This window comes from Dermacentor variabilis, chromosome 11 (genome assembly GCF_050947875.1).
Source record: "Dermacentor variabilis isolate Ectoservices chromosome 11, ASM5094787v1, whole genome shotgun sequence".
NCBI classification, from domain to species: domain Eukaryota; kingdom Metazoa; phylum Arthropoda; class Arachnida; order Ixodida; family Ixodidae; genus Dermacentor; species Dermacentor variabilis.
The window spans coordinates 98,214,814-98,286,902 of NC_134578.1; the positions used below are offsets into that span (position 1 = coordinate 98,214,814).

General features: G+C 45.4%; 1 long non-coding RNA gene across 1 annotated transcript; it reads right to left on the reverse strand.

Moving 5' to 3' along the window:
- Positions 1 to 11,247: 11,247 nt before the first annotated feature.
- Positions 11,248 to 24,131, reverse strand: LOC142563810 (uncharacterized). Its single transcript, XR_012824419.1, has 3 exons — positions 24,055 to 24,131; positions 11,887 to 12,071; positions 11,248 to 11,384 (listed from the first exon to the last, which is right to left on the reverse strand). It is a non-coding gene; the product is annotated as an uncharacterized LOC142563810 (long non-coding RNA).
- Between the last annotated feature and the right edge of the window lie 47,958 nt (positions 24,132 to 72,089).

Genomic DNA, 72,089 nt, shown 5'->3' on the forward strand with positions numbered 1-72,089 from the left:
CTGAAGGCGGCGTAGTAGTCGTTCGTCCGCTGTCGCCAAACCGCGTGCAGGTTAGGGTAGAGTCGGCGCGAAGTGCGATAATAATCCAGAATATCGCTGAAGCGTGTGAGGCTCGAGTTGCCAGGATCCGACACAGGACATGAAGGGACAGCGGCTCGGAGGAAAGAAGTGCGGGCAGCGGCATTCGCCGCCTCGTGGCCGGGAAGACCTGTGCGGCCTGTGGTTCAGACTATTCTGATGGAGTGAGGGTTGAAACGCCAGGAGGCGGCCCGAAGGAGACTAGCTGCCAGTGGGGCGATGGAACCCTGGATGTATCGAGAACAGGCTGAGCGGGAATCTATCAAGATAGTGCGAGGGGTGAGGTAGGAGGCAGCCAAAGCGATGGCAACCTCCTCTGCATGAGTTACAGTGTCGGCTCTCAACGAGAGGCCATCGACGTGGTGACCCTCGCTGATGACAGGGGCCGGGAAGTCACCTGAGGGGGAAGGGCCCAAGACGTCTACGTAGAATACGCCGGGGCCCTTAGAGTGGCATGTCTAAAGGGCAGCGGCACGCGCTTGCCTGCGATCGGGGTGTTGTTCCAGGTTCATGTTGCGGGGGAGTAGCCTCACGCATAGCTTCTGGCGCCAGGGTTCCGGTATCGGTGATGAAGGGACCGGGTTAGAGATTGAGCTGAGGCCAAGTCTGTGTAGCAGGCGGCGCCCGCAAGGCGTCTGCGACAGACGAGTGAGTTGATTGACGCGATGTGCTTCCCGCAGCTCCGCGAAGGAGTTGTGCTCCCCCAGGGCCGCAAAGCGGCGATTGGGAGTAGCGATGGGCAGGTCCAGCGCGCGCTTGTACACGGAGCGGAGAAGAATATCCAGCTGGTGTTCGTGGTTACGACGCAGGCGAAGGTATGGTGAGGCGTAGAGGACCCGACTGGTCACAAACGCTTGGGCCAACTGGAGGGACTGAGTCCCTCAGAGGCCGCTACGCTTGGTAGAGACCCGCCGAATCATACGACTCACTTGTTATGGTACTCTTAGCTATGGTACTCTTAGGGTCAAGGGAGGACGAGAGGCGAACCCCGAGAATTCGAAGGTCCTGGACCGACGGCACGGGGCCGCACGGGAGAAAAATCTGTGGTGGCGGTAGGCGGGAGACTGATAGGAGTGCCGATTTCGATGGAGAACACTCTAGGTTGCAAGAAGCGGTGTAAGTGCCCACTAGAAGGGCCGCCTGATGTAGGCGTTCCTCGATTTGAGCCGGAGAGCCGGTGTTGCTACAAATTGTAATATCGTCAGCAAAGAGCGCGTGGTGTATCCCCTCTACCTTCTGCAGGAGGGAGGGGAGGCTCAGCATGTCCAAGTTGAAGAGTAGAGGTGACAAGACCACTCCTTGAGGTGTACCCCGTGTGCCTATTGGGTACGGGCCGTGCTCGGTGGTATCGAGGCGGAAGAAGACAGCGCGACTAGAAAGAAAAGCGCGGGTTCAGTCGAAAGTCTTCTGTCCGCAGTCTGTGGTGGAAACAGCGAGAATGCTACTGTGTTTGACATTGTCGAACGCGCCACGAAGATGGAGAGCGAAAACGGCTTTGTCATTTAGGCGCGTAGTAGTTGGCTCTGTGACATCGCGGTGGAGCTGTAGCAAGACGTCCTGTGCCGACAGATATGGGTGAACGCCAAACATCGTGTCGGCAAAGGTCCCCTAGCCTCCAGGTAGGCGGAAAGGCGGTCGTGGACCATAGTTTACATGAGTTTGCCGGCGCAAGAGGTGAGAGAGATCGCATCTGCCACTGCAAGGGCAGGTCGAGAATGGCTCAAAAAGCCAGCCTGTCTCGTTAAACCCGTTTAACGCTGGTTGCGTTTAAAGGAGCATTGCATTGCAGGTCTCCTCGTTCGGGGCACCCTTGAGCCAGCTGAGAAGCTGCACGTGAACACTACCTCGCAAGCTCGCTTTACATGGATTCCAACAAAGCACATTGGATCTGCTGCATTCTTTTATCTCGTGTTCTTTGCTCCTAGGGTACATGAATTTACCACAGGAACCACATAAATGGAGTAATTTGAATTGGCAATTTGAAAAATCATCGACTTGAGTCCTAGATATCGTTGAGAATGAGTTCTCTAACCGCGATATATTAGAGTGTCTTATCTAACTCGAGTAAATCCTTACAAGATCTACACCTGAAGTCCCATAAATTTAGCATTGTTCATCGTTGTTTTGGTAGCTCAAAGCAAATTTTGCTATAAGCTGCGGTCCTTATACCAATAGTAATTAGCCAACTACTGAGGTATGGCTCTGAAAAAGAAAGCTTAAATGGACAATGATATACTGTAGCGCGTAGGATCAATTGCAAAGAAGGAACACAGAAACGCGTCATATGCACTGCTAACAAGTTTTAACTACTAAGACTACTAACTACAAATTTCTCACGGCTGCAAGGAAACCAGGATATAGTTAAAATAAGGTACTTGCAAACGGCGGCATAGAGTCCTCAAACGTGCTAGCAGCAAAAGATTTCGGTCAAGAGCAGCAAAAGATGTTCGGTCTCCGTGCAATACTGCAGGCACGATAATGCACGCATGATAATGAATTCATCGACGCCGTGCCTGCAGTTAGTTTAAATGATCTCAATACGGTGCGACAATATTGGGCTGCAGAGTTCATAGTTAGGAAGCATCATCGGGAACACTTAACAATTTGAGGTAGCGAATTCATTTTGGATGACCAGTAATTTAACGCAAGTTCGCTGCTCCTGCATAATGCTAAAGTTCGGATTCCTGTGCCGAGAACTCAAAATAAGAATCTAAGAACTAAAGGGAATTCTCGAAGAAGAGAATTGATTATATAAAGCAATATTAAAGCCGCAGGCAACTACGCAACAAAATACAGCAGGTAGTGCTGAAGTGTGGAGATCTTTGGTGTACCTGTATGTGGAAGCACGCTGACACCTTATACAAGCACATTGTGCTGACTTTCCTGAGCTTCTATAAACAAACTTCTCGCTTTTGTTTTTTAATTGGATCAATTTAGTGTGCTGTGTAGGTACGGCAACGCTAGCGCCAAAAAACCACAGCCAGACGCTCGAGTTGAGTTGCCTTTAGTGGGAGACATGCGAAAACCACACAGGCCAATGTCTCCTATGCGCAGGCATAATGTGAAAGTGCGATGATATCGCGCTTTTCCTTCGCAAGTACCGCCGCAACATAGCGCTATGTGTGGGTCTCAGTTTCTGGCGCCAGATTGTTCCTCTGGATAGCGAAATTACACTGGTCAATTCCTATTGTTCCTTCAGTCGCGGTTGCAACCAGAATACATCCTACTCGGACCCGCGAGGTTGGAACGCGTCAAAGCTTCTGCGCAGGGCGTCGAGCGGCACGGCTAATTTTCCTAGTCCTTGCTACCTACGGCTTTCTGGACAAATGGAAGTAACATTACAGTCGTTGAAAAATCATGAGCCATTCCACTCCGTGAAGGTGAATGACCAGCGAAGCTGTTGAGAACATGACGCAGAGGTGACGCAGAAGTTTGAACGAAGGCACGACAGCATTTATTGCCCTGCTCGGCGTTCATCGTGACGATAGATACCAACGCACAATCTCGTATCGGCTCTGTTATTGTTATATTATTTCTGTCATTTTCACAATAGCCCGGACGCCGGAGAATCAGCGCGCCTATGAAGAGCTATGGCAGAAGCAGAGGCGAGAATACAACCGCCGCCCCGAGCAGCCGGAGGAAAGTGGACACGCATGACGTTACGATTGCACCGTCACCAGACGAGAGGAGAAGAAAAAGAAACTATATATGCGAGCGCTTGGCACGCCGACAAAGAAAGGGTGGTGCGAACGTAGACATGGCCAACGCGGGTCTGCCTTTTGGGCCTCTGGGCTTATCGGCTAAGAGGCAGATTGTTTATTTATTTCTTTACTTACAAAGACCTTACAGGCCCCCGTAGGAGCATGACGCAAGGGGGGTATAAACAGAAACAGTACTATGAGAGCTAGTAAACATATTATGTAGCAAGTGGCACTTATACATTTCTACTACAAAGAATTCAAACACGAGAGATAGAACATACTTTCAAAATCTCACTTATGTGCTGTACGAACCACAATGCAACTGAGAAGTAACAATGAAAAGCAATAAGCCGGTGAACAGATTTTGCACAAGTACTTAAGACCCTTGCAGTTCACAGATGTTACTTGGGTAGTTATTGGCACAGTTTCAGTTCCCACTTCCCGGAGCTCATCTGTCGGAGGTTCGACCCGCTGCCCTTCGAGGGTGTGAGTCTTTAGCTCATACACTGCTGCCTCGGCATGCTTGCAGCGGGTGCCTGTCGACTGGGAGGACACCAGAACTGGCACTCGTCCCTGGCACAAAGCTGGCCCGTACCAATCAACTGGTACCGGTTGAACCAGCGGTTTTCGTTTCACCTTGCCTTCTGCCTGTTTGCCCGGTACTGCCTACTACCGAAGGCCCGTGCCCCCTCCCCAGAATGGCCTGTGTGGTCCACCTGGCCTGGCTGGAGCCCTGGTGTGGACGGGTTCCTGGTGTCCATGGTGTGGCTCTATGACCGCCCTGTCATGGCCAAGGAGAGGCGCAAAGACTTTGAGGGGGTCCTTGTCCTTGGATGCTTCGATCTGCTCTTCCCTAAATAGCTCCGAGTGGAATCTCTCCTCCTTGAACACTGCCAATCCATCTCCTAGGCAACCGCTTTGGCAGGGACAGGCGCTCACCGTATTTATCCCGTTCCGCACAACGTCAGATGTTGCAAGGCCCACTGCCGAGCATCGTATGGAGGTGTCACTTGGCTATCTCGGAGGCAGGCCTTCGTTCGACACCTCAAATAGGAACACGCGATCCACATTGTGCCGTGGACCAACCAGCGCTCATTCTGCGGCGGGGTGCTAATGCTACTTCATGCCTGCATTTTGGGTGGCAGACTGGTAGCTACCGTCCCCCAGTCGAGCTATATAAGTGCCCCCAGTATGTAGCCTCTTTCCTAGGGCCAGAGGGCTGGTCAACCACGTCAAGCGGTATGAGAAGCAGCACGCCAGGGCACGCGCAGCATTCCGATGAGCTCCGCAGCATGCTTCTGTACTGGCGCACCTTCAGCAGTGGATTATCACCCGAAGAGCAAAGCCCTCCCGGGTCGCCAGAGCCCAGGGAATCAGGACTTTTGCCTAAGGGGGCTCTCTGCAACTTAGGGAGATCCGCCGGCGAACGGCACTCTGCTGTCCCCACTGCCTGATGCCCCTGGTTTTGCTGCTAGGGCTGTATCCAATCCACCTGGTAGTGAGGTGACTTCTTAATGGGACCAGCCCGTCTCGGATGATGCCTCCAATTCCTCGCCAGATATCGAGGTCTAAGATAACACAAGCTTGCTTTATGACCAGGCCGCTACCCTGCGATACCTCCTCCAGGTGCCTCCTTATCCTGTGGGTTGGGAGAGGCCCATGGCGGTCCAGTGCGAGGCCATGGCCATCGTGACCACAACGGCTAAACTGCTTCCTGCTTCTACATATCGCCCTCTGCGCCATATCAAACCGAACAACGCGAGGGATATTCAGAAGCTCTACAAACGCAACCGGAGGCTAGCGGTGCGGCTGAATATGTAGGGCCCCTCCCAACTGTGTCCGATACCACTAGACTTCCTGGAGTCACACTTAACCGACATTTCGGCGCAGAGGTCCCCCAACAGCACCTCGGTTCTTCACAAGAGGGTTCCTGCTCCCAGAGAGGTCAAGCTAGACCCGTACATGGCTGAGGAGGTCGCTTTGCGGCTCCGCGCTTAGAAAACACCACGCCCGGTGAAGGCCGCCTCACTTATCAACACTGGAAAGTGGTCGATCCGGAGGGGAAGTTGATCACCGCGTTTGTTCAGTGTCTGGCTGTTTTACCACCATATCCCAGACAGCTGCAAGACGTCCAGGACGGTGCTGATGTTCAATAAGGGTGATGAGACCGACCCGCGCAACCGGCGGCCCATTGCTCTTAGCGATACGGCTGCCAAGCTATATGCTAAGTGCATTGGTGGGCGGTGGCAGGAGTGTCTGAGAGTTCCTCCCGCACGACGGCGTCTTTAGACGTAACTACATGCTCCAGGAGCGGTGGGATGGACAAAGCTCCCAGTGGTGGTGGCGAAATCTTCGTTGCCTTCCTGGATTTTACAAGGAAGGCCAATGGCCCTGTTCTACATCAGGCGTTGCTGGATGCCCTTCGAGGAACCGCGCTAGGCAAAGTTTCATGCAAATTGTTCCCGACCTGCACTCCTACAACTGTACACAGGTCATGGGTGCAAATGGCCTCATCACGCTCATTTCCATCCTGGCCAGGATTTGTCAAGGTGTGTGGGCTATTGAGCGGGCTACTTTCTAACTTGGTTGATCATCATCTTAAGCAGCCTATTTTACGTCAAATGCAGGACGAAAGCCTCTCCCTGCGACCTCCAATTAACCTTTTCCTGCGCCAACCGATTCCAATGAACGATTGAGGATTTCTTAATTTTATCACCACATTTAGTCTTCTGCCATCATCGGCTGCGTTTTCCTTCTCTTGGCACGCATTCTATAACCCTAATGATCCACCAGTTATCTAACCTCCGCATTACATCTGCTGCTCAGCTCCATTTTTTCACTCAGTGTCAATTAGAACTAGGCTGTTCCTGTTTGCCGCTGATACACATCGCTTTTTTCCTATCTCTTAACATTACGCCTAACATTCTTTGTTCCATCGCACTTTTTGTGGCCGTTAACTTGTTTTCGAGCTTCTTTGTCAATCTCCAAGTATCTGCTCTTCTGTTAGCACAGGCACAATGCACTGATAGTATACTTTCCTTTTCTATGATAGCGGTAAGATCCCAGTCAGGTGCTGACAATGTCTGCCGTATGCGATCCAACCCATTTTTATTCTTCCATGAATTTTTTTCTTATGATCAGCGTTCCCTGTGTTTAATTTACTTAGGTAAACGTGTTCCTTCGTAGACTATAGAGGCTGAGTGGCGATCCTGAACTCCTGTTCACTTGCCAGGCTGTTGATCATTATGTTTGTTATATGCACATTATTTTTCAGCCCGAGTCTCACATTCTCTCTGGTAAGGTCGTCAAATATTTGTTGTAACTCGTCTCCAGTGTCGCTGAACAGGACAATGTCATCTGTAAAGCGAAGGTTGCTGAGATACTCACCGTTAATCCTTACTCCTTAGCCTTCCCAGTTTAGCAGCTTGAATACTTCTTCCAAGGAAGCAGCTATTAGCATTGAGGTGATCATGTCTCCTTGTCTGACCCCTTTCTTTATATGTCTCTTTCTACTTTTCTTGAGGAGATATACGGTAGCTGTGGAATCTCTGTAAACATTTTCCTAATATCTACGTGAGCCTCATGTACTCCTTGATTACGTAATGCCTCTGTTACTGCTGAGATCTCTGCTGAATCAAATGCCTTTTTGTAATTTATGAAACCTTTATAGAAAGGCTGATTGTACTCCTTGGATTTCTCGATTACCTGATTGATGACAGCGATGTGGTTCCTTGTAGAGTATCCCTTCCTGAAGCCAGCCTGTTCTCTTGGATGACTGAATTCCAGTGTTGCCCTTACTCTATTGAAAATTATTTTGGTGAATATTTTATACTATACTGAAATAATAATGGGCCTATAATTGTTCAATTCTTTAATGTCTCCCTTTTTGTTGATTAGTATAATGTTCGCATTTCCCTTCTCTGGAACATTTGCAGTTATGAGATATTTCGCATAACGGGCCGCCAGCTTCTCATACATGATGTCGCTTCCGTGTTTGATTAAATAGACTGTTATTTGATCCTCTATGACCACTGTTCCCCTTTTATACCTTGGAAGGTCTTCTAAATTAAACCCCAGTTATAGAAGGAGTCTTTGTAACCAGTCCATTACTACTTCGATTGGACATATTGCGGCTGCTCTGGGTACTGTATTGGTCAGTACAGAATTCTTCTGCTGCTTTTACCATATCTTCCCAATTGCTGATGATATTATCCTAGTTATCTTTCAGTGCATACATTTCGGCTTGTCTTATGCCAAGTTTTTTCTTATTGATCTCGTGCTACGTCCGTTTTTACTGCTGCCTCAGTCTTTCTTACATTATAATTTCGAACATCCCTTATTGTCTCCTTGTTTGTGAGTTTTGACAGTTCCGTGAACTATATCTCATCTCTTTCGTTGGACGCCTTTATTCTTTGTCGTTTCTTTATTAGGCCTTCGTTACTTGGGGAAGCTTACCTACTGGCTGCCTTGGTGCATTTCCTCCCAATTCACTTGCTTCTTGTGAATCCAGCCCAGTTACGGTTTCATTCATAACTTATATGTCATCTTCATCTCTCTGTTCTAAGGCTGCGTATTTGCTTGCAAGTAGCAATCTGAAATTTACTGCTTTCATCGTTTCCGCGTAGAGGTAGCTCTGTTTCTTCTTCACAAATTTTACTGTTTTTCTCTCCAAATTGAGGTGAGTCCTGGACCCCACTAACCTGTAATGACTGCGCTTTACCCTGCCTAACACTTCTACATTCTACACTGTGCTAGGATCTGCAGAAAGTATGAAATCTACTTTATTTGTTGTTTCACCAATAGAGCTTTTCCATGTCCACATTCTGTTGCTACGCTGCCTGAAGTAGGTGTTCAATATTTGCAGCTTATTCCTTTCCGCTCATTCTTCCAGTATTTCTCGTCTAGTGTTCCTAGAATCCACATCGTAGTTCTGAATTCCTTGTTCACCAGCCTGTTTGTTCCCCACTTTTGCAATAAAGGCGCGCATTGCTTCTGTATACTGAGTTTGCCTACTGAGTTTTATACTTATCGCTAATTAAACACCTTCATAAAACTGATCCATTTCTTCAGCATCATAACTAGAGGTTGGAGCGTACGCTTGTACTACCTTTATACTGCGCATCTTATTAAGTTTTATTACGACTACTGCTACCCTCTCAGTAATGCTGCAGAAATCGTCGATGTTGACCGATAATTGTTGATGGATTAGGAATCCGACTCCATACTACTTCCTATCATTATTCGAGGCATCAAGGCTGGAGATTGGCCTCATAACCTCTTGCCCTATGCTAACGAACTCATCCTAATGGCGACGAGTCCAGCGGCCTTGTAGACCCGCATCGACCGTACTGAGGCTCCGGCATCGCATCTGGGTCTGTATCTCAACCCCACCAAGTGCCACTGTCTCCACCTGAGTGGCCACTGCCCGGAGGGTACCAGATCCTCTACCTTCACGGTTGCGGATTTTGCGATCCCTGCAATGACCAACTTCGACGAAAACTAGTTCATCGGCCAACCAGTGAGCTTCCGTGTACTCTCCGATGACGTTCCCATCGTTTAACAGGCAATCCGGAACGGCACAACTTAATTATCATCTATGCTGGCCCCCTAAGAACACCTGGATGTGGTCCGGACTTTCGTCTTCCCGGCGCTGAACTTCATGATGAGATACGGGACACTGGGAAAGGATGACTCGCAACTACTGGACGATGCCCTACGTCCTCTCCATAACAGGAAACTGTACCTACCTTCTAACGGCTGGGATGAGTATCTCTACGGAAGTCCGCACTCTGGGCCCGCAGCAATTCTTCTCGCTGCGGAATTAAGTGATCTCTGCCACGTCGACAACGCCTTCAAGTCGCTGACATCCAGGAATCTTGAGCTTCGTGACATGGCTTCTCAAGGCCTGTTCGAGGTAGTATCCAAGCGTCTTCGCATGCCGAATATGCAACATAACGTCGAGGGCAACCTCAGCGGCTGCACGGAGGGCCATCTTCGTGCGTCAGCATTAAAGCGTCGATCCGCCTAGACTGATGCACGGAAGGCAACTCGCGACCTGGATTTCATTTGCGAGCTGCACACTGAAGGAGACCGGATGATCATCGGTGACCCCATATTCATCCCTAACAACCGAAGGAACGTCGTCCGCATGCTCCGAGCCATTCGATTGGCTTCCAGGGTTGCAGCTCCGCACGACAAACCTAACCGCGGAAAAGCTTTGCAGTGCATGACCGCTGACCCCGCCAGTTCCCACTTCACACACACCGCGTCTTTCACCCGGTTTGCAAACTGGCGTTTCGTCCACAGAGCAAGACCAAACTTGCAACCTCTCAGCGGTCCTTGCATGTGGGCGACTGGTTGTGACCCGTGGTGCAGGTTCTGTGGGTACCTGAAAGAGACGCTACCGCACGTCATCTGCAACTGCATATCAATGAACGCCATGTATACCGCTCGTCCTCACAAGATCGTGGTTGGGCTTCACACGGCGTGCCTGAACCGTTTCAGCATTGCCTACGAGAACCGGCCCGTCGGCACCACATTGAGCCCACACATCGTCTTAGTGCGCGCTGAGGAGGCGGTCGTCGATGATGTTTGCTACCCATTCGACGACCTACCAGACGCGTTCTCCGAAGCCCGCGGTGCTAATATTTTGAAATACGAGCTGGTGCGGCAACACCCCTAGCATTACGGTACGGTGTCTCTACCGACGCCATCATCGCTGGTGCCCTAGGATCCTCGGACGCGAAGAACGACATCATCAAGCGTAAACTTTGCTCTAAGCTCTCACCTTGAGCTATTCAAAAAGCTAGTTGTGAGCGAAGTATTATCCGCATCGCGTTATGTTTATCCCCAGCACATCGCACACCATTAGCCCTATGGACACCATCACTTGAAACTTTGGTTTGAATCTTGTGCCATTTTCTGTTTACCTTCAATTGATTACAACGAAGGCGCCAAATGAAACAACGGACGAAGGAAGGAGGCACAAAACAACCATGTGCCTACGTGGTTGTCTCGTGTCTTCTTCCTTCATCCATTGTTTTATTTGGCGCCTTCGTTGTAATCATGTATAACCAACTCGCCCACCAGCACGTTCTCAGTGTTTACCCTTACTCTTCACTTTTATGTCACTTTCTGTTACTTATCACTTTTTGTTTGTGGTCTCTTCTTCCTCTTAGGAGTATTTTGAAGCATTCGAATAAAAACCCAAGTTCTTTCCCCTTGTTTCTGGGACCTCTCTGGGTCCGAATTGTGACACGGGTAGTTCAAGAACGCGTTATAGTTCCCGGAGCCCATCACCCGGAGCCTGCAGAGGCCTCTGCCTACAGACCGCCTGCCATTGCGCTTCGGTTCCCTTGCCATAAATAGCTTCGCTGTAAAATGAATATTGGCGAAAAAGAACTTTCATGTCCTCGATCATTTAACCCAGCTATTACGACATGAACACTTGGCGAAGGCTCACATGGAATGCAGGATATTTATGAAGAAATTCGCCAGCCCATCCAAGGCAGCAATGAGGTCTGTGGTGGTACGGCTGAAGTTACGAGTGCTGATCAGGAAAGCTGTAGCCTCGGTGACGCCAAGAGCCGCGAAGTAGGTCCACATCTGTTCAAGTAGAAATACATGCTTGTGGCAGTTAAAGGAGCACGTGACAGAGACACTCTTAGAGCACGCTGTGACGCAAACAAAAAAATCACTTTACCAGGTCTGAATGGGATACAATTCAATTCCTCAATATACGAGTCACTATATTTACAGCCAACTACTGCACAGATCTTTCAACATTTTGCAGCACGAACGCAGCACAGTGCCTTAACGATTACCCACTTGCATGCCCGACAGCCGATCGCAGAACAGTAAGCCAGCAGCGGTAATGGTTGCGTATTCAACTGCTTTTGCCGAAGTAACGTACAGCGCAGCGCCTAAAAGCGGCATTCCTTGGCATCAAATTTGAGAAATTCATGCACGCTCTCAACAGGGCACATAGCATCTTCCAGCGTGTAACCAAAATTTGCTGTGTGGCATGGTGAGGGGCCCTCTAAAGCAGGCAAAAAGTAAAAACACGAATAAAAAATGTTTTGATATTACCCCATACGAGGGTTCTTACCATAGCAACTTTTCGAAGCATCGTGGAGTAAGCATGGCTCAGTGATAGACCATGTGTCCTGGCGAAGCGCCGGCTACCGTCCGGTACAAACGCAAAATGCCGTGGTATGTCTCCCTGTTTTAGAACCCAGAGCACGAAGCGTTCATGCCAACCTAACGGCGTCTTCCATGTGGACAAGGAAAACCCTGCGTAGGAAGAAAATACAGTTTTCCGGTGAGCATATCTAGGCGAAAAATTTTCCCGCAAATAACGTCGCAAAAGCATATAAAGGGGAGCGGATAAATGATTTTCTCGGCAACGACTGCACTAAGTTCGATTAGAAAAGTTTTTTTAAGCAAAAGGGTAAAACCTAGTGACGGTTGGTAGCACGTTAGGTTAGGCTGAGGAAGAGAAAACATAAATACCTTATTAGCAACAGTTACATAAAACGGAACACGCCAATGTGCCTGAAAGTTATTATTTTGCAGCTGTTCGATTCCGCGTCGGGCCAAACGCGAAACCGTCGGCAGGTGGAAGCTGTGTCGATTCAGCGTTTATTCCGAACAACCAACGGCATTGTCAACGCTGCCGGACTACATGGCGCGGTAACACATGTGCAGCAGCTGCGCGCCCATAGCTTTCCCCTCATGGCCACAGAAAGTTGTTCGCGAGTTTAGACTCTGCCTGCAATGCACATTGCTCTCAAGATACGGTCGCCCCACCGCGCGCAGTTGGAGCCGGACCAAGTTGCCGCAGTCCACCTCTATCCCCTCACCCCGGTGTCTCGCAACGCTGGATCCTCACGCGCAAGGGAAGGCGGTGCGCTTCCTTTGTGCTTCGCTCTTTCGTGGGAGCGAGACTCAGCCGAGATCGTCTGCTCCCTTTCCACGCATTCACTCGCACATACAGCGTAAGGCGCGCGGTGACGGTGTTATCGCCGTTGCACTTTATACGGAACCTCACGGCGACGCCGACGCCGACGGCAAAAGTGCGCTTGGAGTGCCCTAAGAATTGCAATCACAATGAAATGTCATTGCTTACGCCAGTCAATTGTTCTTGAAAGCACAAACCAATTATTCCACGACTGGAAAAAGATGTTTTGCCTAGAATTTTTTTTGCAAAGGATGCCCTTGAAAGTTCACAGCAAACACCACACACTGTGTTGGCTGACAAACTTGATGGATTTTACAGGCTGCCTGGCAAGGTGAAGCCTAGACTCTAGGAATATGACATCACCGTGGTTTTCAAGTTGGTAGGTTAACTGTCTGACGCTGAATGTCTGCCTCGTGCCTACGCTAAACCACCGCCGGAAAAATGACTAAGACGCAGACACGTTTCTTGGAGAAACAAGCGAAAGCGAATTCTGAGCACAGCAAGGAGCAGACCTGAAACGAAGAAGCCTCCCCGAGTACCTGAAAGGCAAGAGCGAATTTTTCCGCACGAAATTTAGACGTGGATTGTATTCTTTGCATGGTGAAACCAGGACTTTTCATGTAACCGCTCACCGGCTATTAAAAACGCGCAGCGGGATTTAGGTGGAGTCAAAGAAACACAAAAGCACATCCCAAGTGCTTGTGATGCGGTTTTGTGTTTCTTTGTCTCCGTCTCAGTCACGCTGCGCCTTTTAAATAGCTATTAACCAACTCGCCAAAATCAAAGTTTCACTGCATCAACTTCTCACCAGTCCGCGCCAACTGCCCTCTTGTTGTTCTCTCAGTACTGCGTTGAAACGTTCTGCACGCCCTGCGTATGGGCCAGACCGATGCACACATTAGGTACACCCCATAGCTCCTGTGGCTGCAAGTTTATTGTTCAAGTCTTACTGCTGACGACGCTCATTACGACAAGATTTGCCGGGATTCCAAGCGACGTAAGACGCCACCAACAAGACCACGTCGAGCGCTACAGCCTAGGGTTTCTCTTTGCCGACCATTCTAACAGATAGGTGTTGACTTACTGGGGCCCTTCCGGAGGCTAACACACAGGTATAGATGGATCACCATGGCTACCGCCTTCATCAACCGCCACACGTAAACAAAAACCTTATCCAAAGGTAGTGCGGCTGAAGTTGCAAAATTCGTCGAGAACATCCTGGAACAATATCGTGTCCCAAAATAATCACAGACATAGCAAAGGCATACACACGAGAGCACAATCAAGCCATCCTTCAATAAAGCCACACACATCACCCCCCGGCAGCCGCCTTTCAGCCGCAGAGGAACGGACTTACAGAGGGCCTCCAGAAGACATCGGTGGCGCGTTGGTAATGTAAGTCAACGTGAGAGACAAGACGTGGAATACCATTCTTCCGTACGTCACCTTCGCTAAGAGCACAACAGAACAAAAAAAACAATAGAGATGAAGCTTTGAACGCTGGTGTGCGGAAGAAACCCGCTCGATGAAGCTTAAATCCGTGCTTCCACACGTAACCGACGCAAACAGTGTCAACCCGTCCCCTAGCTCCAGCGCGCTGAAGCACGACAAAGCACCTGCGGGAGCATCAAGAACCAGCAAGGGACCGACGACCGACAGTAGAATATTAGGTGATACATGGAAAACCACTCCGGCGACCCAGAAATACAAGAGTTCTGATGGATTCTATAAGATAAAGGCTGTTGGAAAAAGAGTGTGACTTGGCTGATGGTTCGTAATGAGGCAAACATGGAGGTTGCATCAGAAATAGTATCATTGTTAGACACTGAGAATAAATTATTTCTTACAAAATGCCCCAAAACAAGACCGAAATATTAGAGTCTAAGAGAACACATTTGATACACCAGAAGGAAGAAATGTATGTGCGTAGGGGTTAAGAAAGCTAACACAGTTCTTCTAATATAGAGAACAGATAATAGGGGCGAGCAGTAAACATATTCGATAGGAAAATCGTGTGTAAAAGATAGGAATGCATGCATGTAAGAGTTTCAACTGGCGGCTAAATTGGCTCTGATAAACAATAAACAAGCAGCGATCACCTGTTTACAGAATGCATTCGAAGTTCCTTGAATGAGGAAGTATAAATATCTTAATATTTATTAATAATGTATGGAAGGCCACACTGCAATTACTGTACGCTATGTTTATTACGATACCACGGAACATACCCCGCATCAATGTTTATCCTACCGGCAGAACTGAATTTTGGTGTTAAAGATGCAGTAGACACCAGGAAATATTTGAAGGCAGTATTTGAGAAGTAAAAAGTATTTCGAAAGCGAAAAGTGTAGAAATATTCTATTTTGATATTTTAGTGCTTTAAGAAACTTGGCCGCGTTTTCTCCTTAGGGCCGATGTTGCCAATGTGCGGAATCATCTTTTGCAAAGAAAGGATTTTCATTATATTCGTCTTTCCTGTATTCGCCCACACTAAGCTACAGTAATATAAATGGGAAGAAAATAACGCCTATAAAATGTTTAGTTTTGCTTTGAGTGGAAGAAGACACCGACATAGAGACAAGACACCTCTGATAGCAGACGAATTTTCGTCTATATTTTCAACATGTTTATTCCAAGTAAGGTATGATGAAAAAATGGACGTCTAATATTTTATGCTCATCAACAATTTGCAGTTCTTTACCAACACACATTCAAATTTGATTACCAGTAAGAGCTTTATTTTTTGCGCGAAATAACATTAGTTTTCGTAGGGTGTACTTTTAGGCAATTAGCAATTGACCTTTCAGGCAGCTTAGTGATTAGATTGTTACAATGTCCTATTAATTCTTGTCAATTCAGAACAGAAATAAGAAGGGCAGTGTTATCCGTGAAGGTGATAAATTTACACTTGTATCAATATCAGTACTGTCGTTAATGTAGAGGTTAAATAGTATAGGACCTAATACGCTCCCTTGTGACACGCCATTTAGTAAAACAAGAAAACGTGACTTCTTCTGTTTTATGCATTCTCATTGTTTCCAATCAGTAAGATAATACTGAAATAATGTCAATAGAGTATCTTTATCTCCATTCCATGAGAATTGTTGCGGTTCGTGGTTTTTTGTTTATTATGTGTCATTTGCTTTTCGAACATATCCCATTAGATATAGTACCCGTTACGTCAAGGGTGCCCCAGGGTACCGTTATGTCTCGCCTATATTAATAATATAACCACTAAAATAGACGAAAATAAAGCTATTCTCTGATGACTGTATCATTTATAGTGAAATTAAAAATGATCAAGATCACAACTCTCTTAAAAAATCACTTAGTAGTATTGCAGAATCGTTCTCAGACTGGCAGATGATAATAAATGCAAGAAAATCAGCATGTATGAATATAACGTTGAAAAAGAACCTTCAGACTTTTGCTACAGCATAAAGACATAGCTTTGACTAAAGTAGAGAAATATAAATATCTAGGCTTAACGATAACGTCCGACCTAAGGTGGGACGAGCATATTCACCACATAGCTTCATCTGCTATGCAAAAGTTATTTTTTCTCCGCCGATCACTTCAACTAGCACTCCTGTAAGCAAAACTCCTGGCATACAAAGCATTCGTTAGGACAATCCTCGAATACGGAAACACTGTATGGTTTGCTCATACCCAGACTAACATATAGAAAATAGAAACAGTACAAATGAAGGCCATCCGATTTACCTGCAACAAATTTAGATGGGAAGACTCTAACCCTCTAGTAATTTCTGGGCTCCTTACGCTCGAAGCACGAACGAAACAGGTACGTTTAAAATTTCATTATGAACTCCTGCATGGTTATTTCAAAGTTTACATTTCAAATTACATTTATTATTAACAAACACGATCTACCAGGCACAAACATACACATAAGTATAAATGTAATAATGATGTGTTTAAGTATACCTTTTTTCTGGTTTCTATCCGTGAATTGATTATGTTAACGCCTCTCACCACTAAAGCTGAGTCACTTTGTGAGCTTGAATGAAAAATTGAAATAATTTCCTCGCAGGTTAAAATTGCTGGTGCTATTATTAGATAATGCAAACCAGCATGTACTTGTATTTGGTGTATACATTATGTAGTGTAAGTTGTCTATGCGTAAAGTGCAAAGCTTATGTTATACATGTATTGCTTGATCCTTAACATGATGAGCGTTCTTTGTATATCTACACATATATCGTGCCCACCAGCTATGGTCTCAGTAGAGACTGGCAGTATTGTAAATAAATAAATAAATAAATAAAAATATGAATAAATAAAAATATAAAATTACTTTTGCGACGGCATTCCGCCTTTACAGGATACTCCGATATCTTAGTGCATTCGACTATAATGTCTTACCCGATACTGTGAAGGAGCCGTAGCGAGGCTGGCAGGACCGGGAGTCGTCAACGTATCGCATCTTAAGCTATTCTACCTGTGCTAACAAATTGTGAAATTTCATTAGTTGATTGATTTGTTAGTTTCCTTTCTTTATGACGTCTACTTCTTTTTCTTTCGCTCTCATATTTGGTTTGCAACATCAGCACCCAGCTGGCATTGTCACGGTGGATATTGTACCTTTTCTGAGCACAATTTTTGCCTGCATACAATGCTACAATGTTATTGCTAAGCGCAAGACGCATATTCTTATAGAAGAAATTTCTTGAATGTCAATTGTAGTTATATAGCAAAAGAATCTTTGTCCTACCAGAATGTTCCCGCAAAGTGAATAGTAGGTGGATCCTAGAACGTATGCGAACACTGACGAACTCCCTTTAATGTGCGAAGAGCCACGTAGAAATAGCCAGCCACATTTGACCTCTACATCAATTTTTATTGCGATAAGCATTCTTTGCTTACTTCAGTCGTTTCGAGCCTATCTATCTATCTATCTATCTATCTATCTATCTATCTATCTGTCTGTCTGTCTGTCTGTCTGTCTGTCTGTCTGTCTGTCTGTCTGTCTGTCTGTCTGTCTGTCTGTCTGTCTGTCTGTCTGTCTGTCTGTCTGTCTGTCTGTCTGTCTGTCTGTCTGTCTGTCTGTCTGTCTGTCTGTCTGTCTGTCTGTCTGTCTGTCTGTCTGTCTGTCTGTCTGTCTGTCTGTCTGTCTGTCTGTCTGTCTGTCTGTCTGTCTGTCTGTCTGTCTGTCTGTCTGTCTGTCTGTCTGTCTGTCTGTCTGTCTGTCTGTCTGTCTGTCTGTCTGTCTGTCTGTCTGTCTGTCTGTCTGTCTGTCTGTCTGTCTGTCTGTCTGTCTGTCTGTCTGTCTGTCTGTCTGTCTGTCTGTCTGTCTGTCTGTCTGTCTGTCTGTCTGTCTGTCTGTCTGTCTGTCTGTCTGTCTGTCTGTCTGTCTGTCTGTCTGTCTGTCTGTCTGTCTGTCTGTCTGTCTGTCTGTCTGTCTGTCTGTCTGTCTGTCTGTCTGTCTGTCTGTCTGTCTGTCTGTCTGTCTGTCTGTCTGTCTGTCTGTCTGTCTGTCTGTCTGTCTGTCTGTCTGTCTGTCTGTCTGTCTGTCTGTCTGTCTGTCTGTCTGTCTGTCTGTCTGTCTGTCTGTCTGTCTGTCTGTCTGTCTGTCTGTCTGTCTGTCTGTCTGTCTGTCTGTCTGTCTGTCTGTCTGTCTGTCTGTCTGTCTGTCTGTCTGTCTGTCTGTCTGTCTGTCTGTCTGTCTGTCTGTCTGTCTGTCTGTCTGTCTGTCTGTCTGTCTGTCTGTCTGTCTGTCTGTCTGTCTGTCTGTCTGTCTGTCTGTCTGTCTGTCTGTCTGTCTGTCTGTCTGTCTGTCTGTCTGTCTGTCTGTCTGTCTGTCTGTCTGTCTGTCTGTCTGTCTGTCTGTCTGTCTGTCTGTCTGTCTGTCTGTCTGTCTGTCTGTCTGTCTGTCTGTCTGTCTGTCTGTCTGTCTGTCTGTCTGTCTGTCTGTCTGTCTGTCTGTCTGTCTGTCTGTCTGTCTGTCTGTCTGTCTGTCTGTCTGTCTGTCTGTCTGTCTGTCTGTCTGTCTGTCTGTCTGTCTGTCTGTCTGTCTGTCTGTCATCTTACGCAGAGCCAGCACCCCAAGTTTCGTAATAGCTTCGGCTATCAGGTATGCGCTCGTGGTTACAATTTAGTCGGGGTGGTCTCATCGTCGTCCTTCCGGCTTCGTGATTTGAGATTTGCCATGCTGTTGTCATCGCCCCTTCTACGTTGACCATGTGACCCAGTTGTCTAATAACCTTGGACACTGTTACGTTGTCGTGGTCATGATTCTGTCGACGTGGTTCCGTTGTCGTCATTCCATCTTTGTCGTCGACCTCTGTTCATACCGTCGTCGTCGCGCCATCCTTGTCAGTGAGGCGTCATACATTTTTACTCCGCCGTCGTGAAGCCATCATGGTCATTCCATCGTCGTAACTTCTGCTTCGTTAACCCACTCTCATCCTACAGCCATTGTCACGCCATCGTGATTACAAAGGCTGCGTGATACATTGGTCGTCACGTCATTAACGTCATCACTTTGTCCACACGCCGTTCTCTTGACAACGACGGCATGGTGCCGTCGCCACAGTCGTCGGCATGCATTCGTTGTCAAACCATCGTCGTGGTGCCGTCGCGGCCGTTAGCGTCATCATTCTGACTTCGACATCCGACTGTAGTCACGCCGTTGTCGTCACATAATCGTGGTCACACAGTCATCGTCTTGAAACAGCGGTCATATGTTCCGCCGTTGTCGCACCGCCTTCGTCAATCGATCAACGTTGTTTCATGCCATCGTTGCTATTGAGCTGTTGTCAGACAGTCGCTATCATGCGTCCGTTGGCACAACCGTCATTGTCATGCTGCCGTAGTCGTCCTGTCGTCGTCATTCAGCTGCGTCATACGGCTGGCATCACGCCATTGTTGCCCTAGACTCGGCGTAATCCCATTATGTTCGTGTCGTTGTTCATTGTCAGCACGCTGTCGTCATTGTACCATCCTCATCATTTAAGAATGGTCAGCTCATTGTTATGCAGTGATCGTGATACGGCCTTTTTGGTTTCATTGACACGATTCCTTCGTCATTCCATCGTCATCACAGCGTGGGCGTCATGCATTAATCGCAATGTTCCATGCTCATGGGTGACTTTGGCAAGCGAGTGCCAATACAAAGCGGGATTGTACTGAGGACAAAGGAAATTTTCAAAGCTTTCTTACGTAGCGGCCACCATAAACTGCAGCTTACATTTTATAAAGCGCTCTAAGAAAATGAGCTGCCCGATGGACAACGTAGAGTTAGGCGAGGGTTGGTGAATTACTTGGTGCTTTCGTAGAGTTCGTCTCTTTTTAGGTCAGTGATTTGCAAAAGCGGTCCATACTGCTTTCACAGAAAAATTGCAGCTGTTCGCAAGTTTACTGCGCTTGGTTCGCACATTACTGATCCCACGTTTTCACATACGAAAAAGAAACAACAACCATCGGGTAATTCTTCCTGCCTTAGAATTTCGCTTAACACTATGACGCAGATAGTGTGCTCCCAAACTACTCACATAAGCAAGGGGATTCTATCGTGGTGACTGCGTGTCACTATTATACAAAAAACGTTATTGCAGCCGGCTTATTGGCGAGGATGTCATGTACCAGCATATCATGTGTTGTGACAGCAACGTACGTTCATGTTTTGAAAGCCTTATTAAACGATATGACAACAACTATTACGTGTCATGGATAACGATTAGATTTATTACCGCTAATCAATCAGATACAACTTAAAAGTGTCATGACACCAGATTCCTGAGCTTGACGTGTGCATTGCACATTTCACCGTTCACTTCAGACAATAAACACGCAACAGTTGAGCGCATTCACTGCTGCAGAAAATTTGCATTTGAATGTTTTCTGTCGCATTCGAAAAGACACTAGTGTCGCATTATTTATTAGTGATGTAATATTAGGGACCCCGAAAACTGTTTACTTAACGGATCCCCATCTCATAGGTTACGATTTTTTGTGCTGTGAGCACCGGAAGGTATTGGTGAAGCTGTAAATACGTGATGGCCGCCATGCTTCGTTTTCTTTCTTAATGTGCCTCTAGGCAATGTGCGGCTTCTATTCAGCGCGTTGATGGAGGAAGTGCGGGAACAATTTCACGGCCACGCCTTTGCTGCGTCATTGAGGACAGCACGTGCGTAGTGTGAGGTGCTAAACGCCCATTCGCTTTCGAACTGTTTTGCAGCAAACGTCACAGCGGTGGCCCCGTATTGCGTAACGTTACACAGTCCTTCGGCACATAATGGTTGCTGTGTGTGGTAGAGCCTTACAGGCACCGATTTCAAATTGAAATTGAGTTATACTGTGAGCTTGGAGCCCAGTTTCTTAACGTGTAAAACCATATTTAGCTCTATACGCAAAGTTAAAATTCTAAAGGCGTTATCAGTATTGGAGAAGCACGATAGAAAAAATATTTATGTTGGTACTGGGTAAGCAGCGGAATATTCCCTAACCTTGTGACAACTCATGCAATATGGCCACTGCGCATGGCTTTCGCGATGACACGAGATGCGTCACACTGCTGCAATCATGGAGAGGCCCAGAAGCATGTACTAAATGTCGTAGGAGGTGTGTCAGCCAATTAGTTCCCAGTTTTAATTCAGAAGCCTAAATTTTACTCTGCCGAATATATTGAAGATGCTATCCGAGTTTCCCTAGATTCGTAGGCAGTTCAACTGCAGAATCTCTTCCAGAATGCTCGCAGACGAAACATCTGTCAAAGGTAGAAGTTATTCATGAGAATCCAATGACTGGTTGAACTTGCTGCTGAAGCACACAAATTGTGATGGTTGAAGGTAATGGGCTATTTTTGTGAATGTGCATTTCAAGCCATGGTCAGCGGCCACCTGTGTCGCATTCTCGCATAGTCTAGTTTCTTATCACTCTGCAAGCAGTTCAACTTGGTAAAAGGTAACTAGCTGCAGACGCTGTTATGTATTGCTAAGTATTCGTATTGTATTAGTCACCATCTGTTCCAACGTGTCTCTAGGAGCCTATCATAATTCTACGTAATAAAACTCATTTGACTCATTCGTACGCACGATGTAACCCTATTAGACTTCACACAACAGAACAAATTATACGCGTACCGGAGGGTACATGTTTCACAGTTTATATGCCGGCAGGCAAACTGTTTAACAAAAAAAAAATTAATTGATTCATACATCTGGATTCACAGGTCCTACTAATTGCGACGTCAAATGTTGGGCCACCTTAAGGTATAGGTTAAGTAAAACCGGGCCGCTTCCGATGTCACCAAAGCAGATGGTGATTGTCTCACGACACTGTAAACACACGCGTGAGCGATCCCCGTGACGCTGGTCCAAAGGCCAGAGTGGCCGCGTCACCAAATTTAAATGCGTGCTGCGCCAGTCATGCATCATTCTTCCCTCCGTGCTTCTTCTCATTCAACAAGCGACAAGCAATAAAACACGGTCCCCTGCTGTAGTTTATCTAAGAATCATGACAGTTCTTCTTAGCTTCTCCCTTCTAATATACCATCCCCTTGTTTTCCCTGAGGCGAGTACAACCTGGACTGATATGACTGGTCCTCAAGAGAGCAGAGTGATACCACATGACAACCCCTTTGAAAAACATATGTACTTACGAGTGAGTTGTGCTTATTTCCAAATTACCAGTGGTGGCACCAGTCAGCCGTGGCTAGCTCTTGCCATCATTTTATTTTCGGCTTGCTCAGACCACGGCCAAAAGCGGCAAAACTTGTTGGGAGGCAAAAAAATAAAATACGAAGTCTTTGCCCTTGCTTAGGCGCTACAGGTAACAAAAACCGAGGTTGCCACACGAAGCACATTTCGCTTCAGTGTGCCTGTCGAGTCGAATGATATACGACATACCAGTGTCCTGCGGGAAGAGGTATATCGCTCAAACTGGAAAGTATGCGAACAGATGGCATGCCTTGACAGCTATGAAGAATGAACGCACGCACTTGGCCGACGCGTGAACTCTTGCAGTTGTGAGGCATTTTTTTTCGCATTACAGATGCTTGGCAAAAAGCTGCAACGAGCAAGCCCACTTGTTACTCGAAGGATTTCACGTAAAAAGAAGGAAGGAGCGCTACGTTAGTGAGCCTCCTGTTTCTTTGTACACGAACGAAAAGAGGTTCCTCGAGGAGCATATCGTAGTCAGAATTTTAGCTTTTTTATGTTTCTATTAGCACTACTGTGCATGCCCGTGTCATGTATATATTTCTTGATGACTGTGTGGGGTAAACGGCTGATAGCGATGCTTATCCCATGTCTAAATTTTTTTTCTCATGATATGGGTGTATGTTTATTTTTGCGCTGTTTAATCATGTATTTGCAACCGAGTTCTCGCCCTAAACGGTAAACGGCAGGATTTTGTCAATGCATTTAAGCAGTAAATGCGTGTAAAGCAGATAAATGGGTGTTTCATGCCTACGGAAACACAAAGGAGATAAAGCTACAGAATTACACACATTTACTACAGGGAACTGTAGCAATATCGTCTACGGTAGCTGCAAGCAGGGTGACCCAGCCAGCATAGAACTGATGGTTTGTATACATGGATTTGTATATACTTCGTCCTTCTAGCTTTAAACGGCCTTGTGACTTTGTAAAGTAGGCATCTGCAAGAATGAACTGCGGTAAAATTTTCAAATAAACTTCAATGTTGTCCGAGGGAAGGAGAGGAAACCGGACCTCTAAACACAGCAGCCCTACGTCGAAACCATTACGCAGATACGCAGGGACAAGCGAAACCACGGAAATTAGGTGGGATTAGGCTCTTTCGCAGAATCACATTGCCATGTTAATTTAAAAAGGTAGGGAGTATGTTAATGTTTAGGCCCTATTTGTGGCAAGATAAAGCGCGATAATCGAAGCGACAAGAATGTTCGAAGCCACAGGCACGGAGATCAGACAAATCCATATAATGACCCTCATTTCCATAGTCGCGGAACGATCGCAGCGCCACGAGTTCGATCTAGCCATTGCTATAGGAAGCTCTACGCGCAAAACAGGTGTTTCATGCCTGACATTAATAGCGAGCACAACTACTGCAAACCCAACCATTCTATAGTCACTCCTCCGAAAAAGAAAGGAGCGAACTGCAATCGCGGCACGATAATGTAGAGCGCAGAGCGAGTCCAGCGGGAGCAGCTGGCTACGTGTGCTGCGACTATCTCTTCTTGGCTGGAGTTGAGCCACCGATTTAGGGTTTAAGAACCTTCCCTTAGTATTACCGCTAACTCAACTAATTTTAAAGAAAACTAAGCAGATATGCAAGGTCAAATTTGTAACTATAATACTTCAAATATTACCTTACCTTCAGCGCCACCACCTGCCGTCGAGGGTAGAGAAGAGTTACTTTCCGTTCTATTCAGGCTGCCCATCTCCACAGTGTCTAGTTCATCGCTTGAACCGCAAAACCGGCCACATACCTGTTTGTGAGGCAGTTAATAAAAAATGCAAGAATTGCATTGCGGTGGAGGACAGCTTCAGGGCTTACATCTAGGCAAAATAATAAAACTAATAATTCATCCTTTTGAAACCTGCTTTTTGCGTCCATTGTTGAGAGGTACACTTAATATCTCCCACAAAAATGTGTTATTCCCATTCCCCTGTGTTGTTTTTCGCGTCACTCCAAGCCACTATAGGACGCGCTAGCACGGAAAGTGACGCTAGTTGTCACAAGAAATTGATATAGAACAGGGACAAGGCCGTAGACAGGAAAAAAAAATATGCGAGACGGTGCGCTGTCATGTCAGCGCACCGTCCTGCTGTTTCTTTTCTCTCTGTGCGTCCATGGCGCCGTTGTATAATTGCGTTACAACGCGAACCTGCCCGGCTATATATATTTGTACAATAACTTGCAAAAATGAAAAGCAAGAGTTGTACGCGAACATTCGCCGCGGCATTCAGAGATAACGCAATCCGTTTGCGGACAACAGCAGCATTACCAGGAACGTTCCACGTTGCAGCTGCATTCTGCTCTGGCCGCACACATACGGATCAATGTATGATGTTAAATTTAGAGAAAGAAGAAACGACTCCGATTTTTGCCAGTTAGGCACAAAATTTCTAACTTTACAAGTAATTTAATTGCAAAGACTGAGAAGTTGTTATTGAAAATCTCTGTAGTATCGCCTGGCTGAACCAAGAATCACGCACAGAGATGAATTACGCCAGTTTCGAACGTCACTGGTTTAAAAGACGAAAGGCGTGCTAGAAGTTGAAACATATCAATCCTTTCACATCGAAAAAGAAAAGCACTGGTGTAAGTAAAACTTGTGGCTCACTCAGTGCTGTTGCATATAGTGTTGAGCTACACTCCACTAAAGGTATGTATCTTTTCTTAGTTTTTATTTCCCATAAAATATTTGTGAGCAATCTGCATGACGTGCCCTTCCTTCTACAACGCTGTGCGCCCAGAACTTCGAAGACTTGAACTGTATACGCATTCTTAGCATGAAATAACATTGGTGACAGGGAAAGTTTGCGCAGAATTTTCAATAAAGGAAGCGGAAGCACGCCAGATGACAAATTTCGTTCATCGACAACGTACGCTGCAGAGGGTATAAACGTTATGTTAGAGTTATTGAAAGATGTTAACGCCCTGCTGTTTACAGTTGCCATTTCACTTTCGCAGAACAGACCACACATCAAGGAGGAAAACGCAATCAATGACGTGAGCGCCTAATGTTATGTTATGTTGCCGACTGGTGACTATCAACTTTTATTTCATAGTAAGCGCTCCTGTTCTTACGTTCTTCTACATCATGTGCCACCTCTACTCCAAGAGTGTTGCAACAAGCCTGCATTTTTTTAGATGACAAGCATACGGACACTCCAGGCGCATTCCTGCCGTCGCCGTGATGTTCCGCATAAAGTCCAAGGCGATGAAATGGTCGCCGCATGCCGCTTGTTGTATGTCCGAGTGATAGCGCGCGAGGATTAGGCGGCGATCGCGGCTCAATCTCGCGCACGCAAGGGAGGGGAACGGGGAGGAAGTGCGCCGTCTTCCGTCGCGCGCATGACGTCGAGGGGAAGGTCGGGTTCCGTTACGGGGGGCTCGTGCACCCACTCTGTCCCGCCCGCCATCTTCGACGGGGACAGAGTCCGCGGTGCATATGCGCCGTGTTTTTGTGGCATAGTTCGCGTCAATCTGTCAAACTGAATACATATCAGGAATTCAAAAAAAAAAAAAGAAAATAAACCCTGAATGCAGGAATGCAAACAAAGAAGAGGGATTCAACAATAAGAAAACAGACAGCATGTGAATAAAACCGTGGTGTCCAGAATACCAGAGCTTAGTTCAGAAAAAGAAAACGGAAACAATCATTCAACCAAGTACCATGGTAACGGGCACGTATTATTTGGCTAATTGAGCGTTAAGTCACTGCGGCGGTATATGCGTGGAATATGGTATATGCCTGCAATGATGTCCCTTTACATGTGCGTAGAAAAGTTTATGTTTTTAATTTTCTAATCAGCTATAGTAGCGCCTTATGAAATAATGACGGACCTGCGATCTCATCAATGTTGTACGAAAGTACGTTTGATTCGTTTTTGTACGATGTCTCACTTGGCGCACGCCATCACTATCGAAAGCTGCTGGTGGCGAAAACAAAATTTGAAATGCCTAAGCATTTCTATGCTTACTCAACGAGAAAACCATACCTGCGTCTGTCGCGTAAGACGACCGCTTTCGAGATAGCGCCCGCAGCGGCGAGCGGATTCACTTTCGTGCAGAGTCTCTCTTGAACGCCGACGAAATGGCGAAAACACAGTGCACCCGGAGATCAAAGCACATGCCCCGCTCTGCCGCTTTCGCAGATCGCTTTTAAGATACCGAGCCACGCGTCTCTCTTCAACGCTAAGCAAGCGGCGAAAACACACCACGGCAAGCTATCAACAATCGGCAGTTTTTTTCCGTATCGGTGATCGCCTTCAAAGTGGGGCCCGCGCGGTGGCGCCATAACACGCCGCCGCCCCAGTGCGTTTGGTCGATGGTTCGACGCAGATAAATAAAGCGCTAAAAGCGATAACGATTGATAATGATCCGAACATCATCATCGTACCTGGCGCTGCCGTCCGCACCCGTTAGTGTCGCCACATCGCTGCTGTTTTCACTGAGCTGATGAAGTCTTATGTCATTGATAATAACACCGGTCTGCGTGGAAGTCATCAAGCGGCAGAATGATTACGCATATTTAGACAACTCTCAGAGGAGCTTTTGCGTGAATTTTTTTATAATACTTCCTCATTATCACCTTTAAAAATATTACGATTGTCGTCATATGCGCAACTGCAGAATGTTTGCGCGCCTCCTTCTCTCGCCATTACGGATCAATTTACGATAGAGTTAAATGCACTGCTACATAACAAGGTAAATGAAAAAGACAAAACAAATTCTAAATTCTTAAAAGAGAAAGTGCTTCAGCTTTATAGCCAAAAGAAAAACAGTTATTCAAGTCCTGTGCAATGTCTGCATGAGCTTAGGCAAACCGTTATATGTTTCCCTGGAACGGTGTTCTTGTCTGTCGCTATTTGCAAGTATTACGCACACGACTTTCGCCGGGAAATGAATCACTCAACCTAATTTCTGAGAATGCCATATAATCCCACTTATTCGGCGTAAACTGGAGTCTATCGTGTTTATTTTACACCTAACTGTACTCGTTCTATGCGAAGTGCCTGTCAATGTACTTCTCGGCGTCGTTATTTACGGCATAGGTCAAAATTATCACGTAACCAAACCACACACCTTCGCTTTTAAGCGGCATTCGCACGGGAGGGCTATCGAGGTGGAGGAGAGCCTGACAGCATGATCCATCACGCATCTCCGCATTGCATTCCCGTTCCTAGGAGCTGCGTGGTTATAGTGCGGGGTTGGAGGGACGTCAATGTTGACAGGTGCTGTTAGCGACGTATGCTCTTGACAACGTTCTTACGAACAGCCTCCAGGGTGCTGTAGTGATTGAATGAGAAGGCAGTCGCTTCTTTGCTGAGCTTCGCCATGTCAGCAGGTAATCGCACTTCTAAACAAAGTCGCCGCTTCGCCACAAAGGCGAAGCATTCACACCCTTAGCAAAGTGCTAGGCAACAGCAGCTACTAATGAAGGTTTCTAATTTTGTCGGTGCGTAGACATTGCTAAGAAGATCCGCTTGCTTGATTTCTGTTATGAATGTGAAATAAGAGATGTGTTGACGTAAATTAACAGTGATGGTATCACGTGCACACTGGCACACATGCAAATATCTTGCTCAATGACCGCCATCACTCGCTGGCAAAACGATGGCGTACGGGAAAGCGCATTCACGGAGGAGCAAACGCTGTGTGCCGCACCTCGCTTTAACGCATCTCCACAAGTTGAGATTCAGTGACTTCCTAAACTAGCCGCGGGAAGACAGCGCACATGTAGCTGCCCGCCATCTTAGATCGCTAAGCGTTGCAGCCACGACAGATTACCTCCAAAAGAGGGCGCGTGGACCGCGTATGTATTCAGCCGCGCGGACAGCCATGCTTAGCCACGGCAGCGCTGAAGGAGGAGGGCTGTGGTGCACGCACCCCCCCCCCCCCCTCCTTTGTAACGCACGCTCTCGTGACTGCCTGCTTCCATCACCCTCTGTTCATGCGCGAACACAGACCCTTTAATATTTGGCACTCAGGAAGACGGCACTTTACGAACCACCATATTTCTGAACTGACCGTCGCATGCTCGGGCTCGCACCCACAGCATACGGTGCCCCCTCCCAGACTTGACAGTCTGTGACACGTGTGCGGGGCAAAATAACCTCTACCACACCAGCAGAGCAAGCCTATGTTCTGCACAAGCAAGGTTTAGCACATAGCTGGTTCAAGGGACTGCCCCAAAAGACTAAGTGAAGCGAGGATGTTATGAGCACTACCAAACCAGAAGCCAAAGAGATGGCTGAGCACGGAAACTGACTCAGGTAACATCCCCAACAGCGCACCTAGGGACAACCTCAGACTAGGAAGCGATTCAGCACAAAATTAACAGTACAGCATCGAGATCAAAATTCAAGAACTCGAGGCCAGACACTAAGCTGAGATCCAAGAGTGGCGCCAGGGAACAAGACAGCAGCAGGCCCCGATGCCGGGCAACAGCACGAGAGATCAAGAAACCAAGAAGGTTAGTGGGCGAGTGTTGTATCTCCCACCGCTCCTAGCAAAATGCCCCAAATCACCTCTGATATAGAAAAGCAGTTATTTAACAGGAATAAGAAACTGACCACAATGGTCAAAAGTCCTAAAGACATTGATAAACCTATCAGACAAGGTAGGCACACTAGAACACAAACAAAACGAAGGGCATAGGTGGCCAAGAACACTAGCTACAGCACCTGCATCCCTCACCACCAACTAGAACCCGCTAACGAAGAATACAAATTCACGAAACTGGAGACCACAATGATGAACGTGGTAGTCCAACAACTAATTAATTTTTACAGAAACGTGGATCATATGACTAGAGACAAAGATGACAAGACAAACAGGCTTTTAGAGCTGTTCAAACCTCCCAAGGGCGATAAGATATGAATGCACAGCGCTCATGTCAACAGGATTCAAAAACAGACTCCCTTAGACAAGCACAGAAAAGGAGAGCAGAACCAGGCGCAACACTACTCAAGAACTTCAAACAGGCTAGTAGCATGGTTCACCTATACAATGGCCAGCATGGCTGAAAACCATAAAGACTCAACAGATCGACTACAGATATGGCAATAGAATTGCCGAACTTTTCCCAATGATTCCGCAAGAACCTTCATGTAGAAGAAGAGAAGGCAGGACCTCGCAGAAGCAATCCGCAGCCAGTACGAAGCAGTCACTAAACAGCTCCAGCGCACTACCGAAACGCCAGTAGTCGATACTCATCAAAAATGGAGGAGACATATTGCTTGGAAAACTGGCGGCTCATTATACGAAGTGTCTATCGACTGACTGCAAGGGTCCCAGGAAACTGGAAGAATGAAAACATTATACTCATCCAGAAAAAGAGAGATGTTAAAGAATTGAAAAATTAGAGGCCGATTATCGAGTATTATATAAAATATTAAATCAAAATAATCTCCAATAGAATAATGTCAAAACTAGACTTTAGTCAACCAAGGGAACAGGCTGGCATCAGGAAGGGATACTATACAATGGGTCAAATCCATGTCATTATTCAGGTGACCAAGAAATCCGCAGAGTATAATGAGCCGCTCTATATGGCTGTTATAGACTACGAAAGGGCATTTGGTTCATTAGAGATACGAACAGTCATAGCGGCATTACGTAATCAAGAAGTACAGAATGCTTACGTAAATACCTTGGAAAACACCTACAGAAGTTTTGCAGCTAGCTTAATTCAACACAAGAAACGCACGTAGATACATAAAAAGAAAGGGGTCAGACATGGAGACACAATCTCTCGAATGCTATTCACTGCGTGCTTGGAAGGAGTTCTGAAGCTATTAAACTGGGAAGGCTTAGGAGTTAGGATCGACGGCGAATATCTCGGCAACCTTCTGTTTGCCGATGACATTATTCTTTTCAACAACAATGCAGACGAGTTACCACAACTTATTGAGAAAGTTAACAGAGAGAGAGTAAGAGTGGGATTGGAGATGAATATGAAGAAGATAAACATATCGATAAATAGCCAGGCAAAGGAATAAGAGCACAGGATCGCCAGTCGGCCTCTAGAGTCTGTGAAGGAGTACGTTTACCTAGGTTAATTAATCACTGGGAATCCTGACTATGACATTGAAATTCACAGAAGAATAAAAATGGTTTGGATCGCACACGACAGACATTGCGAGCTCCTGACTGGAAGCTTGCCATTATCATTGAAAGGAAGGGGTTGAATCAGTTCATTTTACCAGTGCTGACATATGGGGCAGAGACTCGGAGACTGACAGAAAAGCTTCAGTACAAGTTAAGGACCGCACAAAGAGCGATAGAAAGAAGATTGGTAGGCTAACGTTAAGAGACAGACTTAGAGCTGTTTAGATCATAGAACAAACGGATATAAACGATACTCTAATTGACATCAAGAGGAAAAAATGGAGCTGGGCAAGTCATGTGATGCGCAGGTTAGATAACCGCTGGACCATTGGGGTTACAGAATGGGCACCAAGAGAAGGGAAACGCAATCGAGGACGACAGAAGACTAGGTGGAGCGATGAAATTAGCAAATTCGCGGGCGCTAGTTGGAATCGGTTGGCGCTGAACAGGGGTAATTGGAGATTGCCAGGAGTGGCCTTCCTCCTGCAGTGGACATAAAACAGGATGATGATGACGATGAAGAATAAGAAGATACTCATTTCCTACACATGTGGAAACCAGAACGAGGATGCAGAAACGATGAAAATAACAAAGAATAAACAAGAAGCTATACAAGTGCATTGCCGCGCTTTCAGAAAAGGCCATCATCGACGCTTCGAAACTCGCGACAGATAATTGGTTACAATTCTGTGAATCCCTGAAAAGCGCTCTATGCACGTCAAAAACATATAATATCCTCATATTCATGCTAGAACCCGGAAAAACAAAGAACGAGACTAGCAGAACACTATACAATATAGCACACCTGTTCCACCGAAGGTGCCAATAAAGCGCTCATTGACAAACTTAAGCAGAGGTACATACGATCCATACCAAAATACAACCACCAACCAGTATCAACCACCACACCAACAATATACCTCCATGCTCGAAACCATACATAGGTAAAGCGAACCCCGGCCTAGACTGACCCATTAGCGGGCACGAAGTCTTCCCAGCAGCACAAGTTGCCTGGATTACCAGAGCGCCTTGTTCAGGCAAGATTAGAAATGCCATTACATGAAAACTCAGCCATGAGGCCCTAGAAACTTTTACACACCTTTTTTAACGACAACTGCTGGAGCTGGGGTCAGTTACCAGATATCTGGAAAAAAAGCCATTAAAATCACTATCCCTAAACCGGGCAAAGCACCTACGTTAGGAGCCCTTAGACTAATATCCCTCACGTCGTCTCGGGAAAATGTTCAAAAGTGTGATGACCACCAGACTACACAGATACCTAGAACGCAACCACTACTTCCCCGCGACGTCGGGTTCCAGCCACGCCCCTCCCCACAGGATGCCTTCCTGCTCATCAGGGAAGAAATGCTAACCAAGATTCTTACACGAAGCGAAAACTTCGTACTAGCCTTACACCTGATAGGAGCCTTCGACAATCTCTCACAAGAAGCGGTGCTCGACGAGCTCAACGCGACAGGTTGGGGAAAGAAGATCTCTAACTATACCAGATCTTTTCTAATAGAAGAAGGTCGAATATAGGACTGCATAAAACCATATTAGACCCGTTCCACATACCCAACAAGGGTATACCTCAACACTCCATTGTATCACAGCTCCTGTTCAACGAAGCCATCAAGAGACTATCCACACCCCTGGATCAAATAGAAGATCTAGGCTACACATTTTACACTCACAATATCGTTCTCTGGGCGAACAAGGGCACTCTCGGTTAAAAGGAGGACACTCTTCAACAAGCAACAAATGCAATGTCCTCCTTCGCCGAAAGCAGCGGGCTCAAATGCCCAACAGAGAAGTCGGAAGTCATAAGCATCCACAATCAAGTACACGAAAGAAATGGTCCCATGAGTATCCAAGTGGGCGGACACAAAGTCAAGGAAGTAAATCTACTGCGCATTCTGAGTTTCCGGATCCAGAACAACCGATGCGCCAGACGCACTCTAGACATGCTAAACACAAACACGAAACAGATTGCCAAAATGATCAAAATATTACCCGCTATCGGACAGGCATGAGGGTAATATGCAGAATCCCCTATAGCCTTCCGTACCACAAAACAAGGAAGGCGGACGAGGAGAAAGCCGAAGTTATTATCAGAGATGCCTACAAACCTGCTGTTGGTCTTCCCAAGCATACGGCCACGATCAACTTCCTGTCTTTAGTGACATACAATAGCTATGCTGAACTAAAGGCTGCCTTACTACTACCTCAATGGCAACGCCTAAGCGGGATCCACTCTGGAAAGGCGATCCTCAAGAGAACGGGCTACCGCTAGCATCCAACATATGTTAACAAGGACCCAGAAGAGGCATTATAATTGGAGAACATACCTCTATCGCACCCCTTACAAAACCATGCATCACAGAAGACACCTGGACAGAAGAGAGGCCAAAGTCAAGGCGCTCACCAACATGTACATGGAAAATCCAGATGTCATATATGTAGATGCAGCACAATTATCCAACAAGAGAGGATTCACCTACGCAACGGTCGATCCCAACTTAGACCTAATCAACTGTAATCGAATCATCACCACTTCTACGACCGAAGCGGAAGCGGCAAATATTGCCAGCGTCATTAGACTGCACGATGAAGCTGGCAATGGCTCCGTGATCTTATCAAACTCCCACGGTGCATGTAAACTCTTCAAAAAAGGCTTGGTTTCCAAAAACATAGGGACTTGCTTCCTACTAACCTTACACATTGCCATAAAGTCATATGGTGCTCCGACCACGTCGGGCTTCCGGGCAACGAGAGAGCCAACACCCTAGATCGAGAACTTCCCAACTGAGCAAGGCTGGGTGATCGCACTTTCACACACTCATATCCCCACTTCTAGCAGAGACATCCTCACGTGTCAGAGAATCGACTGACGCACATTCGGTCCACCTCACAAATCACTGAACAAAACGGAAGCCAACGATCTCCGTAAAATACGAACGAACATATTTCATAATCTTAAATCGCTGAACAAAATATTTCATAAGCATGCAAGGTCGAGTGCCCATGGTGTGGTGGAAAGCCAACTCTGTTTGATATGCCATGGGATTGTCCCAACAATGCCGCTGAAGTAGGCAAACAGCTACATGTCTGTATCCTTAATAATGAGCAGTGGGAGGTACTACTCGCCAGTTCGGATCCTGGAGAGTGACTAGCCCTTATTCAACTGGTCCAGCGGGGCCCTGGACTGAGGGCCCCGCCTACGTCGACTCCGACTTCTTTCGGAAATAAAGTTTAATGGATGAATGAATAAATGAAAAAAACGCCTGCGTCACGTCCACCGCGGGTCGGCCATGCATTGTACTATCTTCGTGATCGGCCCACACATGGGGAGTACTTAACGCGTATTTCACTTCTGTCGCGGGTCAGCGCGGAATTGCACTATCTTCAGGATCGGCCCATGCGTGGGAATTTTCGTGCCTACACACGGCCAAGATTATGGGGGAATTAGCCCTTAACAGCTTTGCTATAATATTGGTTTCGTCGTTGTGTTTATTAATTAATTGAATATTTATTAATGACGACTACGAACGCGGGAGCAGTGGCACGAGCTCGTTCGCGCAGTTGCGCCGACGGGCCCTTAAGAGCCAGCTTTGGATGACTACTACGACGACGGAGCCAATCATGGTGATAGTTTTGTGTCTACAAGGACACATTCCTGATGGAACTCGCCCGTAATAGCTTCCCTGTGAAAAAAATTGTTCGTATTGCGGTAGCGGCCTGTGGTGGATGATTATGCCAAAAAGTAAGCTACACTGTGACGGTGGCTTTTCTTCCTATTATACTATAGGACATATTTGTTCACTAAAATGGAGTTGTTCGCAGCGTTGTGTCTTCGTGTCTTTCTGCTGCCCTAAGTGCTCTCTCGCGGTTAAGCTCAAGTTGCTCTGAATAAGTCCCTACCTTGCAACAGAGGTTACTATACGTTTGTTCTTGTTTTCATCCTCACGATATCCGCCTTCATTGTTGGCTCCTGATTCCTACGGTGAAGGCACTCCTCATATAATCCAGATTGTATCAGTTTGCAGGACCTAAAGAAACACTTCCAAACAAGATGAATACTCCGACTGACATGTCGACGTCATCTAAACTTTCGACTTTTCCCGATGTGCAGCCTACATGAGGGTCCAGAATGAAGTCAACACACGTTCACAGCATTCCTGCGTTTCTTCCTTTCTTCATGTGGCTGTCTCATTCACACACTGTTTTGCTGTAACAAATTCTGTTTACAAAAAATTACACAATGCAGTGAAGTGATTGTCATGGAGCTGCTCTGCAACGTCTCCTAGGCAGTCACTACGTGCCAAAGTGCGCTAAATTCTGCCCTGAAAATGCATTAGGATTGACAGTTGTCTAGCTTCCCTTCTACTCAGTTTGTTTCAGTTGATTTTTTTTCATAAACAGAAGCAGCAGAGCATGCTTCTCATCAACACTGCGCCTCAAGTGAGCCAAAATATGGTTACTCTGAGTAAAATCTACAAATCTTATATGGAGGCAAAGCAAATAAATTGCAAATACATGATGGGCATCAAGCAGGCACGTTCGCTGCTTATTTCTGTCATTGCAGTTTTACTTTGTACATTAAATGCAAGGCCTGTGTGAGCACTCGATTGGACACTGGCAAAGCGTCACTCGTATGAGCTCCAACACGTATTCAATTGGGTTAGCAATCTGCTCTGGTTAACACGGCATCAAGAGGAAACACATATAAAGTTCTGTCGGTGCGATAACTCACACTGAAATCCACCCGCCGCACCTCTGTAGTCCCTTGACCTGCTGGTAGAACTTGACGCAGCAAAAGAAATGAAATTTCGCTGCTGCGAAATCAGTGTCACGCCGGTCGGTGCTCCCTGATATCTGACCTGTATATCACACATAACCTTATTTTTTTACGGGATAGCTCGCAAATAATCGTCCCTAGTCACCATAAATAAAAAAAGAGTCGGAGCTTGCACTATTCACTCTACATATGAGCAGAATCAGAAAGCCTTTGCGCCTATCTTTTCTAGCCAAATTACCGTTGTCAATGCGAAGTCAACATACCCACTCCGAGCGGTCGACTTTTCTTGGACCGGCCTGGCATTATCTTCCGGTAGCTCCACGGTACGGCGCTACTGTCAGTTGTTGAAGATGGCGGCTATGCTTCACATGGTCCACGGTGTACCAGAAGTGAAGTGCGATTTGTTTTCTATGAGGCAAAGGATGAACGCCCATCAAAATTCACAGGGAAATGCAGCCGGCCTACTAGGGAGCATATCTCGCTTTGAGAAGTGTGAGGTGGTGGTGTTGTGAGTTCGCAAAGGGGCCGTGATGACTTGCATGACAATGAGCATTCGGGGAGGCCGCGATTGTCGCTGACTGACTACAGAGGCATCTCAAATTGGGTGCTGCGATGGGACAAATGCCTTAGCCGGTGTCGGGATTATGTGTAAGATAGTCTAAGGTACGTAAAATAGTACGTATATTTGTTGTTACCTCTATGTACGTTATCTTCACTAATGAAAAACATGGACAAAGGCTTTCTGATTGGCCCTCGCATTTCTGTAGTGCGGCATTCATCTGTCCATGAAGGTGACAATGTCGAATGCTCTGATGGATTTATATAAAGTGGTAAACGTATTCTACAATGAGCTGTAGCAGCACATATGTTAAGCAGACTTCATCTCCAAGGTATTGTTTAATTCCTCTATTCTGCTGTCTGGAACATAAGGGAAATATATACTTCTCTGGAAAGTTAGGCGTATATATTTTCAAGCAACGGTTACGTATACTACGAGGCAGTCTGCTCTGGGCCGTACTCCTGTGAGACTACCGTTGCTCTTTCATATGCCGGACCGCAAGAGACTTCTTATCAGTTTTCTTACTCTCAAATATTCGCTATTGAGGTCAGTATTGGAAGAACATGCAGATGTGTTCTCTCGCTCTCTCTCTTCCTGTTTCCATGGCTGTGGAGCCTCTGTTCACAGGTGCCATGTGTGCATTGTGCTCACAAGTGGGACCTCGTTTCTAATTTCCTGAGTACATTTATATATTGCAAACAGTCACACTTTCTGTGCTTTAGAAATGACGTCACTAGGTTCCTGCTTTCTAATGACTGCTTCTTCTATGGCCATGCCTTTGAGCCATAACTTGATAATATATTAGCGGAGTATAAGGCACCGCCTATTGGCAGCAGCCTCTTATAAAATACAGATAAAGTTAGGCGGTAACGATCGAGTATTGTCGATGGTATCAAATAGCCGGAAGCTTATGAAAAACTATTCGCTTTAATCAACCAATCCCGTGATCGAAGGCGTATATTAATTGTGTTGAGAATATTCAGGTAGCGTTTGATGCTTCAACGCCCCTGAACGCAATGTCACTAGTACTCTGCCACTCATAATAGAAACATTATTGTACTGCATAACAATACGAAAGAAATTCTATCTTCCAGCTCTTTTTTAATTGTAGGAAAAAAAAGAACTCATTGACGTTACCGTTGACAGCGACGCGGGCCTTAAGAAAGGTTTGGTTTTTTCCATTCGGCGCCGCAGGCGCTATTGCGTTTGAGTAGTTTCGTTATCGGGTAGTGCTGCATCGATTTTGCTGGCTCGCCGAACTCACAGAAACTGCAAGTAGCAAAGAATACCATATTCGTGCGATGCTGCGGGATTTCCCAACGTTCCACGCCACTTGACCAAGAGCAGCTGCAGCAACGATTTCATTCCTCTTTCTTGACTATGTTTCGCAGTGGCCGAAAGTTCACGTTTTGCGCCACAAACAGCAGCTCCATCTGGCGGGCGCTGTTTTACTCATCGGCAGCGATAAAGGGCGGCGATGGCGTGTGCAACGTCACCAGTCCCCGCTTGGGGACGGCTCATTTGAATTCTGCTAAAGGTGAACTGAGCCTTCAGACGTATTTTCTCGTAAACTAAGCCTTTTCTTGACGCCAAACAAGCGCTGTGAAGTTTCTGCAATGGTATTTTAAGACTCTACGTCAGCTTAGTATTTGGCTGGAATGTCCCTTCAAAGAGTCGGTCGTCGCTAATGTTGGAGGCCTTAAGCGAGGCAAAGAAAAAGTAACATGCTACTTTATCGCCAGCCTTGCTCAAGTCCACTTGCAATATGCCTGCTCTAAATCCAATAACTCAGTTGGATTACTACAGTATACAGGTTATCGCTGGTGCACGTTAATTGGTGCCGAATTAGTTCCCCGCAGATTGTCCGAAAGCAAATTGCAGCTGTATAGCTATAGTTTTGCCATTGTATTGTAATTGCTAGTTAAATAATGTTGGGACAGACATCAGTCGCCGTCGGCACTTGATTCCACTGCTTGTTTCGCAGTAAGACGGTCAGGCCTCATCACATAAATGAGGGAAAGGAATCATCTCTTCAATTATATTGTCTTTGAAGGTTTAGAAAAATAACCAGGCAACATAAAGAACAAAGTGTGATTTGACACTAAGATGCGGATTATACAATTTCTGCGTCCTAAAAAATGAATATTGAACTACAATAATAGACCAAGAAAGAAGTAAATAAGAGAAGAGTAAGCAATTGTGTCGCCTTATACACAACTGAAGATTTCTATGGTAGTGCACACGTCCTGTTTGGGAGCTCCTGATTTTCCCAAAAACAATAAAGGAACATTCAAATGCAGGCCAAGCTGGCGCAGGGTAATTTTTGACGCGCTCATCCTAAGGAAGGGGAAGTACCAACAAATCAATAGAAAGCGATTGGTAGAACCTAAATAAAAACAGAGACAATGAACAGACTGAGAGATCAGGTCTGTGGATGTTTTAGAACACGATGATGAAACCTCATGAGCGCCAGCTTTATCTGTCGTATTTTAGAGAAGCTGTAACTCAAAGGGTTGACATTCTGAAGCGCAGCCAAATCTGTCGTTGCAGTTCCACTTCTTCTTCATCATATCAGGTTTACGGCACATTTATTTTGCGAGCTGGGCCTAAACGTTCCTCCTCAGTTAGTCCTTACGCTATGCTAGTTGGCACTGCATTTAACGGACTATACTTTGTATGTGCGCTTCTTATCTCCAGCAAGCGCTGTGAAGTTTCAGGAATGGTATTTGAATGATAAAAAGCAGGGACTAATGAAACTGTGTTAAGTATTTTCTTAGACTACTTAATTGACATTATATGCTATTAATTTGTTGAGTTTCATTTTATGTCTTCAGCTTTGCTGGATATTGCTGAAATGTCATTTTATTATTACTCTACCTTCCTGCCGTGTTCTGTCCGACGGCTTGACTGTATTGGAGTCAACTATCAGAACTATGATCGCTCTTTTGTGATACATATTAATATAGTAGTAATAACAAATCGCTACTACCTTCTGTTTATATTTAAAAGTTGACTTTATAGTTCTTTTTCCTTCGCACAACCCGATTGATGGCCAATTTCCCATAGAGCTATATGTCGTTGCCTACACACTTATGTTATATGGTGCTACTGCGATTGGTCGGTTGGTTCATCCTTGTCAGCCAACAAGCTAATAGCAAAAGGGATGCTTGCTGTGCTGCGTTTGACTTTTAAGAATAAGAAAGCCCTTTCCCTGGTAACTCAAGTTTTTTGTATCTTTTCACTTGTCTGCTCATTATTCATTTCTCTAAAATTAAATGATTCTTCAAAGTGATAGCGTCTTTGGTTTCCTATTTGTTATTGGCTCTTTTGTAATATTGCTTTACAGTAGATAGAGTATATTTATTACAGTAATGTTGTACAATTTAGAAAGTACAAAATAAGTAGTACGAATGATGGTAGGTAGCGTCACTGCGAAGGCGTGCACTATATAGATTTTTGAAATCGTTCTATTTTCGTGTTCCATTTGTCCTATTAGAATACGAATTTCTCCCACACTACCTCCTGCCGCATTTCCCCCTTAGTGGGTACACTGCTTCCGCGACAGCTATGATCATCAACAGTAGCTGGAAGAAGAATAAGAACAAGCCGGTGTGCTAATACGCATTCATTAAAGACCCAAATTCCTTCTTCCTTGCTCATTGGCCTCGCTTTCACACTCCACAGATCATATTTGTACAAAAACAATTATATAGCCTGAATGTGAACATTCGAGAGGGGATTCGGTCAACCGAATCACACCAGAATATTAAGATATATTTTGATGACATTTTCCTCCCAAAACCAGAAGTTTCGATCAGCCACTTTTTTAAATAACCTGTTGCAAGATTACCTAGCACACGTGCAAACAAATAACACAATAGCTACAGGCGCTTGAGTGAACAACGAAAAGGCGGGCGTAGGCATCTTCTCGCTTTCGCTTGGCTGGTCGTTCTCCTTGAGACTGCCAGATTTCACACCTGTTTTTGAAGCAGAGCTTTTAGCAATACTTTTAGCGCTTCGGAAAGTCCCGTCGAACTCAATAAGTTCGGTTATTATAACAGATTCTCTTTCGGTCTCTACTTCGCTTACGGCTTCACCGAATTCGCCACCCTAAAGACGTTTCTAACATTAGTTCCTCCACAGTTGAATTCTCTAAAACTATTACGGGGTACCTGGCCACTGTGGCTTACATTCGAATGAAATGGCAGACTCATTAGCGCGAGCATCCCTGAATGGACCTGTAATGCCTGTTCTTCCTTTGGTGGCTCAGATAACAGCAATCAGATATGGAAAATATTCAATTCGTAGAGATGTCAGTGAATCAATAACAACATGGGCAGAATATCAGCACTTCAGATTTCCGTGGAAAATCTAGTGGTGTCCATCAAGACAATCAGAAGTAGCGATCACGAGATTACGCTGCCGTGTCCCTCCATTAAACCTATATTTACACAGGACTGGTCTGACGCTATCGCCTCTGTGTCCATACTGCCTAGAAACAGAATCACTAGATCATTATTTTTGGTATGTCGACGATACAAATTGTTAAGAAAAAGACACCTAGAACTTCCGCTCGCAAAATTAGGGTTAATGTTATCACCAGAAATCATACTATCTTTCGGTGCGACAATTATAGGGGTCAGCCACAGGGACGTATTTGATGCCGTTTGCAGTTACATACAGTCAAGAAAACGAATAACTTTTTAACTTTTGTCTTGTAATCTGTTTGTTTTTGTATATTTTCTTATCTCTCTTTCTTTATAGTTTTTTCTCATCGAACAAGTAGCATTTCAAAAGTATAGGTAAACGTTTCAGCACGCAATTCTTGGCCAATCCCCCAGTGTGGGTGTGAGCCATAACATGAGGCCATCATCATCATCATCATCATCATCATCATCATCATCATCATCGTCGTCGTCGTCGTCGTCGCCGTCATCATCATCAAGCTACACTTTAACGTAGCTTGAGCTCCGACTCGCGAACTTGAACCACCGTGTTCACTCCATTGGTAAAGCACAGGCCCGACCAGAGCGTCGATCGTTATGGGTGAGTGCTGTCTTCGTGCCTACTACGGAGCATGGTAGAGCTCTGGCTTTCAGTCTACGCCTCCGCTCATGAATCTTACCTACAGTGCTGTTGCACAGCAAGCCGGCTGAATTTTAGGGCTAGTGGCCCGGAGAACAGCAAGGCTTTACGCTAAGAGACGGGAGATCAGGGTGACTTCTCGCCTGAGAAAGTGTGTTAACTAGTTTCTTTATTATCTTTTAATGCACCGAGCGATTGCTCTGTGGCATTCCCTCATTTCTTGCGATGACGTGGCACGCCGTGCAGCGATCTTGTATTGAATAATGAATAGGCACTCAACAAATAACCACTGAGGGCGCCTTGAGAGTGTCGCTACTCGCGCTAAGGCACTCTTACATTACTAGAATGACAAACTCATGAGGGGCAAACTCCACAATGCACTCTTACGTTGAATTACGGCATATGCGCTGCTGCAAACTTTCATGAAGCAAAATTTAGCGTTCACTTCTAAAGGATGTTTATGGCATCTACATATATATATATATATATATATATATATATATATATATATATATATATATATATATATATATATAGAGAGAGAGAGAGAGAGAGAGACAGACAGATAGATATATGGATAGATAGATAGCGCATTAAAAGAGTATAAAGAAACTAGTTAACACCCGTTCTCAGGCGAGAAGTCACCTTGGTCTCCCCTCTCTTAGCGTAAAGACTTGCTGTTCTCCGGGCCACTAGCCCTAAAATTCAGCCAGCTTGCTGTGGAACAGCACTGTAGCTATATACACGAGCGGAGACGTAGACTGAAAGCCAGAACTCCAGCATGATCCGTAGTAGGCAATAAGACAACACTCACCCATAACGATCGATGCTCTGGTTGGACCTGTGCTTTACCGAAGGAGTGAACACGGTGGTTCAAGTTCGCGAGTCGGAGCTGAAGCTAATGATGATGATGATGATGCTACGTTGAAGTGTAGCACACCGGCTTCTTATTCCTCTTCCACCTACTGTTGATGATAATAGTTCTCACGGAAGCAGTGTACCCACTAAGCGGGAAATGCGGCAGGAGGTAGCGTGGGAGAAATGCGTATTCTAATAGGAAAAATGGAACATGAAAATAGAACGATTTCAAAAATCTATATAGTGCACGCCTTCGCAGTGAGGCTACCTACCATCACTCGTACTACTTATTTTGTACTTTCTAAATTGTACAACATTACTGTAATAAATATACTCTATCTACTGTAAAGCAATATTACAAAAGAGCCAATAACAAATAAGAAACCAAAGACGCTATCCCTTTGAAGAATCATTAAATTTTAGTGAAATAAATAATAAGCAGACAAGTCAAAAGATAAAAAAACTTGAATTACCAGGCAAATGGGTTTCCTATTCTTAAAGTCAAACACAGCACAGCAAGGATCCCTTTTGCTATTAGCTGGTTGAGTGACAAGAATGAACCAACCGACCAATCGCAACAGCGCCGTATCTCATAAGTGTGTAGGCAACCATACCTAGCTCTATAGGAAATTGGCCATTAATCGGGTTGTGCGAAGGAGAAAGAAATATAACGTCAACCTTAATATATAAACAGAAGGTAGTAGCGAGGTATTATTACTACTATACTATAATTATCACAAAAGAGCGACCATAGTTCTGATAGGGGCAGCTGTCTAGCAGACAGACGTTCATTAGCCTAAAGTAGTTGACTCCAATACAGCCAAGCCGTCGGAAAGAACACGGCAGGAACGTTGAATATTATTAAAATAACATTCAGGCAATATCCAGCAAAAGTGAAATCGTGAAATGAAACTCAACAAATTAACAGCATATAATGTCAGTTAAGGGGTCTCAGGAAATATTTAACAGTTTAAATAGGCCCTGCTTTTTATCATTCAAATACCATTCCTGAAACTTCACCGCGCTTGCTGGAAACAGGAAGCGCACATACAAAGTATAGTCTGTTAAATGCAGTGCCAAATAGCATAGCGAAAGGAATAACTGAGGAGGAACGTTTAGGCCAAGCTCGCAAAATAAATGTGCCATAAACCTTATATGATGAAGAAGAGGAGGAACTGCAACGACAGTTTGGCTGGGTTTCAGAATGTCAGCCCTTTGAGTTAAACTTCTCTAAAACACGACAGATAAAGCTGGTGCTCATGAGGTTTCATCATCGTGTTCTAAAACATCCACAGACCAGATCTGTCAGGGTGTTCCTTCTCTCTGTTTTTTTTTTAAATTCTAACAATCGTTTTTAGTGATTTGTTTGCGCCTTCCCTTCCTTAGGATGAGCGCGTTGAAAATTACCCTGCGCCAGCTTGGCCTGCACTTGGATGTTCTTTTATTGTCTTTGGGAAAATCAGGAGCTCCCAAACAGGACGCGTGCAATACCATAGAAATCTTCAGTTGTGAATACCGCCACACAATTGCTTACTGTTCTCTTGTTTACTTCTTTCTTGGTCTATTATTGTATTGAATATTTATTTTTTAGGACGCGGAAATTGTATATTCGGCATCTTAGTGTCAAATCCCACTTTGTTCTTTATGTTGCCTGTTTGTTTTCTAAGCCGTGAAAGACAATATAATTGAAGAGATGATTCCTTCCCGTCATTTATGTGATGAGGCCTGACCGTCTTAATGCGAAACAAGCAGTGGAAGCAAGTGCCGACGGCGACTGATGTCTGTCCCAATATTGTTTTAACTAGCAATTACAATACAATGGCAAAACTATAGCTATACAGCTGCAATTTGCTCTCGGTCAATCTGCGGGGAACTAATTCGGCACCAATTAACGTGCACCAGCTTTGACCTGCATACTTTAGTAATCCAGCTGAGTTATTGGATTTAGAGCAGGGATATTGCAAGTGGATTTGAGCAAGGCTGGCGATAATGTAGCATGTTACTTTTTCTTCGCCTCGCTTAAGGCCTCCAACATCAGCAACGACCGACTCTTTGAAGGGACATTCCAGCCAAATACTAAGCTGACGTAGAGTCTTAAAATACCATTGCAGAAACTTCACAGCGCTTGTTCGGCGCCAAGACTTAGTTTACGAGAAAATAGCATCATGAGGGTCTATTCACCTTTAGCAGAATTCAAATTATCCGTCCCCAAGCGGCGAGTGGTGACGTTGCATACACCATCGCCGCCCTTTATCGCTGACGATGAGTAAAACAGCGCCCGCCAGATGGAGCTACTGTTTGTGGCGCAAAACGCGAACTTTCGTCCACGTGGAAACATAGTCAAGAAAGAGGAATGAAATCGTTGCTGCAGCTGCTCTTGGTCAAGTGGCGTGGAACGTTCGGAAATCCCGCAACATCGCACGAATATAGTATTCATGACTACTTGCAGTTTCTGTGAGTTCGGCAAGCCAGCAAAATCCATGCAGCACTACCCGATAACGAAACTACTCAAACGCAATAGCGCCTTTGGCGCCGAGTGGAGAAAACCAAACCTTTCTAAGGCCCGCGTCGCTGCCAACGGTAACGTCAATGAGTTTTTTTTTCCTACAATTAAAGAAGAGCTGGACAATAGAATTTCTTTCGTATTGTTATGCAGTACTATAATGTTTCTATAATGAGTGGCAGAGTACTAGTGACATTGCGTTCAGGGGCGTTAAAGCATCAAATGCTTCCTGAATATTCTCACCACAATTATTATACGCCTTCAATCACGGGATTTGTTGATTAAAGCGAATAGTTTTTCAGAAGCTTCCGGCTATCATTGACAATACTTGATCGGTACTGCCTAATTTTAACTGTATTTTAGAAGAGGCTGCTGCCAATAGGCGGCGCCTGATACTCCTCTTATTTAATATGAAGATATCGCCCAAAGGCATGACCATAGGAGGAGCAGTCATTAGAAAGCAGGAACCTAGTGACGTCATTTCTAAAGCACAGGAAGTGTGACTGTTTAGAATATATAAATCTACTCGGGAAATTAGAAACTAGGTCCCACTTGTGAGCACACTGACGCACGCACGGCACCTGTCAAAAAGGGCTCCACAGCTATGAAAACAGGAAGATAGAGAGAGAGAAAGAACACATCTGCATGGTCTTCCAATACTGACCGCTATACTGAATATTTGAGGGTAAGAAAACTGATAAGAAGTCTCTTGCGGTTGGGCATATGAAAGAGCAACGGTAGTCTCCCAGGAGTACGGCCCAGAGCAGACTGTCTCGTAGCATCCGTAATCGTTGCTTGAACAGATATACACGCCTAACTTTCCACAGAAGTATTTATTTGCCTTATGTTCCAGACAGCAGAATAGAGGAATTAAACAATACCTTAGCGCAGATGTCTGCTTAACATATGTGCTGATACAGCTCATGGTAAAATACGTTTACCCCTTTATATAACTCCATCACAGCATTCGACAAACGTCCCCTTCATGGACAGATGAATGCCGCACTACATAAATACGAGGGCCTATCACAAAGCCTTTGTACCGGTATTTCATTAGTGAAAATTACGTACATTGGGGTAACAACACATATACATAGTATTTTACGTACCTTACACTATTTTACACATAATCCCGACACTGGTGGAGACATTTGTGCCATAGCAGCACCCAATTTGACATGCCTCTATAGTGAGTCTGCGAGAATCGCGGCCTCCCCGAACGCTCATTGTCATGCAAGTCATCACGGCCCCTTTGGGAACTCACAACCTCACACTTCTCAAATCGAGATATGCTCCCTAATAGACTGGCTGCATTTCCCTGTCGATTTGGATGGGCGTTTGTCCCTTGCCCCATAGAAAACAAATCGCACTTCGCTGCTGGTACACCGTGGACATGTAAAGCACAGCCGCCAACTTCAACTACTGACAGTAGCGCCGTGCCGCGGAGCTACCGGAAGATGAGGCTAGGCCGGTCCAAGAAAAGTCGACCGCTCGGAATGGATATGTTGACTTCGCATTTACAACGGTAACTTGGCTAGAAAAGATAGGGGGCAAAGGCTTTCTGATTCTGCGGATATTTGGAGTGAATAGTGCAAGCTCCGAGACTTTAATTATTTATGGTGACTAGGGACGATTATTCGCGAGCTATCCCGTAAAAAAATAAGGTCATGTGTGACATACAGGTCAGATATCAGGGAACACCGACCGGCGTGACACCGATTTCGCAGCAGCGAAATTTCATTTCTTTCGCTGCGTCAAGTTCTACCTGCAGGTCAAGGGACTACAGAGGTGCGGCGGGTGGATTGCAGTGTGAGTTCTCGCACCAACGGAACTTTGTATGTGCTTCCTCTTGATGCCGTGTCCGTATGTGGGAAACGCAAAGCATATTGTTAACCCAATTGAATGCGAGTTGGGGCTCATACGAGTGATGCTTTGGCAGTGTCCAATCGAGTGCTCACACAGGCCTTGCATTTAATGTACAAAGTAAAACTGCAATGACAGAAATAAGCAGCGAACGTGCCTGCTTGATGCCCATCATGTATTTGCAATTTATTTGCTTTGCCTCCATGTAAGATTTGTAGATTTTACTCAGAGTAACCATATTTTGCCTGACTTGAGGCGCAGTGTTTATGAGAAGCATGCTCTGCTGCTTCTGTTTATGAAAAAAAAATCAACTGAAACAAACTGAGTAGAAGGGAAGCTAGACAACTGTCAATTCTAATGCATTTTCAGGGCAGAATTTAGCGCACTTTGACATGTAGTGACTGCCTAGGAGATCTTGCAGAGCAGTGCCATGACAATCACTTCACTGCATTGTGTAATTTTGTGGAAATAGAATTTTTTACAGCAAAACAGAGTGTGAATGAGACAGCGACATGAAGAAAGCAAGAAACGCTGGAATGCTGTGATGGTGTGTTAACTTCATTCTGGACCCTCATGTAGGCTGTACATCGTGAAAGGTCCAAAGTTTAGAGGACGTCGACATGTCATTCGGAGTATTCATCTTGTTTGGAAGTGTTTCTCTAGGTCCTGCAAACTGATACAATCAGGATTATGTGAGCAGGGGCTTCACCGTAGGAATCTAGAGCCAACGATGAAGGCGGAACATGAAGGCGGAACAGGCGGAACGATGAAGGCGGCGATGAAGAACAAACATACGGAAAGCTATGTTACAAGGTAGGGACTTATTCAGAGCAACTTGAGCTTTAGCGCAACAGAGCATGTAGGGAAACAGAAAGAGACGAAGACAGAACGCTGCGTACAAATGCATTTTGGTGAACAAATATGTCCTGTGGTATAACAGGAAGAAAAAGCCACCGTCACAGTGTAGCTTACTTTTTGGCATAATCATCCACCACAGGCCGCTACCGCTATACGAACAAATTTTCTTTTTTATAGGGGAGCTATTACGGCCGAGTTTCATCAGGAATGTGCCCGTGTAGACACAAAACTATCACCATGTTTGGCTTCGTCGTCGTCGTAGTCATCCAAAGCTGGCTCTTTAGCGCCCGTCGGCGCAACTGCGCGAACGAGCTCATGCCACTGCTCCCGCGTTCGTAGTCGTCATTAATAAATATTCAATTAATTGATAAACACAAAGACGAAACCAATATTACAGCACAGCTGTTAAGGGCTGATTCTCCCGTAATCTTGGCCGTGTGTACGCACAAAAATTCCCATGCGAGGGCCGATCACGAAGATAGTGCAATGCCCGGCCAACCCGCGGTGGAGGTGAAGTAAACTTTATTTCCGAAATACTTCCGAAATATTTCCGAAATATTTCCAATAAACTTTATTTCCGAAAGAAGTCGGAGTCGACGTAGGTGGGGCCCTCAGTCCCGGGCCCCGCTGTACCAGTTGAATAAGGGCTTGTTGCTCTCCAGGATCCGAGCTGGCGAGTAGTACCTCCCACTGCTACGTATTAAGGATGCAGACATGTAGCTGTTTGCCTACTTCAACAGCATTGTTGGGACAATCCCATGGCATATCAAACAGAGTTGGCTTTCAACCATACCTTGGCCACTCGGCCTTGCATGTATCAGGAAATATTTTGTTCAGCGATTTCAGGTTATGAAATACGTTCGTTCGTATTTTACGGAGATCGTTGGCTTCCGTTTTGTTCAGTGATTTGTGAGGTGGACCTAATGTGTGTCGGTCGATTCTTTGACACGTGAGGATGTCTCTGCTAGAAGTGGGGATGTGAGTGTGTGAAAGTGTGATAAGCAAGCCTTGCTCAGTTGGGAAGTTCTCGATCTAGGGTGTTGGCTCTCTCGTTGCCCGGAAGCCCGACGTGGTCGAGGCACCACATGACTTTATGGTAATGTTTAGGGTTAGTAGGAAGCAAGTCCCTTATGTTTTTGGGAGCCAAGCCTTTTATGAAGAGTTTACATGCACCCTGGGAGTTTGATAAGATCACGGAGCCATTGTCAGCTTCATCCTGCAGTCTAAAGACGTTGGCAATATATACCGCTTCCGCTTCGGCCATAGAAGTGGTGACGATTCGATTACAGTGGATGAGGCCTAAGTTATCGACCGCTGCGTAGATGAATCCTCTCTTGTTGGATAATTGCGCTGCATCTACATATATGACGCTGGGATTATACATGTACACGTTGGTGAGCGCCTTGACTCTGGCCTCTCTTCTGTCCAGGTGTCGGCTGTGATGCATGTTTTTGGAAGGGGTGCGAGAGCGATATGTTCTCCAATTATTATGTCTCTTCTTGGTCCTTGTTAACATATGTTGGATGCAGGGGGTAGCCCGCTCTCTTGGGGATCGCCCTTCGAGAGTGGTTGCCGCTGAGCCGTTGCCGTTGATGCAGCAGTAGGGCGGCCTTTAGTTCAGTATGGCTATTGTATGTCACTAGAGACAGGAACTTGTCCGTGGCCGTATGCTTGAGAAGAACAACAGCAGGTTTGTAGGCATCCCTGATAATCACTTCGGCTTTCTCCTCGTCCGCCATCCTTCTTTAGTGGTACGGAAGGCTATAAGGGATTCTGCTTAATACCAGTGTGTGGTTTAGCCTAATAGTGTCTTCTTGCCTCATGCCTGTCCGATAGTGGTTCATCTTTTGTTCATTTTGGCAATCTGTTTCATGATTGTGTTTAGAATGTCTAGAGTGTGTCTGGCGCATCGATTGTTCTGGATCCGGAAACTCAGGATGCCTATCAGACCCACTTCCTCGAATGTGCGTTCGCCCATTTGAATATTGATGGGACCATTTCTTTTGTATCGTTGAATGTGGATGTTCATCAGTTCCGACTTCTATGTAGCGCATAGGAGCCCGCTGCTTTTGGCGAAGGGGGACATCGCATTTGCTGCTTGTTGAAGAGTGTCGTCCTTGTACCCGACACTGCCCTTGTTCGCCTAGAGAGTGATATTGTGAGTGTAAAGTGTGTAGCCTAGATCTTTTATTTGGTCCAGGGGTATGGATAGTCTCTTGATGGCTACGTTGAACAGGAGCCGTGATATAATGGAGCGTTGAGGTATACCCCTGTTTGGTATATTGAATGGGTCTAATTTGGTTTGATGCAGGAATATAGTCGACCTTCGTCCATTTGAAAAGATCTGGTATAGTTACAGATCTTCTTTCCACAATCTGTTGCGTTGAGCTCGTCGAGCACCGCTTCTTGTGAGAGATTGTCGAAGGCTCCTTTCTGGTCTAAGGCTAGTATGAGGTTCTCGCTTCTTGTGTGAATCTTGGTTAGCATTTCTTCCCTGATGAGCAGGAAGGCATCCAGTGGGGAGGGGCCTGGCTGGAACTCGACGTAGCGGGGAAGTAGTGGTTGCGTTCTAGGTATCTGTGTAGTCTGGTGGTCATCACATTTTTGAACATTTTCCCGAGAGAGGACGTGAGGGATATTGGTCTAAGGGCTTCTAACCTAGGTGCTTTGCCCGGTTTAGGGATAGTGATTTTAATGGGTTTTTTCCAGCTGTCTGGTAACTGACCCCGGCTTCATCAGTTCTAGTTAAAGAGGTGTGTAAAATATGTAATGACATTTCTAATCTTGTCTGAACCTGGCGCTGTGTTAATCCAGGCAACTTGTGCTGCTTGGAAGACTTCGTGCGCACTAATGGGCGGGTCTAGAGCGGGGTTCGCTTTGCCCATGTATGGTTTCCAGCATAGAGGTATATTGTTGGAGTGGTGGTTGGTGGTGGTTGGTGGTTGTATGTTGGTATGGGTCCTATATACCTCTCCTTAAGTTTATCAATGAGAGCTTTATTGGCACCTTGGATCGAACAGGTGTCCCATATTGTGCAGTGTTCTGCTAGTCTCGTTCTTGGTTTTGCCGGGTTCTAGCATGAACATGAGGATATTGTATGTTTTTGTCGTGCCTAGAGTGCTTTTCAGGGAATCACAGAATTGTAACCAATTAACTGTCGCGAGTTTTGAAGCGTCGATATTGGCGTTTTCTGAGGGCTCGGCAATGCGCTTGTATAGCAGTTGTTATTTTCTGCGGTTCAGCATGCTCCTCCTGGCTTTCACATGTGTAGGAAATGAGTATCTTCCTATTCTTCATCGTCATCATCATCATCCTGTTTTATGCCCACTGCAGGAGGAAGGCCTTTCCTGGCGATCTCCAATTACCCCTGTTCAGCGCCAGCCGATTCCAACTAGCACCCATGAATTTGCTAATTTTATCGCTCCAGCTAGTCTTCTGTCGTCCTCGATTGCGTTTCCCTTCTCTTGGTGCCCATTCTGGAGCTCTAATGGTCCAACGGTTATCTAACCTGTGCATTACATGACTTGCCCAGCTCCATTTTTTCCTCTTGATGTCAACTAGAATATCGTTTATATCCGTTTGCTCTCTGATCTAAACCGCTCTAATTCTGTCTCTTTACGTTAGCCTAGCAAGCTTCGTTCTATTGCTCTTTGCGCGGTCCTTTACTTGTTCTGAAGCTTTTTTGTCAGTCTCCAAGTCTGCCTCATATGTCAGCACTCTTGAAATGAACTGATTGAACACCTTCCTTTTCAATGATAATGGCAAGCTTCCAGTCAGATGCTCGCAATGTCTGTCGTGTGCGATACAACCCATCTTTATTCTTCTGTGAATTTCAATGTGATGGTCAGGATTCCCAGTGATTAACTAACCTAGGTAAACGTTCTCCTTCACAGACTCTAGAGGCCGACTGGCGATTCTGAGCTCTTATTCCTTTGCCTGGCTATTTATCGATATGTTTATCTTCTTCATATTAATCTCCAATCCCACTCTTACACTCTCTCTGTTAAGGTTCTCAATAATTTGTCGTAACTCGTCTGCATTGTTGCTGAAAAGAATAATGTCATCCGCAAACAGAAGGTTGCTGAGATATTCGCCGTCAATTCTAACTCCCAAGCCTTCCCAGTATAATAGCTTCAAAATTTCTTCCAAGCACGCAGTGAATAGCATTCGAGAGATTGTGTCTCCATGCCTGACCCCTTTCTTTATAGGCACCTACCTGCGTTTCTTGTGCAGAATTAAGCTAGCTGTAGAACTTCTGTAGGTATTTTCCAAGGTATTTACGTAAGCATTCCGCAATCCTTGATTACGTAATGCCGCTATGACTGTTCGTATATCTAATAAACCAAATGCCCTTTCGTAGTTTATGAAAGCCAAATAGAGAGGCTCATTATACTCTGCGGATTTATTGATTACCTGAATAATGACATGGATTTGACCCATTATAGAGTATCCCTTCCTGAAGCCAGCCTGTTTCCTTGGTTGACTAAAGTCCAGTTTTGCCCTTATTCTATTGGAGATTAGTTTGATAAATATTTCATATAATACTGGGAGTAAGCTAATCGGCCTATAATTTTTCAATTCTTTAACATCTCTCTTTTTGTGGATGAGTATAATGTTTGCATTCTTCCAGTTTTCTGGGACCCTTGCAGTCGATAGACACTTCGTATAATGAACCGCCAGTTTTCCAAGCATTATGTCTGCTCCATTTTTGATGAGTATCGACTACTGGCGTTTCGGTGGTGCGCTGGAGCTGTTTAGTGACTGCTTCGTACTGGCTGCGGATTGCTTCTGTGAGGTCCTGCCAGTTTTCTTCTTCTATCTGGAGGTTCTTACGGAAATATTGGGAAAAGTTCGGCAATTCCATTGCCATATCTCTAGTCGATCTGTTGAGCCTTTATGGTTTTGAGCCATACTGGCCATTGTATAGGTGAACAGTGCTACTTCCCTGTTTGAGGTTCTTGAGTAGTGTTGTGCCTGGTTCTGCTATCCTTTTCTGTGCTTGTCTAAGGGAGTCTGTTTTTGAATCCTGTCGACATCAGCGCTGTGCATTCTTAACTTATCGCCCTTGTGTTTATTGAACAGCTCGAAAAGCCTGTTTGTCTTGTCTTCTTTGTCTCTAGTCATTTGATCCACGTTTCTCTGAAAATAAATTAGTTGTTGGACTACCACGTTCACCATCCTGGTTTCCAGTTTTTTGAATTTGTATTCTTCGCTAGCGGGTTCTAGTTGGTGGTGAGGGATGTTGGTGCTGTAGCTAGTGTCCTTGGCCACCTATGCCCTTTGTTTTGTTTGTGTTCTAGTGTGCCTACCTTGCCTGATAGCTTTATCAGTGTCTTTAAGGCTTTTAACCATTGTGGTCAGTTTCTTATTCCCGTTAATTAACTGCTTTTCTCTATCAGAAGTGATTTGGGGCATTTTGCTAGGAGCGGTGGGAGATACAGCACTCGCCCGCTAACCTTCTTGGGTTCTTGATCTCTCGTGCTGTCTGCCCGGCTTCGGGATCTGCTCCTGTCTTGTTCCCTGGCGCCGCTCTTGGATCTCACCGTAGTATCTGGGATCGAGTTCTTGAATTTTCATCCTGATTCTGTGCTGTTAATTTTGTGCTGAATCGCTTCCTAGTCTGGGGTTGTCCCTAGGTGCGCTGTTGAGGATATTACCTGAGTCAGTTTCCGTGCTCCGCCATCCCTTTGGTTTCTAATTTGGCAGTGCTCATAACATCCTCGCTTCACTTAGCCGGTTCAAGGGACTGCCCCCAAAGACTATTTGCTCACCCTTGCTAGTGCTGAACATGGGCTTGTACTGATGGTGTGGTGGAGGTTCTTTTGACCCGCACACGTGTCACAGACTGTCAAGTCTGGGAGGCGGCACCGTATGCTGTGGACGCGAGGCCGAGCATGCGACGGTCAGTTGAGAAGGATGGTGGCTTGAAAGGTGGCGTCTTCCCGAGTGCCAAATACTAAAGGGCCCGTGATCGCACATGAACAGAGGGTGAGGGGACCAGGCATTCACGAGAGCGTGCGTTACAAAGTAGGGGGGGCATGCACCAGATACCTCCTCCTTCAGCGCTTCCGCGGCTACGCATGGCTATCCGCGCGGCTGAATACATACGCTGTCCGCGCGCCCTCTTTTGGAGGTAATCTGTCGTGGCTGCAACGCTTAGGAATCTAAGATGGCGGGCAGCTACATGTGCGCTGTCTTCCCGCGGCTTGTTTAGGAACTCACCTAATATCAACTGGTGGAGATGCGTTAAAGCGAGAGGCGGCACACAGCGTTTGCTCTTCCGTGCCTGCGCTTTCCCTTACGCCATTGTTTTGCCAGCGAGTGATCGCGGTCATTGAGCGCGATATTTGCATGTGCGCCTGCGTGTACGTGATACCATCACTGTTAATTTACGTCAACACATCTCTTATTTCACTTTCATAACAGAAATCAAGGAAGCGGATCTTCGTAGCAATGTCTACGAACCGACAAAATTAGAAACCTTCATTAGTTGCTATTCTTGCCTAGCACTTTGCTAAGGGTGTGAATGCTTCGCCTTTGTGGCGAAGCGGCGACTTTGTTTAGTGGTACGATGTTTAGTGGCGAAGCTCTGCAAAGAAGCGACTGCCTTTTCTCTCAATCACCACAGCACACTGGAGGCTGTTCGTAAGAACGTTGTCAAGAGCATACGTCGCTAACAGCACCTGTCAACATTTACGTCCCTCAATCCGCGCACTATAACCACGCAGCTCCTAGGAACGGGAATGCAGTGCGGAGCTGCGTGATGGATCATGCTGTCAGGCTCTCCTCCGCCCCGATAGCTCTCCCGTGCGAATGCCGCTTAAAAGCGAGGGTGTGTGTTATCGTTACGTGATAATTCTGAACTATGCCGTAAATAACGATGCAGAGAAGTACATTGACAGGCACTTCGCATAGAACGAGTACAGTCAGGTGTAAAATAAACACGATAGACTCCAGTTTACGATGAATAAGTCGGATTATATGGCATTGTCAGAAATTAGGTTGAGTGATTCGTTTCCCGGTGAAAGACTTGTCATGTCCAGCTTGGTCTTCTGTGTAATACTTGCAAACAGCGGCAGACAAGAACACCGTTCCTGGGAAACATATAACGATTTGCCTAAGCTGATGCCGACAATGCACAGGACTTGACTAACTGTTTTTGTTTTGGCTATAAAGCTGAAGCACTTTCTCTTTTAAGAATTTAGAATTCGTTTTTTTTTCGTTTACCTTTTTATGTAGCAATGCATTTAACTCTATCGTAAATTGATCCGTAATGACGAGAGTAGCAGGCGCGCAAATATTCTGCAGTTTCGCATATGACGACAATCTAATAATTCGAAAGGTGATAATGAGGAAGTGTTATAAAAGAATTCATGCAAAAGCTCCCAGAGAGTTGTCTAAATATGCGTAAACCTTTGGCTCTTGGTGACCTCCACGCAGCCCGGTGAATTACATAAGACTTGAGCAGCACAGTGAAAACAACAACGATGTGGCGACCGCAGCGCCAGGCGCGATGATGATGTTCGGATCATTATCAATCGTTATCGCTTTTAGCGCTTTATCTATCTGCGTCGAACCATCGACCAAACGTACCTGGGCGGTGGCGTGTTATGGCGCCGCTGCGCGGGCCCCACTTTGAAAGCGAACCCCGATACGGACAAAAAGTGCCGATTGTTGATAGCTTGCCGTGGTGTGTTTTCGCTGCTTACTTATCGTTTAAGAGGGATGCGTGGCTCCGTATATTGAAAGCAATCTGCGAAAGTGGCACAGTGGGGCGTGTGCCGAGAGCTCTGTGAGCGCTGTGTTTTCGCCATTTTATTGGCGTTGAAGCGAGGCGCTGCACGAAAGTGAATGCGCTCGCCGCTGCGGGCGCCATCTCGAAAGTGGGCGTCTTACGCGACAGACGCAGGTATGGTTTTCTCGTTGAGTTGGCACAGAAATGCTTACGCATTTCAAATTTTGTTTTCGCCATCGGCAGCTTTCGATAGTGATGGCTTGTGCCAAGTGAGACATCGTACAAAATCAAATCAAACATACTTTCGTACAACATTTATGAGATCGCAGGTCCGCCATTATTTCGTTCGGCGCTACTATAGCTAATTAGAAAACTAAAAACATTAACTTTTCTAAGCACATGTAAGGCGAAATCATTGCAGGCATATACCATATTCGACGCATATACCGTCGCACTGTCTTAACGCTCAATTAGCCAAATAATCCCTACCCATTACCATGGTACTTGGCTGAATGGTCGTTTCTGTTTTCTTTTTTGTGAACTAAGCTCTGGTATTCTGGTCATCGGGTGCAGTTTAGATCGGAACGCGAAGCATCGAGTGCAATAGCAAACCAGTGGATATCTATATGAGGAAGGATACTAGTTTTGCCGGTCGTATAAAGTTGTAAACATAGGCGTACTAACTAAACATCTAAGCCCGGTGTCACGCGCGCACAAGCAAACATGAACTCATCTGACTCGATGACCGCGGAAACTTGCTGTCGGAACGCTGGAGTGAGGGAGCAGTGCAGCAGCAGCGATTGAATTGACCTTCGCGCTGCGAATCGCATCGACGCGAAATAAGCCACGAAAACACAGCGCATTTGCGCGATGGACCCTGCCGCCGTCGCAGATGGCTTGGGTGGGCTCGAGCGGGTGCACGGAGCCCCCGTAATGGAACCCCTCTTCTCCCCGAAGTCGTGCTCGCAACGGAAGACGGCGCACTTCCACCCCATTCCCCTCCCTTGCGTGCGCAAGATTGAGCCGCCATCGCCGGCTAATCTTCGCACGCTATCGCTCGCACATACAACACATGCGGCATGCGGCGATCATTTTATCGCCCTTGGACTTTATGCGGAACCTCGCGGCTACGGCAGAAATGCGCCTGGAGCGTCCACATGCTTGTTACCTACAAAAAAAATGCAGGCTTGTTGCGACACTTTTGGAGTGGAGGCGGCACGTGATGTAGAAGAACGTAAGAACAGGAGCGTTTACTATGAAAAACAGTTGGTAGTCACCAGTCGGCTACATAAGATGACATTAGGCGCTCATGTCATTGATTGCGTTTTCCACCTTGGCGTGTGGTCTGTTCTGTGAAAGTGAAATGACAACTATAAACAGCAGCGCGTTAAGATCTTTGAATAACTCTAATATAACGTTTATACCCTCTGCAGCGTGCCTTGTCGCTGAACGAAATTTATCATCTGGCGTGCTTCCGCTTCCTTTATTGAAAACTCTGCGCTAACTTTCCCTGTTACGAATGATATGTCATGCTGATAATGCGTATACAGTTCACGTCTTAGAAGTGCCGGGCGCACAGCGTTGTAACAGGAAGGGCACGTCATGCAGATTGCTCAAAATTAGTTTATGGGAAATAAAAACTAAAAAAAGATACATACCTTTCCTGGAGTGTAGTTAAATACTATATACAACAGCATTGAATGAGCCACAAGTTTAGTTACCCCAGTGCTGTTCTCTTTCGATGAGAAATGATTGATATTTTTCAATTTGTAGCACGCCTTTCGTTCTTTAAGCCAGTGACGTTCGCACCTGGCGTAATTCATCTCTGTGCGTGATTCTTGGTTCAGCCAGACAATACTACAGAGATTTTCAATAACAACTTCTGAGTCCTTGCAATTAAATTACTTGTAAAGTTAGACATTTTGTGCGTGACTGGTAAAAATCGGAGCCGTTTATTTCTCTAAATCTAACATCATACATTGATCTGTAAGTGTGCGGCCAGAGCAGAACGCAGCTGAAACATTGAACGTTCCTGGGAATGCTGATTTTGTCCGCAACCGGATTGCGTTATTATCCCAGAGTGCAGCGGCGAATGCTCGCGTACAACTTTTGCTTTTCGTTTTTGCAAGTTCTTGTACAAGTACGAACAGCCGGGCAAGTTCGCGCTTTAACGTAATTATACAACAGCGCCATGGAGAAACAGAGAGGAAAGAAACAGCAGGACGGTGCGCTGACATGACAGCGCACCGTCTTTTTTTTTTTTCCTGTCTGTGTCCTTGCGCCTGTTTTATGTCAATTTCTTGTGACAACCAGCGTCACTTTCCGTGCTAGCGCGTTCTATGGTGGCTGGGAGAGACGCGAAAAAGAACACAGGGGAACGGGAACATAACACATTTTTGTGGGAGAAATTAAGTGTACCTCTAAACAATCGACACACAAAGCAGGTTTCAAAAAGATGAATTATGAGTTTTATTATTTTGCCTAGATGTAAGCCCTGAAGCTGTCCTCCACCACAGTGCAATTCTTGCATTCTCTAGTGACGGCCTCACAAGCAGGTATGCGGCAGGTTCTGTGGTTAAAGCGATGAATTAGAGACGGTGGAGATGGGCAGCCTGAACAGAACGGAAAGTAACTCTTCTCTACCCTCGACGGCAGGTAGCGGTGCTGAAGGTAAGGTAATATTTGAAGTATACAAAATACAAAACCGTGCTGCCAGGTTCGTCTTGGGGCGGTACGGAAGAAGGGAGAGCTGCACTGAAATGAAGGCTGAGCTATGACGGGAATCACTTTCTGCCCGCCGCAATAAACTGAGATTAAAATTTCTATATTCGATTTACTACAATAAAACAGGAATTAATAGGGAAATTTACCTACAGAAACCTCATTACATTTCAAAACGAACTGATCATAGTTGCAAAATCCTCGAGTACGCTGCCAAGACGAACATGTATGCCAACTCATTTTTGTTCGAACAAATAAACAGTGGAATAGGCTGACTGAAAAGCAAGTGCATTGTGTGAATGAAGATGTATTTTATTCCATGTTGTAACCCCCCTGCTATAACTCCTTTGAGCGCTGCGGGGTAGTTGATGAATAAAGAATAAAGAAATTATAGTTACAAATTTGGCCTTGCATATTGACTTAGTTTTCTTTACACTTAGTTGGGTTAGCGGTAATACTAAGGGGAGGTTTTTCAACCCTAAATCGGTGGCTCAAGTCCAGCGAGAAAAGAGATAGCCTCAGCACACATAGCCAGCTGCTCCCGCTTGACTGGTTCTGCGCTCTATGTTATCGTGCCGCGCTTGCAGTTCGCTCCTTTCTCTTTCGGAGGAGTGACCATAGAAAGTTTGTGCTTGCAGTAGTTGTGCCCGCTATTGAAGTCAGGCATGAAAGACCTGTTTTATACGTAGAGTTTCCTATAGCAATGGCTAGACCGAACTCGTGGCGCTGCGATCGTTGCGCGACTATGGAAGTGATGGTCAGAATATGGATTTGTCTGATCTCCGCGCCTGTGGCTTCGAACATTCTTGTCGCTTCTTTTATCGCGCTTTATCTTGCCACAAATAGGGGCTAAACTTCAAAATAAGCCCTACCTTTTTAAATAAACATGGCAATGTGAGTCTTCGAACTAGCCTAATCGCACCTAATTTTGATGGTTTCGCTTGTCCATGCGTACCTGCGTAATGGTTTCGATGTAGGGTTGCTGAGTTTACAGGTCCGGTTTTATGTCCTTCCCTTGGACAACTTTGAAGGTTATTTGAATATTTATAACGCAGTTCTTTCTTGAAGGTGCCTACTTTACAAAGACACAAGGCCGTTTAAAGCCAGAAGGACGAAGTTTAGGCAAATCCATGTATGCAAACCATCGTTACTATGCTGGCTGGGCCACCCTACTTGCAGCTCCCGCAGAGGATAGTGCTACAGTTCCCTGTAGTAAACGCAGGTAACCCTGTGGGTTTATCTCCTTTGGGTTTCCGATGGCATGAAACACCCATTTATCTGCTTTACACACGTTTACTGCTCAGCTGCATTCACAAAATTCTGCCGTTTACCGTTTAGGACGAGTATTCAGTTGCAAATACAGGATTAAACAGCGCAAAAAGAAACATACACCCATATCATGAAAGAAAAAAGTTAGACATGGGATAAGCATTGTTATCAGCCGTTTGTCCCACAAAGTCATAAAGAAATATATACATGATACGGGCATGCACAGTAGCGCTAATAGAAACATAAAAAGCCATAATTTTGACTACGATATGCTCCTCGACGAATCTCTTTTCCTTCGTGTACAAAGAAACAGGAGGCTCACTAACGTAGCCCTCCTTCCTTCTTTTTACGTGAAATCCTTCGAGTAACAAGTGGGCCTGCTCATTGCAGCTTTCTGCCAAGCATCTGTGATTCGAAAAAAAAAAAAAGATGCCTCCCAACTGCAAGAGGTCACGCGTCCGCCAAGTGCGTGCGTTCATTCTTTCCTGCCGAAAAGGCATGTCATCTGTTGTTCGCATACTTTCCGGTTTGAACGATATACCTCTTCCCGCGGGATACTGGTATGTCGTATATCATTCGACTCGACAGGCACACTGAAGCGAATTGTGCTTCGTGTGGCAACCTCGTTTTTTATTACCTGTAGCGCTTAAACGAGAGCAAAGACTTCATACTTTTTTTTTGCCTCCCAACAAGTTTTACCGTTTTTGGCGGTGGCCTGGGCAAGCCGAAAATAAAATGATGACAAGAGCTAGCCAGGGCCCACTGGTGCCACCACTGGTAATTTGGAAATAAGCACAATTCACTCGTAAATATGTAATTCAAAGGGGTTGTCACGTGGTATCACTCTGCTGTCTTGAGGACCAGTCATATCAGTCCAGGTTGTACTCGCCTCATCGAAAGCAAGAAGACGGTATATTAGAAGGAAGAAACTAAGAAGAACTGTCATGATTCTTAGATAAACTACAGCAGGGGACCGTGTTTTATTGCTTGTCGTTTGTTGAATGAGAAGAAGCACGGAGGGAAGAATGATGCATGACTGGCGCAGCACGCATTTAAATTTGGTGACGCGGCCACGCTGGCCCTTGCACCAACGTCACCGGGACCGCTCGCGCGTGTGTTTACAGTGTCGTGAGACAATCACCATCTGCTTTGGTGACATCGGAAGCGGCCCGGTTTTACGTAACCTACACCATAAGGTGGCCCAACATTTGACGTCGCAATTTGTACGACCTGTGAATCCGGATGTATGAATGAATTAATTTTTTCGTTCAACAGTTTGCCTGGCAGCATATAAGCTGTGAAACATGTACTCTTTGGTACGTGCATAACTTATGTTGTATGAAGTCTAATTAGTAATACATCGTGGGTACGAATGAGTCAAATAATTTTCATTACGTAGAATTATGAAAGGCTCCTAGAGACACGTTTGAGCAGCTAGTGACTAATACAATACGGATATTTAGCAATACCTAACACTGTCTTTAACTAGTTATCTTTTACCATGTTGGACTGCTTGCAGAGTGATAATAAACTAGACTAGGTGAGAATGGGACACAGGTGGCCGCTGACCATGGCTTGAAATGCACATTCACAAAAATAGCCCATTACCTTCCACCATCACAATTAGTGTCCTTCAGCAGCAACTTCAACCAGTGAATGGATTCTCATGAATAACTTCTACCTTTGATAGATATATCGTCTGCGATCATTCCGGAAAAGAGTCTGCAGTTGAACTGCCTACGAATCTAGGACAACTCAGACAGCCTCTTCAATATATTCGGCATATTAAAATTTAGGCTTCTGAAAGAAAACTGGGAACTAATTGCCTGGCACACCTCCGACGACCTTTAGTACATGCTTCTGGGCCTTTCCGTGATTGCAGCAGCGTGACACATCTCGTGTCGTCGCGAAAACCTTGCGCAGTGGCCATATTGCATAAGTTGTCACAAGGTTAGCGAATATTCCGCCGATTCTACCTAGTACCAACATCAACATGTTATTGTGTCGTGCTTCTCCAAGATTTATGACATATTATGAAGATATTATCGAGCGATGCTCAGGAGATGGGCCGCCGCGAGGACGACGGTGAAGCTGGTCGCTGCCCTTAGCGCGAGCGAGGGTAGGCGTGGCTGTCTGGCTCCATTGTAAATAGCCTGTAAATAGCCTCTCTTGTCTGTGTGTTTTCACACGTAGCATTCTGGTGGAGGTGCGGGGTATTATTGCCAAGTATTATCGTCCTACCGAGATATTTTCGACTTCGATCGCCCTTTAGGCCAGACGCTCGCGGTAAAGCATCGGATTCTTACTCACGATGCTACGACTATTCACCAATGACCGTATCGAGTTTCGGCGCGGGAACGCCGAGTAATTCAAGATGAAGTGAACAAAATGCTCGATAAAAACATCATTGAGCCTTCATCGAGTCCCTGGGCGTCACCTCTGGTGTTGGTTAAGAAGGACGGAACGTGGCGCTTCTGTGTAGACGACAGCTGAACAGCATTACAAAAAAGGACGTCTACCCGCTCCCACGTATCGACGACGCCCGAGTGCCTGCACGGTTCCAGCTATTTCTCGTCTGCTGATCTTCGTTCTGGATACTGGCAGATTGCTGTTGACGACATGGATAGAGAAAAAAAACTGCGTTCATCACACCTGATGGCCTATACCAATTTAAAGTAATGCCGTTTGGAATATGCAACGTCCCTGCCACCTTTGAGAATACGCAGGACTCCTTGGTCCAAGGTTTCAACTAGTCCACATGCCTCTGCTACCTCGACGACGTCATCGTCTTCTCGCCAACGTACCACACTCACCTTCACGGTCTAACAACTATACTTGATATATTTCGAAAGGCGAAGCTGCAACCTAACTCGTCCAAATGTCATTTTGGCCACCGTCAAATTACTCTTCTGGGCCATCTCGTTGACGCTTCCGGAGTACAGCCTGATCCCGACAAAACTCGCGCTGTCGAGTGTTTCCGGTTCCGAAGACAGCCGCAGACTTTTGAAGTATGAGGGCTATGTTCGTACTTTCGTTGTTTTGTTCCAAATTTTCCGGCAATTGCTAGACCCCTCACTAATCTATTGAAGAAACGCGTACAATTCTCGTGGGGTACTGCAGAAGCCGCCGCCTACTCACGTCTCGTGTCTCTTCTAACCTCACCACCCATTCTCGCCCACTTCAACCCTGATGCCCCTACAGATTGCGTGCAGATGCCAGCGGCCATGGCGTAGGTGCTGTGTTAGCCCAGCGTCAGCGTGGCCAGGATCGCGTTATTGCTCATGCGAGCCGCCTCCTAGCACCATCGGAGCGCAACTATTCCATTGCGGAACGAGAATGCCTTGCTGTTGTCTGGGCGGTTGCGAAGTTCCGTCCTTACCTCTACGGTCGCCCTTTTTCCGTAGTCACTGGCCATCATGCTCTCTGTTGGCTCTCACCCCTAAAGGATCCTACAGGCCGGTTTGATCGATGGGCTACAAGGATTTTCGTATTCCGTGGTCTACAAGTCTGGCCGCCTGCACCAAGACGCTGACAGCTTGTCGCGTTACCCTGTTGACGATCCTGACTCCTCCAATATTACCAGTGCTGCGTGTGTATTCTCTGTGTCGCAGCTGCTTCATTTCGCCGACGAGCAATGTCGTGACGCCTACATCAGAGCACTCATCGACCGTTTCGAACACTCTCCGGCCGACGCCACTCTACGCCTCTTCGTCCTCCCCGACGGTACTCTGTACCGTCGTAACCTTCATCCGGACGGCTCTGAGTTCCTACTTGTCATACCTAAACACCTCCGCTCAGCCTTTCTAGAAGAGCTCCACGACGCACCAACGGCAGGACACCTCGGCGTATCTCGAACCTATGACCATGTACGTCGCCGTTGTTTCTGGCCGGGCCTTGCCCGTTCCGTACCACGTTACGTCGCCGCTTGTCGACTTTGCCAACGACGCAAGAAGCCTTCCCAGTCCCCCGCTGGTTACCTGCAGCCGCTCGACATCCCTGCCGAGCCCTTCCATCGTGTCGGCTTAGACCTTCTCGGCCCATTTCCGGAATCTACATCAGGAAAAAAGTGGGTTGCCGTCGTGGCGGACTACGCGACCCGCTACGCCATAACCCGCGCTCTTCCGACCAGTTGCGCAACTGATGTTGCGGACTTCCTCCTGCATGATATTATTTTGATTCATGGTGCTCCACGTCAATTGCTAACAGACCGTGGCCCTATGTTCTTAGCCAAAGTCATTGACGACATCATGCATGCCTGTTCAGTACAGCATAAATTTGCCACCCCTTACCACCCTCAAACGAAAGGCCTCACTGAGCATTTGAACCAGACCCTTTAGACATACTATCTAAATACGTTTCAGGCGACCACCGTGACAGGGACCACTCTCTACCTTACATTACATTTGCGTATAACACTTCCCGTCTCGAAACTGCTGGCTTTTCGCCTCTTTACCTCTTGTATGGCCGTGAACCGACGCTATCACTGGACACTGTGCTTCCGTCCCCCACAGCTTCAACTAGCGCTTATGCCCGTGATGCTATCGCCCATACTGACCATGCTCGCCAACTTGCGCGCACTCGTCTACAAGTGTCTCAAGGCAAACAAAACCAACGCTACGACCTCCGTCACCGTGAAGTCCATTTTGTTCCTGGCACCCGCGTGTTGCTTTGGTCACCATCGCGTAAAGTTGGCCTTTGCGAAAAACTGCTTTCCTGCTACACAGGCCCATATTGCGTGCTTCGCCAAGTAACTGATGTCACCTACGAAATCGCTCTAACCACTCCCACTACGTCCTCCGCTGTGACAACCAGTGACATTGTCCACGTCGCCCGACTCAAACCCTACAACTCTCCACGCTCCTTGGATATTTAACAGCACCGTGGCGGCGCTTTTGCCGACGGGGGGTAGTATTACGATATCATCGAGCGATAATATATATATATGCGCGTGCCTGTTTGTGTGTGCGTGTGTGTGTTGGTTTTCTTCGGCATAATAGAGGTTTTTGCGTGTCCGGTATTCTGGCAAGCGCGGGCGGTTCGCCAGTTTAGCCGGAGCATAAACATCTGTGGCCAGATTGGTGGCGTCAGCTGGTGGCGCAAAGCTCAACCACACAAACACAAAGCTAATTACTATATTCTGCTTAGGTGCTGGTGCAAATTTTTGACAGTGGCGCAATCGTGTTCACAATTACGCCGCCGCAAAAAATTTGCACCAGTAGCAAAGCAGGATATAGTGGGTTACTGCAGTTTTAGCTCTGCGTTTGTCTGGTTGAACTCTCGCTACAGGCGACTGCACCTCTCTAGCCGCTCACGTTTACGCCCCCGCAAATCCTGCAATCCGCCCAAACTGCTCCCGTTTACCGGAATAGTGGACAGGCTAAAATCACTAACGCATGTTTAGTGCGTATACGTCCCTTTGACGTGGGGAGTTTTTGCGGTTTTTGTGGCGTCGTGGGTGGGACCGACCGGCAAGGCGGACGCGGCCTGAAAGTTTTTTGCCAATAGCAGGTGGCTAATGGTGACAGAGACGGATAATCTGAAATAATTTATTTCATTTTGTTCTGCCGAACAGTGCATAAGCAGTGGCTACACATTATGATGTGATGGGGCGTTTTCGGGTTTTCTATGACGTTGGGTGAGAAAAAGGCGAAGTAGGCACGGCTAGAAAATTTTACTTGGACCAAGAGCAGTTTGTAACATCTCTAATTTAGCGACCTGTAAGGCGTATTCTGTTAGAATGCCGCATTATCCATGCATAGGTATGAGAACGGTAACTAATAGGAACCTTGCCAGAGGGGTCGAATTTTAAGCATAATAGAAAAATATTTAATGAACATCCGTCCATCCGATCGCCCTTCCGTCTATCCGTCAACCATAAAGGCCCTCCTATCAGAGAGTATGGCTTTGCAAAGGAGGAGAGGGGGCAGAGATCATCGACCTAGTGTTTAGTTGAAGAGATACCATGCAAAATATGCAAACAATTCAACACTGCCACGATTGACTGTGTAGGCTGAAATAAAACACTGCAAATACCATACAATACTAAATGTTATGTAAGCGGAGGACATGTGTTCAATATATTAAATGACGTTCTAGTTCTACATTGCAAACAGATGAATCAAAACAAGGTACACGATTAGTTAGTGACCTGTAACGAGAGAACGCGTGTGAAATAAAAAAAATGAAGAGATACACCGCGCAAAGATTACTAGCAGTCAGGACATTCGATACGTGGGAATAAGTTTTTCAACTTCATTAGAGTTATGTCTAGTCTTAATGTGAAAACGCAGGTTGCTACTCAGCTGTACAGCGTATATCAAATTGTGAGGGTATCGGAATATCTAAAAAGTTACATGAAAGTGATGAAAATATACATACTGGAGCAGGATTTTAAAGGCTTCAATGCCACCAAAGATGAGCTCTTTGTCTGGGTCCAGCAAGTTGACGGGTACTCAACTTTGGCGCGAACTGATGTATTGTAGGCTAGATTTCTCGTGTGTGTCTAAGCGTGTTTCAGATTACGTTTGACTAGACGAAGGCAGCGGTGACCACATGCGAGGGAAGTATCGATGTTGCTTTTTTCACGCCAGGGTCAATGCGGAAACGGAGCCGTAGGCACAGATAGCTCGAAGTTACCTTAACGTTTGCATTAATTAACAGGTAGAAATTCTGAATTCTGGAATTTCGGTTAGTAAAAGACACAAGTTTAGTTTTAGAAAGGTTTAGCGGCTTTAACCGAACCTCGCACCATGCATTTGGTGTATTAGGATCAGATTGCAGAGTTTGTAGGTCAGCCAAAAAAGTATTATGGTAGAATACGCAGTCACCCGTAAGAGGTATGACTCGGGGTTAAAGCTTATCTGGTAAGTCAATATAATAAGAAAAAAATTGACAGTTTCACGCCCCAGGCAATCTATTGGTTGCTGTAGCAAATTATTAGCTGTACGATGTAAGGTAAGCTACATAAACTTCTGTAAACATTCCCTTGCTAGCTGAATTCAGAAGCACGTTGTCACGCGTGCACAGGCAAACACGAACGCGTGTCACTCCATGAACGCGGACAATCGCTCTCAGAACACTGGTGGGAAAAAGTGGGAGAGCAGGCGGTGAGCATATTGCCCTTCGTGCTGACTCTCGCTTGAGCGCGAACTGGTCGCACGAGAACACTGCGCCCACGAAGCCAGCAGATGTCTGCGGTCGGCCAGCTTTGCAACCCAGCGCAGATGTCCTCCAGGAGTAGACGCACGCTGTGGCGCTCAGACGTCGTAGCTGTAGTAGAAAAGTATACGCAACTAATCCTGCCCTCTTCCACCCTCTTCTAGCGCATGCGCATCTCTCTGCTCCTCTCCTGCGCGTGGGAGCAGGTGGCGCGCACGTTGCCTGCCTTCCTCTCGTTCTCGTACATGCCAAAACAAGAGGATGAATGGTGGACATTGCTGGTTTTGTTAGGGGGCGATGGTCGGGAAACGGTCGAGAGACTTGAAGCAATCTACAGGCATCTACAGACGAGAGAAACAACTTAGCATCGCATGAATAGCGCTTGCGGAAACCGTGCTGATACATAACCATTATGTTGTACTCTCGGAAATAATTTAGAACTTGCGGGTGCAGGACATGTTAGAAAAATTTGCACATTATACTTGTTATAGGTATCGGTCTGTAGATGGGATGTACAAAACGTTCATCAGAATAAAAGATTGGTATGACCTTAGTTATTCCCGAAATGTTAACAATTTTTGAATCAGAGAACAATTAGGGAACTAACTATTTGGGAGAGTGCATGGGACAGTACTTGCCATGTGTGTTTTCTTTTAGAATAATGTTATTACATCTATTGTGGTCGCATCTAGATAAGAAATTTTTTGACTTCTCCAAATAAACTTTCACTTCATCAATAACTGTCACAAACATTCTTACAGCAGAGAGCACGCCTAAATTTAGGGATGTAGTGAAATCTCCGTGCCTAAATACCCAGGAAAATGCGTCACTTATTCTTCGAACCCAAATTACGGGACACTCTCGCCGTTTGAGTCTGTGAGGACTACATCGAGATAAGAAACTCGTTTTATTACGCGCCAGAATGTGAGGAATATTCATGAGACATTGATGCTAAATCATGACAGAAAAGATGTTGACCGGTATATTCATTTAGGCACTTGTATTCAGGACTACAGTATTGGTATTGTTTCCATGATTCCGAGAACCTGCCCTTATCCGGATTTTGATGTAGGTGCTTCATTTTGTTATTGTGACGTTTGAGTTGTTTGTTACACCCCGGCGTGTTGTTGCTATATTTTACAGCTATAGCTGGAGCAAAACTCCAAATTGAGTTACCAAATCTGTCTCTAAAAGTTGCGCAATTTTGTTCTACTGCTCGTAATAAAATTTCATGTCGAAGGTCAGTGAACAATAAGACATATGAGTTTTTACTTGCATAGTCAGGCTTTTTATAGGATTTTATACTCTAGGACATAATTTTCTGTTTGCCATTTGAAGTAAACGACCAGGGATGATCGTACAATCATCGAAGAGTAATATCCGAACATGAGGTTAGTTCTCAGTGAGGAGGAGGTCAACTATATATATAGGGAAACGTTGCTTAAGTCACTTGGGTATTGCAGTGAGTGGCATTGTTGAAAAGTCTGCACACGGGTGAAATAATTCTCCTGTTTATATTGGCATAGCTGTAATTGACTAAGTGCTTCATTAATACAAGAAAAATTGAAAATGCCAAACAATAACAACACTGATTACGGAAATAGTGTCAAGACATCGTTTATCACTCAGCAAATTTCAATTAAACAAGCAGTGTTGTTCGGAGGACGGTAAAAGGCTTCAACAATTATGGTGATTTTGCTGTTTGTGTCACACTGAAGACAGTTTTATTTAGGAATATTGTACCTCTCACTTGAGGGCTATTACAGGAGAGGAATTGTCAAAATAAAAATATAAATGTGAGCACCGACAACACTGCGTTATACAGCATTGTCCAACACAAATTGCATGGAGGATGAACAAGTATACACAGTATACACAGAATACCAGTAAGCGTGATCAATTCCTAATTGTCCCGTTGCCTGTAATACGATTCTAGTTGAGTATAAAATTATTTAACATTCTGTGCTTTCAGAGTGCAGTACGGAAGGCGATTCCATATATTAATACACTAAGGAAAGAGCGAGTATTGAAAACCATCAAGGCGTGTTTTATAAGGCTGTACACTTGCACTGTGGTTTAAACGCGCACTTTGTTTTACAGGGGGGCGAATGTATGTTTCTTTGTTTATTCTTATTTGATTTCTGGTTATCTGGAAAAATAATTTCATTCGTAGCTTTTCTCGTCGTGTTTAGAGCAGTTCTAAGTCGCAACATTTCAATATGTGCGTTACAGAATTGGCTCTCCGATAACGCGAACAAAGAAAGCGCACAGCGGTCCTTTGAATTTTTTCGAGTTTATCTCGCAACTACAGTTGGTGAGGGCTCCAAACTGGGGAGGCTTGCTCCAAAACCGGGCGAACGAATGTTTTGTACGTAATTTGCTTCAAATGTGTTGTTGCATGATGCAATGTTTTTCTGAAGAATAAGTTTCCTGTAAGGCCTAGAGCAGACCTTCTTGGAGGCGCCCGCACAAGTCATGATGGATGATCACCCCTAAGTACCTAAAGCAGCGTACATTCAACAAAGAGTTGTCACGAATTTTATAGTCAAAGGAAGACGCGGTTTTCTTTCTTGTTATATGAGGAAACGTCGATTTCGAATAATTTATTTCCATTCCCCATTTTATGCAAGAGTCATTTAAACCTTGGAGGCATCGATTAATTTTCCTTTGGTCGGTTTTATCTGCCAAATAAAGGAAAGAATCGTCGGCAAAAAGTTTTGTTTTCACAGGCGATTCCAGAACACTGGAAATATCATTGATGTAAATCAACAACAGTAGCCGCCCTAATACTGATTCTTGTGGAAACCGAGGCAAGAATTCTAGTGGATGAGACATAGCGATATCTATGCGGACGGATTGTACATGACCACTCAAATAGGCTGCAATCCAGTTCACAATGTCGGGAGCAATACTTTCGTTCTGAGTTTTCAAAAGCAATTTACAATGCGGTAGCTTATCAAAGGTCTTTGCAAAATCGATGCAGATGACTTCAATTTGTTCGCAGGCATGCACAGCTAAATTAAAATCATCAACCATCTCAATCAGTTGCGAAATGGTTCACAATCCGCTTCGGAAACCATGTTGTCACGAAAAGAAAAAAGTTATTGGCTTCAAGGAAAAGAATGATATGCTTTGCTAATGCATGCTCTATAAGCTTACAGGTCCCAGAAATAAGTGATATGGGACGATAGCTGCTAACTTGGCTTCGACTGCCCGATTTAAAAACCGGAATCACAACACCACTGCGCCAACCTTGAGGTAGTGACTGGTTTCCGAGGATTTTTTCAAGATGATGGTTAGGTAAAATGTCTCCCATGTAGCATATCGCCGTAAAAAAATCACTTGGGATCCCGTCTGGCCCGCTTGCTTTCTTGGTATCAAACGTAAGTAATTGCTGCAACATGCCTGCCTGAGCGATTTCTAGTGAGCGCAGTACGCAGGCGCCCAATTCACTGCGCTCTTTATTTCCTTCCTCTGTTTTCGTCTTCGTGAATACTGACTGGAAGAATACGTTGAAGCAGTCTGCTATGTGCGCATTTTCCGTGATCATTTGAGATCCGCTTTTTACCTGGTGTATCTGTTCTTTTTTATCCCTTAAGTGCATCCAAAACTTTTGTGGCGAAGCCTTCAGGAACCCACGAAGACTTATGTTCAAGTACTTTTTCTTAGATTCCCGTAACGCTAATTTTAATTGAGCATGCAAACTGGACACCTTGGCGGGGTTTTGTTTCTTTTTGCAGAATCATTTTATTCTGCGTTTTACGTATATTATTTCCCTTGTTATCCATGGGCTACGCTCCTTCGTTTTTTTTTTCATGCGGGTGGGATTAAATTTATCTATGCAATGCTCGAAGATTCCCTTGAAACGTTGCCACAATTATTCTACAGATTCACTAGATGACAAAACGTCTAATTCACAAAAGATAGACTTAAGTTATCGACCATTGTTGTATCATCCGCCCGTGCGTAGTCTCTTATAATTTTAAAAGCAGGTGATCGCCGGCGACTGAGTATATCTATTCTTAAATCGACGGATATTATCTTGTGGTCTGATATTCCTGGTTCCACTGACACAGTATTAACAGCTATTTTGCAACATAGGAACACAAATTCTTTAAAAAATTTAATTATGGGGTTGTACGTGCCAAAACCACTTTCTTATTATGAGGCACATTGTAGTGGAGGACTCCGGAAATTTCGACCACCTGGGGTTCTTGAACGTGCACCTAAATCTTAGTACACGGGTGTTTTCAGGAACAGAAGGTCTAACAATGACTTAGAATATAAAGTTTCTCGTGTAGTTTCTTCAACAATTGGCCGTAAATTATGGCAAATCATAATTTCCAGTAGGTTTTCAGCACTCGAAACATCCGTATGTCCGGGCGAGAGAGTTTTCCAGTTTATATAGGGTAAATTAGAAACTCCCGACATTATTAGCCTTGTACTATTATTCAAATAAGTGCACTAACAAGCGTTTACTTCGTCCAGTTAATAGTGCAGTCCACTTCGCTCTAAATCGGTTAGACCATTCGGATTGTGTACACTTTTTTCTGCGTCTCTATTCTCACTTTTACATGCAAGTTTTCAATTATTTAAATTCTTTTCAGATATAAAATATTATTCTTAAGAGGAAGCTTTAGCTCGGGTACTCCGACATAAATGCATGTAAAAGGAGAATTCGTTTTTCTCGGCAACCACTGCATTAAATATGCCGAAATGTGTTGCATTAACAAGAAAAACTTAAAATCTAGTGACTGATGATTTCGAGTTTTTTATTTACGTCGTGAGTTTTTTATTAAAAATTCGAAAAAAATAGAAAATCTTGCGAAAGCACGGAATTATCATGTTTACAACTGTAACTCAGCAAGGAAAGACGATATCACAATTCTGTGAATTGCATGTGATAGCACATGTAAAGTGGACAAAATTAATATGCTACAAATAAATCTGAAAAAAATCCGTAATATGGAAATGCAGCTTTGCAGGACCCTTGTACTCAATGTAAGCAATTCACGTAAGATCTAAATTGACATATCGAATTTGTCCGCTTTGAATGATCTAATGGATGCCGTTTACAGAACCGCGATATCCGTTCTTGATGCAGAGCTATCAATTTATAAAATTCGGGCGGCTATATTTTCGAACTTGCAAATATTTTAAAATTCTTTTGCCTAAATTCAAGCCCTAAATCGAAATTCCGCTTCCAACAGTCGCTAGATTTAAGTTTCTCTCTCAAATGCAACACATTTCCTGAAACTCAGTCTATAGGTTATCTCAGAAAAGCGTTTTACCGTTTTACATGTGTTTGCATAGCTAAATCGCGAGCTAAAGCTTCCTCTTAAATCAGGGAATGAATCAAATTACCTAGCGCATTCTGAACCTCATGCTGTTTTCTGAACAAAGTGAACTATTTGAACGAAGTGAACGAATTTATTTTGAATTAGATGAACTGAGAAAGAAGTCGTGAAAGAAAAAAGATGTACCCGCAAAGCACAATTGAAAGACGAAACGACGGTTTTCTTTCTCGAAGAAACTCGCATCACAAACCGAGTATTCCGATGTCTTTATAAAAGCGGCAAGGCGGCCAACGCTCCAGATTAACCAACCACTTTGGGCGGGTGTGCCAGTTTTTGGCATGCATAATACTTTGTCGGGTCGGTGTAGTTCGCCCGCAAGAAATTCGATACCTTGCGCATAACAGTGACCCGACCATAGCGTTCGCCTGGTGATAAGAAACCGAACGAGGCGCACGGCAGTTCTGCGTCGTAGTCCACGTCGTATGCGGCAAGGGCGTATTCTAGATTAATGCTGAACTGCTTGCCATCACATGCCTGCAAAAGAAAGAGCGCGCCACATAAGGTTGAGAAGTTGAGCTCAGTCTTGCCAAACGCAAAAATGATACTACTCGCCTGACAATTCAGGAGCGCCTTTGATTCGCAGTTCATTGTACGCGTAATAATTCGATTACCATTGCTGCTTAACTTCACCCACTTTGAGGTGTGGTGTGTATTAGAAGCATTGGTATGTGTAGGTATGTGCACACGCTCACAATATATTACGGACCATGAAATTTGAAGAAAAGCTGAATATCTCCGCAGCCACCCAACCCAGCCTGGTATTTTTATTTCGGGCCGCGACTAGATTATGCGAACACCATTGT